Consider the following 72,089-nt stretch of genomic DNA (forward strand, 5'->3'; position numbering starts at 1 on the left):
AATTTGAATTTGATTTTATTCAATTTGCAAATGAATTGCAGTTCTGCTGTTTCTCTTTGTAGTCTGGTTTTGAGTTTGTGTGTGTGGTAGGATGTCTACTTTTAACTCCATTACTGAGAGTCTAGGGAGGTTAAAAGAGAGTTCTCCTACTGATTATGTATGTTTCCTTTCTTGATGGGTGATACGTGTCCATTTATCCTTTGGCACAGAGACTATCCAATATGCATGGCAGAGGAACATTGCTGGTAACCTGTCATACAAAACCTGTGACAAAATACTGAAGCTTGGTTGGCCCACACTGACCAAACCTGGGGGAAAAAATTTCCCTGCATATAAAATCACTGGGAAAAAATTGTTTTCAACAGTTTATGAAGATGGACTTCTTTGGTCTGCTTTAAGATGTCTGTGTTTTCTGGTATACACAGTACTTTGATGACAAAACATGGATCAGAAGCTTGCAAGGCGCTTTCTAAACAACAGTTCATGCTAGCCACCATGATAGGTAGGTGAGTGTCACTAAATTTCTCCAAGAGGCCAGCTGAACCACAGAACTGTCCTTGGGTGATAGAGTTTGGAACAGAATCCAGTACTCCTGGACTTGGCCTGAGCAGGGGAAAGCATTATGTTGCAAGTAGAGTGGACGAGAATGTCAGTTTTCAAAGCTGAGGTTTGGAAATTTGTTGTCATTCCACATTGGAACAAAGTGCCAGTTTTCAAACTGAAACTGAGTTTTTTGAATCAGGGTGAGAGAAAATGTCTGGCTGATGAGGATGCTAGTTTGGGACCCGAGAGACACACATTCAAGTCCCAGGGACTCACCTCATTCCAAAGTGAACCAGGATAAAGATGTCTGCTCTGAATCGGGCAGAGAAGGCACTGGAACTTGGCTTGCCCACATTCCAGGCCAGGGTCCAAACCACCAGCCTACAGTGAATGAGTGTGTCCCCTCCAGAATAAAAGCTTTGTCAAATCTGATGCCTTTCCAAACAGTTAACAACATTTAACTGAAAACGTTCCAGCCAGCTCCGGTTATCAAGCATGTTAACATGTTCAGACTAGGATGGTAAATGAAATTTGATACTTATAATGGAGAAGAACATTTTTGTTTAAGAAGATGTTAGCTGTACCCAATTAACCTGTGGGTTTCCAATACAATGCATTTTCCCCATGTACACAAAGCCACAGTTGTGAATGACCCATAGTTGGGTTGAACTTAAGTCATCCCCATTGTATCCTCTGGTCACACTGCATGTCACAACAGCCATGAGAGAACAATCCAGAATTTGTGTTTCAGAGCCTATTTCAGGTCCCTCTGCTCCAAACTACAGGCTCCTTCTCTTTGCTGACATAGTACTAAGACTTTGCTGATGGAATCTGAACTGCTCAATTTTACATTTACTAGAAGGGGCAATCATGTACATATGCCAGCCAACACAGGACACATCTCTCTGCTCTAACTATAAAATCACAGACCCAAATTAGGCATGCAGGACAAAGCTGTGTTTCATCTCAGTGAATATTCTGCTTCATTTTCTTGCCAGATAGCGATTCTGGTTGGACAGAAGGAGAAGGGATCATAGAACACTAGAGAACTAGAAGGGACCTCGAGAAATCATCGAGTCCAGTCCCCTGCCCTAAAGGCAGGATCCAGTACCATCTACCATCCCTAATAGATGTCTATTTAACCTGCTCTTAAATATCTCCAGAGATGGAGATTCCACCACCTCCCTAGGCAACTTATTCTGGTGTTTAACCACCCTGACAGTTAGGAAGTTAGGGATTGGCTGTCATGATTCCAGTGAAGAGATAAGACTGACAACATTTATACATGAATGTGTCGGACTCAGACCTTAAGGTTGGGAAGGACCATTGTGATCATCTAGTCTGAGCTCCTTCACATTGCAAGCCACAAAACCTCAACCACCCACTCCTGTAATAGACTCCTAACCTCTGGCTGAGTTAGTAAAATTCTCAAATCATGGTTGAAAGCCTTAAAGTTAGAGGGAATTCACCATTTACACTATTTGAAACCTAGATGTGACCCGTGCTCCATGCTGCAAAGGAAGTTCAAAATCCTGCAGGGGCTTTGCCAATCCTGACCCCAAATATGGGCACATAGGTAAGCTCCACCAACCAAACACCTGGGAAAAAATTCTCTGTAGTAACTCAGAGCCTTCCCCATCGAATGTCCCATCTCTGGCTTTGATGCTGGCAGTCACAAATTGGCTACATGCCATTGTTTTGCAAGCAAGAAAGAGGACAAAACATATTACTGCAAATTCTACATGGGAGACAGAGTGAAGTAATAGTGGACCAACTTCAGTTGGAGAGTCTCTCTTTCACCCACAGAAGTTGATCCCATAAAGATATTACTTTACCCGACTAGTCTCTCTATCAGCCTGGACAGCACAGCTACAACAATGATATGATTACTCTGTCAATCCTAAGGATGTATGTGAAGTGTATACATGACTTAGTAAAACTTTTTAAAACACTTTTAATTGATAATATTTTGCAAATAAGTTCTTTGTCAGTTTCTATAATATGTAATTGGTTTGTCTCCCATTCCCCACCTCATTTAATTAACCAGGACACAAAAACCTCAACAGGTTAAAATTTCCGGTCACAGGTTCAGAAAAGCTTGCTCCCAAGACTTTGATACTATCTAATTAAATTAATGAAGCATTTAGAATGTGACCATCCAGGTATTTCTGAGAATACATCACTTTGAAAGATTTAATCTACTACAAAATATTATCAGCAAGAATTCAGTCACTTAGGGTATGTCTACACTACCCCGCTAGTTCGAACTAGCGGGGGTAATGTAGTCATCCGCAGTTGCAAATGAAGCCCGGGATTTGAATTTCCCGGGCTTCATTTGCATGAAGCCGGCCGGCGCCATTTTTAAATGCCGGCTAGTTTGAACCCCGTGCCGCGCAGCTACATGTGGCATGGAGTAGCTAGTTCGGATTAGGCTTCTAATCCGAACTAGCTGTACTCCTCGTGGAACGAGTACAGTTAGTTCGGATTAGAAGCCTAATCCGAACTAGCTACTCCATGCCGCATGTAGCTGCACGGCACGGGGTTCGAACTAGCCGGCATTTAAAAATGGCGCCGGCCGGCTTCATGCAAATGAAGCCCGGGAAATTCAAATCCCGGGCTTCATTTGCAACTGCGGATGACTACATTACCCCCGCTAGTTCGAACTAGCGGGGTATTGTATACATACCCAAAGTGAGTAGGCTCCGGAGAAACTTAAAGTACACAATTGAATTACAATGCTCTGTTTTTAATTCCAAATTGTGGTCATGTTCTAGTTCACTCTTTGGGTGGAAAGCATATAATTGAATTATTGCCTATTTTAATGGATGCAGACTCACTCCACACAACAGCTTAGGAAAGAAAAGTTCTGAATAATGCTAGATCCAAGTGAAGCTGTGGGGAAATCAAGATGGATGAATGTAATTACATGTCATCCCTTCTATCTGTACCTCAGGGTTCTGTATTGCTGCTCATTGCTGTGGTATCTAAGTGCCTCCCATGTAAAGTCAGTAGCAACAATGAAGCCTCTTGAGGTAAAAATTTTGCTTGGGCTGGGGATTCTCTTTTGGTGGGTATTAGTGAAATTTTAAGGGTAGATTGTTTTGTCCTTAGCTTTCATGTGCTTATTCCTGGACCTACCTGAAACTTATCATACTATTATGGGGTTACTGGTGACCAGAAATGTTCAAGGTCTTGACTGTATGTTTCATTTGAAAGACAAGCAGCACGGAGCTCTCAAACAGAACTTTGAGGAAGTCATTTCAGTCATGACTCAGAGAAATACAACCTATTGTATCACAACCACAATGTCATTCCTCACCCAAGTAATTCTTTGCAATGTCCCCCCTCTAAGTTCTGTACTGGCGTGATCCCACTTAGCTTGTGAGCACCAAAGGGAACCACAAAACAAAGTCATCTGACTGTAGATGATTAACAAGCAGTCCCGGGAGGAGAATTTGGCCCATGAAAGAGAATACATTTATGTTCAGCAGGCCAAAGCCTTCCAAAGCCAGTGGGAGTTTTGCCAATGGCTTCTACGGAGCAGGAGTTGATCCAGACCAGTGTTTCCCAATTTTATTTGGCCACGGAACCCTTTTAAACTCAAAAGAATTTTGTGGAACCCTTAATAGAAGTCTTATATATGGAGCTGAAAAAGTAGACACAAGTAAGTAAGGATAATAATAAACAAATGCTAAACAAGGTCATGAGATCAACACAAATGAAAACGGGTTTCAATAAAATTCATAAATGCTTAATATTTATTATTATTATTATTTTAATAACAGCATGTTATTGTAATGGAATTTTCTCGCGGAACCCTTATTTTCACTTTGCGGAACCCCAGGATTCCTTGGAACACCATTTGGGAAACACTGATCCAGACAAAGCAGTTGCACTCAGTCGAGGCAGCGGTATAAAGTGTTAATGTATTTTATAAACCAGTGAGCAAGTAAGAGAATGTGACTCCCGGATATTTTCTTAAGTAGAGTATCATTTCTCAGTTGTCAGTATAAGGACAAAGACTTCCTCTATGCCATATCCCCAATTTTGGATCTGAGCTAGTTGATATATGCTAATCACAGGAATTACAGAATTATTCTATTGCCACAGGTCAGTGTTAGCTAAAGTAGTGGAGATAGCAAATCTGATGTGTTTTATCCAGTTCATTGTGTTCATAGTCAAAATAAAACACTGATGTTTATTTAAGATTTTAGTTTGGTTTGATCTTCCCTCAGCTTTAAATTCCCTTACAGAATGAAATCAAACTAAATGTCAAGATACCAAGGTAGCAGGATCATCCTTGAATCACTGAACTTTGGCAACAGTCTGAAGAGCAAATGGGTAGTTGATTAACACTGAGCTGTGCTAGTGGGGAAAAAAATGTCTGCCCAAAAATCTATGATCTTTTCCCTTTTTTTTTCATGGGTGGTAGAGTTGCTGAAAGTTTGCCTCGAGATAAGCCAAGAAGATTTACCTCAAAGAAAGAATGCTTTTGTGCTGAAAAGCCTGGACTAAGATTCAGGATATCTACTTTCAGTTCCCACCAATTCCACTGGAGATAAGTCATTTAGTCTCCTTGTGACTTTCTCCTTCACTGGAGGGTTGTGAGGATAATCATATTAATGTTTGTGACGGCTTGGATTTGATCATAATAGGGGTATCATCCAAGAGGTTCACAACTCATCTCTCTGGGGCTTGCTTTAGCCAAACTCATTGGGGGTCATAACACCGAACACTAATGGTTCAGAAGAGCTAATGCAGCTATTCCAGGCAACATGCTGAGGAGTGGAACTGCTATCCTGTACCCTTTCCCCTACTTAGGGGAAAGTAGATATCACCTGCATAGAGCCTGATTACTTTGTATTGGTGCATTCCATAAGTCATGTGGTTTTGTATCTGTTCCCTGATTGGATGGACTGATGGAAATCAACAAATTCAGTGCAAATTTCAAAAAGAATTATCAAATATTTTCTTTAAAATGTCTGGTAAGAGCATGTAATCATTTGAACTTACAAGTATTTGTTGTGTCAAAGTTTAGGGGTCACAATGTGGACATGAAAGGTTTGGGCATGCATTTGAACTAAAATTTGCTTTCAATGTGAGGGAAAATATTTGCAGACCTTATGATCAAAGGTCTAGAGAACATGAGCTATGAGGAAAGACTGAAAGAATTGGGCTTGTTTAGTTTGGAAAAGAGAAGACTGAGAGGGGACATGATAATAACTGCCAAGTACCTAAAAGGTTGTTACAAGAAGGGAGAAAAAATTTCTCCTTAACCTTTGAGGACAGGACAAGGAGCAAAGGGCTTAAATTGCAGGAGGGGAGGTTTAGGTTGGATATTAGAAAAAACTTCCTGTTGGGGTGGTTTAACACTGGAATAAATTACTTAAGGAGGTGGTGAAATCTCCATCATTGGAGATATTTAAGAGCAGTTAGACAAATATCTATCAGGAATGATCTAGATGGTGCTTAGTCCTATCCTGAATGCAGGGGACTGGACTTGATGACCTCTTGAAGTTCCTTCCAGTTCTAGAATTCTATAATTTGATGAATCTCATTACAGCACCGAGGGACATGGATCAGCATTCATGTTGCACTTCCTGCCGGAATCTAACCTGGGTCCGGGAAACTAATGATCCAGCTAGCAGGCCACATTCAGTGATGAATCCTCGTGACATGCCAGATGAGGCACATTGTGTTGACACTATGCATATTACAACAGGCCAATAAGTAGCGCAGTCTGGATAAGAGCATAGTCAAGGCTTCAGATAGCAACCTTCATTTTCCCTCAGTTTGATGCTCTCTGTGTTTAGACAGAAGATCAGAGTTGTAGAACTCATGGTCACAAGAGGATTTTGAGGCCTAGAAGTTTGCTAGATACCAAGAGGGGATACAAATGCATATGGATACTGAGAATATATTGAGTTATACTAGTGAATGCTAACACAATATGGAAAGGAATCTGAAACCTTATGTTTCAGGGTTTAAGCCAATCTTTAACTATTCAGGATAATGATAAGACATTCAAAGGTGGCAGTTTACCCCTCATCTGCCTATTTTGGGGTTTACTGCACTTTTCCCTGAAGCATCTGGCATGGACCTCTACGGTGGAGAGGAAACTGGATGAGATGGACCATTGGTCTGGCAATTTCTACAGTGGTCTATGATTTTCAAATTTGACAGTGCAAAATGAGAAGAAAAATAATAAAGTATTCTAGTATGCTTGTATGTAATGTGGGATTTTTCTGAATCTGAATCTTGTCCTGAATCTAAATCTTGTGCGTAATGCACAAACAAAGCTTTTTAGACTTTAAATAATAAAGTTATGTTCCAGTCCTTAAGGATATCTTCTGAACTCAAACACCCAAGAAAACACTTATACAAATTCTGTGAATATAATCACAAATTCATTTAGCACAGCTGGATCTCTCTGTCTGGTTGGACCTCCCTGGTCTGGAACTCTTGGGACCAGCCCGATCCTGAAGGAGGAGAGAGTTTGCCAAACCAGGGGAGGTAAATTCCACCCCTCCGTTGATGGGCTCTGGGTTCTCCAGTCCAGCAACGTCCATGGTCCTGGGGCTCTCTTGCTTGGTACTTCCAGACTACAGATGTTGCCAGACCAGAGAGTTCCAGACCAGAGGGATTCAACCTGTAGTAGAGTTTTACAAAAAGGTCAATAACAACAGAATAAAATTATACTGATCTACAGTTTTTTAAACAATTATCTTCAAAGCCACTTTATCATTGTTATTGCTTCTTTTGAATCATCCCCCCCTTCCCTGGGTAATAATGTATTCTAAAATTGTGCACCAGCCTCCTATAGGCACCCAAATGGGATCTTTTCCTGTTTGTTCTCTTTTTTCTCTATTTGCTATGCTAGCTGCAGCTGAAAATTGAGCTGGTGTTTTAACCCTATTTGCCCCATAGCCTCTCAGTGTCAAAAAATGACCAAAACAGACAGATGAAGTTATGTGACCTAATGATCCTTACTTTACATTTGACTTTAGTAAACTGAACAAACCTCTTGGATCACTCATGTCTCCACGGCAAGTTTGCATTATTCTGCTGCAAGCTTTATAGAAATTTTGTGGATTTTAAAATCTCTACCACTGGGCCAGTTTCTGCATGGACTTACATTATGAATGAATTTGGCACATTACATTTTTCAGAATAGGATCTGTCTTTTTAAACAATAGTTTATAAAATGTACAGCTGAAACAGATTAATACAACATCACATTGCTTCATAGAGTCTTAAAATTTCTGCAGCCAAATGGACTTCTCTTAAGCAATGTTCCCTCTAATGTTTTCCATCTATGTGTAAAATAAATTTTATGTGCACCAAGGCATGTGCAGATGTGCACCACCAGTAGGAACACATGCTGCTAACTGTGGACGTGGTGAGCGCTCTGCTAATCAGCTGGGTGGAACATGAATCTTCGGGGTGGCTATCCTCATGCTCAGCTTACAGGAAACACTGTTACTAAGAGCTCTTTTCTTCTCTTGTTCACCATCCCCTTTAAGTCATGGGGCATGTTGTAGGGAGGAGGGCATCAAGCATTTAGGAGCTACCATTAAAATAAAAGGAAAGATGTAAACTCTTCTCCTCATGCACACAGGATCAAGCTACCTGAATGGAAAAAGCTCTGAATGGATTATCCTGAGCACTTACATTCCCGAATGTATGTAAATGGCACGTACATTCCAGAATGTATGTAGGTTGGGGAAATGGCCCTATTCTCTGTCCCCTTCAACATACTCACTTTGAGAGCACAGTTGGTGCAAGGGGAAGCAGAAACGGAATGTCTCAAAAGAAGATACCAGTGTTATTGTCCAACATGCTCCGCCAGCATCATGAAATACGTTGTGCTTTCATCTGTGCCCTGGAGCCAATGTACCAGCCCAATGCACATCCCACTACCGCTGTATGTCAAAGAGTCATGGCTGGGCCCTAAGCAAAGGGCATTCGCTCTTGCTAATTTGCCTGCTACCACAGAAGCAGGAGGAAGAGGAGACAAACCTGAAAGGACCAGTCATTCAGAAGGACATGAAGGGAGCCCTTGTCAGATGTTTAGAAGGAAGTGTGAGGATTCAGGGGTTGGTTCTGACAGCAAGAGAAGAGGCATCCTCTGAGTCTCACTCATCTGCCAACAATCATTTTAACAAGCATCAGAGGGTTTGCCGTGTGAGTCTGTAACTGCAAAAACTTCAACAACAAATAGTCTTGCAGCACTTTAGAGACTAACAAAACATCATCTGAAGAAGTGGGTTGTGCCCACGAAAGATGTGCACCACCGGTAGGAACACGTGCTGCTAACTTTGGACGTGGTGAGCGCTCTGCTAATCAGCTGGGTGGAATATGAATCTCTTCTGGGTGGCTACCCTCATGCTCAGCTTACAGAGAACACTGTTACTAAGAGCTCTTTTCTACATGCTTTTTCGTCTCTAAGGTGCTGCTAGATTATTTGTTGTTTTTTAAATTTTAACAAGCAATGAGACATGGAGTGCTATGGCTGTTGGCACCTGATGTTGAAGACCAATTACATCACTAAAAATGTATTCTGCAGACACTCCCCCCTCCCCTATTCTATGCCCTAATATTGAGACGTCTCCCGAACAATGGGGCTGGGCACATGTATCGCTTGACTATTTCATATTTTGCTTCGTTATCTAAAGGGAAACATTATGAAACTCACCTCTCAGCCACACATTAAGAATAACTGTAGAACACTGATAAGGCACCAAATTAAAGGCAGATGGATTTAAAGGTAATTTTGTCTGTCTCCTAGTGAGTATTTTATGCCAAGCTCATTAACATGGTATCTAATCTCTTAATATGCTATTCCATATTTGGTAGTGATCTATAATCTGAATTATATATTCCTGTGGGACATACATACTATCACATGCACATGCAGGGGATAGCATGAATTGGTGGATCAGGCACTAGATTAAGGGCCAGGAGACCTGGGTTTAATTTTCAGGTCTGCCACTGACCTACTCTGTGACCTTGAGCAAATAAGTTCTGCTGTCTGCTTTTCCCAATCTTTGTCTTGTCTATTTACACTAATCTCATTGGATCAGAAATTGTCTAGATTCCATGTAGGAAGAGAGCATCTAGCTGGTATTGCATCTCAGCTGGGCTTTCAATGCTTCTATGGGTATGTCTAGACTATATCCTTTTGTCGCCAGAGGGATGTAAATGAGACATACTAAAATTGCTAATGAAGCAGGGATTTAAATATCCCATGCTTCATTAGAATAAAAATGGCCACCGCTTTTTGCCGACGTGGCACTTTGCCGGCAAAAAGTGGCAGTCTAGATGGGGATTGGTCGACAAGGAAAGCCTTTTCTGACTGATCCTGTAAACCTCATTGCATGAGGCATAAGGGATCATACTCCCCAGCACACAGAGATGTTCCCATCCTAGGTGTCTGGTTTCATTTGGGAGAGAGTCACCCTGCACAATGAATTACATTTTACATGAAAATCAAGGCTCCCCTGCGGAAATATTCCAAAGCAACCTACAAACTTTAGGTCCGACTGTGCAACAGGAGCACCAATGAGTACTACTTCCTGTAGCAGACTTCCAGGAGGTTACTTGCAAAGTAAACATAAATGAGGACTACAAAAATAAGGCTGTTTATGAGTCATAATGATCTACCCTTTAAGAGGGCATAGGATAGCTGAGTTTAGTGCATGTACTATGGTCTAGGTAAGTGGGGGTTAAAAGTGGACAGCTATGGAGATAGGAGTCCTCATCTCACCTCCTGCTTTCAGTCTAGAAGGCAGAAAATTGAGCTACTGGTGTCTAGGAGGCCTATTGGATCCATAAAGCTGCAAAGTGGACAAATAAAAGAAATGTCGCAGATCTGTCGGGTAACAATGCAGATAATAATATTTACAATTACCATGGTACTACCCCCATGGCCTCCTGTATTCCTGAGCAAGCTGGATATAAATCCAAGGCCTGCTGGAAAGAGTGGTTGGAACATTTCCCCATGTCACCCCCGCATCAGATAATGGTGGTTTGTTGAAAGCACAATGTTTTGTGAGAATCTGTCATTTTCAATGTCATTTCTGATGGAAACCAAGCAGGTTCTTGCCAGTTCAACATTTGGAGGCAATTAGGAACAGTCTTACAGTCAAACTCTCAGGTGTGCGCCAAATACCATTCCTACCACGGCATATAGCTTTGGACAGGATTGTTGGACAGTAAGTGGAAAGTACAGCCCAAGGACGAGGGCTAAGAACTTCAATGGAACTTACTTCCCAAAGTTAATCAATGTTAGGCACCTAAATACCATTGAGAATCAGGGCCTAGGACCTCACCAAGAGCTCAGTTCTTCTTCCACCAATTCCTATAGGACAGGATCAGGGATGGCATCAAGTACAAACTCACAGCCCTTCTGGGTTTAGTCCTCCTACATTGCTTTTCACTCTGCTTCTGCTCAGCACACCTTTCAGATGACCTGATCCTTAAACCAAAGCCTCCTAGAAACTCATGTTTTGTGGTTTGCTAGCTATCCTGTCTATATGCGTTTGGGGATTTCAGGCAATGTCCCTGAGGGCTGGATTGGGGCCACTTTTTCTTTCAAACCTAATAGGAAACCATTCAAATTTTGTCAATGACCAAGCTACGAAAGACAGTGATTTGTTGAGCAGATTGCTGGCATGTGGACTCAGTGTGCTTATGAACCAGTGCCTGCATTGGTTATCACCATTCGCTGGTGAGAATTATTAGTGGTATGTTATTGTGATATATTTGCTGCTTTTGCTTCAATCTTTTTTACAGTCAGCACTTTACAGTTCCAGGAGGCAGGTTTCCATAAGGAAGAGAGCCCAGCACAATGGCTCCTATCTTTTGAAAAGTGGAACAAAACCCAGAATAGTTCATTAAAAAGAAACCCTAGACTTTATATATTCAGCACATTGTGTGTGGAACTGTTTCAGAGCTTTGGGTCACGAATGACTTATTTCCATTAAAATATAACGGTGTTATTCCTGGCGCCGTGAGCTCGTGTGATTTCTCTTGCAAGCACAGATCTGCCTATACATATAAAACAGCCCTCCCAATTTCCAGGGAACAGATGATGGGGAAGAGACACGGCTGATCTCTAACTTCTAAGCAATGCCGGCAATTTACTTTTGCACGTTACACTGCTGAGATTTCTACTGTTGTTTTAGGTCTATTGAGTTCAGGATTAAATTGAAGGAAGCAATTTTGAAACTTGGCCTTGGGGGCCTCTGAGGTAAGGTTGTGGGGAGAACAGCTCGTGAACAGACCGCGAGCTGGGATCTGCCGGGAAATACATACCTGCCACAGCAAAGCATGATGATCCTTCCTCCAGCAAGTCTCATCTACAGCAGGTCTAGAAGCCCTTCCTCACGGATTTCTTATTAGGACTTAACTGGCTAAAGGATGAAAGCTGCCACTGCTTGGTGCACTGTGTATGGATATTGAATATCTTTTAAAATATACATGCCTCCTGGAGTCTAAGGTGGACAAAGTCGGTGGAGTTACACCTGTGCTGACTCTAACCCACTGTCTTTACCAAGGTTCAAAACAGCCCACAGCTGAGATGAAAGTGTAACATTTGGCTGTTTGCCCAGTAAATAAGACTCACTAAAAGGTCACCTCCATCCCTCCAAAAAATCCTTGCTCAGGGGAAAGGGAGGGAAAAAAAACATTCTGCAAGGTTAATTGATTACAAGGTGATAACCAAGAGGGCTGGTAGAAAACGGGTTTATATTTCCTAGCTCCAGCATATGACAAGGATCACAGTCCATATTCAGGAGTCTCTATAAGTAGGGATGTTAAGCATGAGCCTTACTGGTACACAGACTGGTTAATGGCTCTACTATGACCAATAGCTCCCTTTCTGGCTCTTGCCAGTGATCTCAGGCAGAAGCCAGTGGTGCTGGGCCAGAGAATCCCCAGCTATGGGGGGTGCTGGGCCCGGTGGTAGACCCCATGGCCAGGGGTGCTGAAAGACTCTGCAGGACCGTGGGTAAGGTATGTGTGTGTGTGTGTGGGGGGGGGGGGCGGGGTAGCTCTGTGCTCCTGGAAGGGTGGCACCTCGAAGGGCAGGGGTGGGGCCAGGGCAGCCAGCCCTCAGCGCTGCCAGGAGCACATCCCCAGACTTCAGAGCTGCACAGAGCAGCAGCAGCGGTGGCAGAAGGACGCTCTGGGCCTCTTTGAATCACCGGGATCTCATAGGCTACGTCTACACTGGCCACAATTTCCGGAAAAGCCATGCAAATCAGGTAAGTCAGGATAGGGAAATCCGCGGGAGATTTAAATATCCCCCGCGGATTTAAATAAACATGTCCGCCGCTTTTTTTCCGGCTTGGGCAAAAGCCGGAAAAAAAGCGTCTAGACTGGCGCGATCCTCCGGAATAAAGCCCTTTTCCGGAGGATCTCTTATTCCTACTTTGAATTAGGAATAAGAGATCTGGTCAACTAGCTCAAACCACTAAATTAGACCTTGATCACACAGTGACAGTTGAGAAAGTTTTATAAGGGAAGTACACTTAGATCTTTAAATCTTAAGTAAGCATAAGTTAAATCATCTGAGACTCACAAAGACCACCTTTCCTATTTAGCTTTAGAATTTAATCGCCAGCTTTTATAAGAAATACGGCAGCATCACGAGACTTTAGTCAGGATCGGGGCCCCACTCTGCTAGGTCCTGAACACATTCAGGGACCATCAAAACCTTAATAAGCACTATTATCTGAAGGGCCCTACAATGGCTCATCCTGCAGGAAACCGCTCTCACTGCCACTTTTATGAGCCATACATAAATTTTCACAGACCACAAATATAATCCTGTCTACAGAATGATGAACAAGTGTCACAGCCTAGTTCTGTAGCTTAGCAAAACGTCCTGTCCTGTGAAAAGAGAGGGGGGAAAGAGAAATGGAAAGCATACCATATCCTTCTTAGGATCATGTTAAAATTTATAAATAAAAAGTCGGGTATTAAATGAGGCCAAATCAGCAGTTTTGGACTCTCCTCTCTAAGTAGAAAGGCTTAGTTGTCTGACTTCTACTTGGCTGGCAGTCCAGGCCTGCAATTCACAGCTGCAGTGAAGCAAAGCAGGTCTAATAACACCATTTGTTTTCAACTAAAAAAAAGATATATAAATGGATGATAGAAGAAGGGCCCATTAGCAGACATTTAGTCTGACCATAGCTAGAAATGCAGATGGTTCAGGGGAACAGAGCCAACTTGGCATTTATATAAGCTATCTTGCATCCCCTCCCCCTACTCCTCCCTGCGCTGGCGCTCAGATTGATTAAGAGGTCAAACAAAGGCTGCCTCAGTGCAAGCGTGCGCATGATATATAACAAAAACGTCCATCTCACAGTAAAGGCTTTCTAAACAGTATAAAAGACAAATCGATTTCTCAATTAATTCTGGGCTCGTTTAAGTCTTTTCTTCCTGGAAACTCTACATGACAAATATTTAGAGAAGTGATTGAAGAAATCCAGACTCAGTAGTGGAAGGAGTGTGGGAGAAAGGGAATGGTGTTAGTTAAAGCAGGTGAAAAGGATATGCATATTTTAGTTATTTTTATTTAATATACAAAGGCTATGTCTACACTAGGAGATTAGGTCGAATTTATTAAGGTTGATTTTTAGCACCCACTCTTCTAAAGTAGAAGGTACATGTTTCAACTGTGCACAAGAGTTAAATGTAGCACGTCCCCAGTAGGGTGGCTACCATCGACTTTGAAAACGATGCACTGGGTAGCTATCCCATAGTTCTTGCCACCCCTTTGCATTCAAACCCCATTGGGTCACCTGAATAGTCTCTTGGGAGGTACCCAGGAACTCCGGTGGGAGATTAGTTGGGTCCCCACTAGAATCCTATGCAGCTTCTGAAGTGGCATATTTGGAGCTCTGACCCAGACCATCCATTGTCCTCCTTTGTCTTCTGCTTCACCTGCCTGAGCTCCTTTATTTTCACATGACACTGGCATATCCTTTTTCTACCATATCCTGTGCTATTTTAGGATAGATATCTGCATTTCTTCTGCTGCTTCAAAATTCTGCCTGCACAGATTCCTCTCCCCACATGGCAATCAGATCTAGGATTCCCTGCACGCTCCATGCTAGAGCTCATTTGCAGGCCTGGGTATTCATGGTTAGGTGTGCGGATGTGATGTGCCACTGGGCTCACCACATGAGCCCAACAGGAAATGAAATCCAAATTTTCCTGGGGCTTTTCCTGTGCACTTGGGCTGTGTCCAGACTCAGGGTTTTTTTCGGGAAAAGTAGCCTTTTTCCGAAAAAACTTCACCTGCGTCTAGACTGCAGCCGCGTTCTTTTGAAATTAAAAGAACGCGGCTTTTCTTTCGACGGTGGTAAACCTCATTTCACGAGGAAGAACGCCTTCTTTCGAAAGTGCTTCTTTCGAAAGAAGGCGTTCTTGAATGTAAATAGGGCTTCTTCGAAAGAGAGCAGCCAGACTCACTGGGTGCTTTCTTTCGAAAAAGTGGCTTGCTCTTTCGAAAGTTCCGCGTGCAGTCTAGACGCTCTCTTTCGAAAGAGGCTCTTTCGAAAGTATCTTTTGAAAGAGGCTCTTTCGAAAGAGGCTTGCAGTCTAGACATAGCCTTGGAGAATAGCAGAGCTGAAAGTCCTGACCAGAGCGGTCACATTGGGCACCTCCCAGAGTCCAAGAACATCGACTTTCACAGCACTGTGTCTGCACTACCCTAAAATCTACCATGCAAGGTTGAATTTACCATTACTCCTTTCAACAAGCAGGAATAAAGAAATCTGCTTTAACAGCTCTTCAAGTTAGAGGAACAGGCTTGGTGGTGTAAACTAATTGTTTAGAAAATCAACCTAATACGGATTAGTTTGACCTAAACTCATAATACAGACCAGACCAAAGCAAGCATTCTTCCAGATAGTTATGCTGGAACATTTCAAAGTTATGCTGTCATCAAGGGACTAAGTTTCATGGATGTCATATCAAAACCATGACAAACCACTTTTTTTTTTACAATATGAGAAAAAGCAAAGGCCATTTTTAGATCGTCTAATTAATTATCTATCCACATGGCTGTCTATTTCCTCTCTATCCCTTTATCTCATGTGACTACTACTGTGGGGTGAAATCCTGACTTTATTGAAGTCAGTCAAAAAAACTTTCTCGATCTTTGGTATATAAGCCTCATTATGACAGCAGTAATGCAGGCTGATTGAAGTCCTCACTATAATGCATGGGTGAGCTAGTTATAATGCTCAGTTATTCCGGGTATGGTAGGGATGAATGTACTGAAGACAGATATTGCTGGAGCATGTAAAGATGAATGGCTCATATAAGGCCCAATCCTGTACATCTTATCAGATGAGCAATCTTATTTTGACACTGGCAAACCAGGAGCTAGCTCATGCCAAGGGCCCTACGTCTCAGCTGAATAATGACAAATACATCACTGGAGTACACCTGGCTTGCCTGTGTGCTGGTATTGTTCAAATATGCATTGGGAGCATAAGAATGACTTGTGTTCCCACTTTTTTGAATACTTGTAAATTGCTGCCTTTATTAATCACACTTGTAATATCTGTACCCTGGATTATAAGGTAACTGAGCAGTTGTATTGCAAGCCACTGTGTCTGGGTAAGTAGAGAGACAAGAGAGAGGTCAACTAGTGGGAAATGCTGGTCTTCAACAGAAGGGACTTTGTCCTGCCCAACAAGGAAGGTCTATGAACATCAGATGGACTGTTGTGGAACATGACAAAGGACAAAAGGTGTTTCTTGTTTTGCCCTCCCCTCCATGAAGATGAATCATGTAAGTGGATTCCTCCTGTCAGCTGAGTTATTTGCCCACAGCACATAGGAGAGGAGGAAATAAAAACTTCTAACAAGAAGGAACTGACTCTCTATGCTGTTTGGATTCCATTCGTCAAGGCTTTCTAGGCATAAAGGACCATAAAGGACAGTTAGAGTCTTCCTTGAAATCCTGACTTTACTGAAGTCCATCAAAAAAACTTAGAAAAAGCAAAGGCCATGTTTAGAACATCTAATTAATTACCTATCCACATGTCTATGTCTTCTCTATCCCTTTATCTCATGTGACTAGTACGATAGGGTGAAATCTTTCTTCTCTAATTAATAAAACTGTAATATGGGATTGACTATAAGTGCTGTTTATGGAGTACAAACTAAGGGCAACTCACAGAAATATAGAAGATTAGGGTAGGAAGAGACCTCAGGAGGCTATGTAGTGAACCCCCTTCCCAAAGAAGGACCAATCCCAACTAAATAATTCCAGCCAGGGCTTTGTCAAGCTGGGGCTTAAAAACCTCTAAGGAGGGAAATTCCACCAGCTTCCTAGGCAATCCATTTTAGTGCTTCATCACCCTGCTAGTGAAGTAGATTTTTCTGAATATCCAACCTAGATCTCCATCACCTCAACGTGAGACCATTGCTTCTTGATCTGTCATTTACAACCACTGAGGAAAGCCTAGATCCCTTCATTCTTTTTGGAGTCCCCTTCAGGAATTTGAAGGCTGCTAGCAAATCCCTCTTCATTTTTCTCTTCTGCAGACGAAATAATCTGAATTACCTCGGCTTCTCTTCATAAGTCATGTGCCCCAACTCCCTAATCATTTTCATTGCCCTCTGCTGGACTTTCTCCTATTTGTCCATATCCTTTCTGCAGAAAGAGTAGCGAGGCAAAACCGAACTCAATATTGCAGATGTAGCCTCACCAATGCCAAATAGAAATAATCACTTTTCTCAATCTGCTGGCAATGCTCGTACTCATGCAACTCAATATGCCGTTGGCCTTCTTAGCAACAAGGGTACCCTATTGACTGACTGGGAATAAGTGACTGGTCCATTGGCACTGGGTGTGACCTAAATACGTTAACAATTGTTTAAAAATTGTTAAAAAATATTGTTCTGATTCTTGGTTTGAGAGACCATCACAAAGGTATGCTTGCTTGTGGGGTGAGATAGTCCCTTGGATATTCCAATGTGTTTGTGGCTCCAGGTTAAGATTGTTATAGTCCATGAGGAGTTCCCACGTGAGAATGGGCACGTTAAAACAAAGTATAGAACTCACAACCAATTTGTGGTTTGTATCCTACTTCCTACCAGTATGTCCCAAATTTGGTACTCGCGGTATTGAGTCACTGCAGGCAGCTCAACACCTACTATTTGCAACCAATAGCATGTGATGTACTTCAAGACATAGTATGACAATGATCATAGAATCATAGGATTGGAAGAGACCTCAGGAAGTCATCAAGGCCAACCCCCTGCTAAAAGCTAGACCAATCTCAACTAAATCATCCCAGCCAGGACTTTGTCAAGCCAGGACTTAAAAACCGCTAGGGGTGGAGATTCTACCACCTCCCAAGGTAACCCATTCTAGTGCTTCACCACCCTCCTAGTGAAATAGTTTTTTCTTAGTATCCAACCTAGACCTCCCCCATTGCAACATGAGACCATTGCTCCTCGTATAAGATTTGCAAGATGATGTTACTTTATGGGTGTTTGGTGCTCAGGGGGTGAGTCAAGCTTCATTTTCTACGTTACCATCAGATAGTCACTAATCATCTTTGTTTACAGTATACGTGTGATTAAATTGCACTCAATTCTGTTACCATTTGACACTGTCTCCATCTGTTTTAGAGTGGGTTTTGTAAGGCAATTGATACACCTTTGCAAGATGGTTGCTTTTAAATATATATGCCACCATTCCCCCCCCCCCCCTTGCCTGGGGGGGAGTCCTTTTAAAATGACACTTTTGAGTCCATACAAAAGGACTGGCTCAATGTTTAAACTCAAAATCAAACACGTATTTAAGCTCATGTGGCAAAACCACACTGCTGTGTCCATAAAATGAGTAATAGGAGAGTCCCATGTATAATTGGAAAGAAGAGCAGTCTTCAAATGCAGATGATCAATCAGGTGTCTACTGAATTGCAGGAAGCAAAAACTATTATTAAGGGTACATTCATAAATATCTAATTAAGGGTTAATAAATGATTAATAGATATTATTAGCATGTTGAAGGCATGTGAAACATATGATAAAGATGTTTACGAACACATCAGTAATATATGTTGTAGAAGTCATGGCAGACCCAGACTAGCTGGCTGCTGCACACTGATGGAGGGAAGACAAGCTAGGGCTTGGGTGAACTGCTTTCTTTTCTCTGAGTAAAAGAAAGCCCAACAACCTAATTTCAGCATAATCAGGCAGGGATCTGGGGTCAATTAGCGCTTGCTAAATTGCTAGAAGAGACAGGCTGATTAGACACCTGCAGCCAATTAAGGCCTGTGGTGCCGCTTTAAAACGGCTCCCCTCAGGCAAGGAAGGGGGAAGGAAAAGGGTGAAGGACAGGAAGTGCTGGGTGCAGGAGCAGTGTGGGTGTGAGTGGAGGACTGACGAGCAGATACCGAAGGAAAGGTGCAGGGAGGGATTGTTTGGGGAAGTGGCCCAGGGAAAAGCTGCCAGATTGAGAGTGGCAGTAACCTTGCCTGTTGCTGCTGCCTTCGAGTCCTTGGGCCAGAACCCAGAGTAGTGGGTGGGTTCCCCCCAACCTCCCCATGACATCTCAACCTCTGCCTCGGGAAGGGAGATCAGGACTCCAAAGGGGATTTTACCCCTAACCTATGAACTAACCTGTGATGAGGATGGCTCAGTAGGCCATGGCTCCTGCCTCTAGCAAAGAGACGGAGGCCGTGTGGAAGCCCACAGTGAGCCTCTGAGGCAAACACTCTCCGCCAGTAGCGTGAGATCCACAGGGAATAGCTGGAGCTTTGCCACAATGTTTCTAAGCAACCCATAGACCCGTTGGAATGAGTAGCAACCAATTGACTAATAATCCACTGGTTATTAAAATTAGCATTCATTATCTCTTTGTAAGCTATTTATGAAGATCTCCCTCATAAAGTAGTAGTGTGACCACTCTCTTTAGAATCCATGGTGAGCTACCTGGCAGATTCAAGTGGGACACAAAAAGTCCACAGAGTTGGCTGAGACAGATCCTTGCACTCTTCCTGTTGCCCTGTCCCAGGTGGCACACAGTAGTATTTAAATCATGCTTAGGTAGCAAAACAGAAACAATCCCCAAAACAAGACAATCCTGTATTGGGCTTACTTTTCTTCCAGAGGGCTCTGGCAATCAGCAATCTCTATCGAGGTTCCAGGCTCATCCTTTCCACAAGGAGCAAAGGTAAGTGGCCTGTTCTCTTCTCTTCTTAGCTGCCCCTTCATTACCTGCAGTGCAGGCATGTGCAGGGAGGAACTGAGTGTGTCCACAGAAGCTCATTGGATTGTTTGGCTGGTAAACCCCATTAGAACGAACATTAAAGATTTTGGTCATGTGTTTAATTAAAAGGGATGCATTAAGGATGCAGTACCACATTGATATAGATACCAATGTGCTGCCAAAAGAGAGAGACACTTAACAAGCCCCATTGGTACTGAGAGAAAGTAAAAGCTGAACTTGGCCAGATGGTAAAAGGAGCTGCAACAGAGTGAATGCTAACACCTACCGACTGGTTTAGCATTAAGGGCACCATATAAGAAACAACAACAACAACAAGTTAAGGATTGGATAGACCCAGACAATTTGAAAAATGTTTCCTTGGAGACATCTTACTTGTAAGCACAAATAAGGAGATCATGTCTAGATTTCAAAATGCAAGCCTATTTTCAATTTTGGATCTAAAGCTAAGGGTTTTAGCAGGTTCATTTTGACACAGAAAGTCCAACATTCTGCAACATTAGCTCCCAGGCAATTGTTTTTGGTAATGAGTAGTCTCATAAAATGTTCGTGGTGGAAAATTGGTCAAAGTCAATGAAGAAAGAAACCGCTGGTCTTCAGGAAAGGACTGTGAAATTGTAAAAGAATCAATTACACGTGAAAGGAGTTTCTTTTAGAAGAAACATTTATAAGAGCAGTTATAAAACCATAAGAGGAACAGAGCTAAAAAGAGAAACCTGAAGTAATAAACTTATCTTATATACTACTGATTTCCCAAACTAAAATTTGATCAATGAATTAAAACATGAAATTCAAAATGATCCAACCTTACTGAATCTGGAGAGAGTAACCTGAGATGGGTGGCCAAAAGAACAAGACAGCTACAAATAAATATGCAGATGAAATTGCTACACAATAGTGCGGCATTGTGTCAAAATATCACAATTCATGAAGCCAGAAATGTTTCAGGGATATCTCACCTATTCATTGACAAATGTAGGAATACTGTCAGACATATTCTATTTTTCCCAGGCTTAAATGCACACTATGGTTATGTATTTTGCAAAACAGAATACAAAAGAACCATTGCAACTTCTGATAGATCACTGTAAGCCTTAGATCAGCAGCTGTTTGAATTAAATGGGACAGATTACTTCTTAGTAGGACTGTTACATTTTAAAAAATATTAAAATGGTACATGGCACATCAAGCGACTATGTAATCATACGCTGAAAATTGCAGATGGCTTGTCTTGTGATTCCAGATCAGTTCATAACCAATGATGATGGTTCATGGTACACAATCTATCAGATCCTATATCACCAGCTCACTTTGGTACAGCAGTAGAATCATGCCACAAAAAGCACTTATGATGCACAAATGGAGTCGCAGAATACTCAGTGCCAATAGCAAAGAAGTTATAGAATCATAGAATAATAGAACTGGAAGGGACCTCGAGAGAGCATCAAGTCCAGTCCCCTGTTCTCACAGCAGGACCAAGAACTATCTAGATCATCCCTCATAGATGTCTATCCAAACTGCTCTTAAATATCGTGAGTGATGAAGATTCCATAACCTCTCTAGGCAATTTATTCCAGTGTTTAACCACCCTGACAGTTAGAAAGTTTTTCCTAATGTCCAACCTAAACCTCCCTTGCTGCAATTTAAGCCCATTGCTTGTCCTATCATCGGACTCTAAGGAGAACATTTTTTCTCCCTCCTCCTTATAACACCCTTTGAGATACTTGAAAACTGCTATCATGTTCCTCTCCGTCTTCTCCTCTCCAAACAAGCCCAGTTCTTACTGTTTTCCCTCATAGGTCATGTTTTCTAGGCCTTTAATTATTTTTGTTGATCTTCTCTGGACCTTCTCCAATTTTTCCACATCTTTCTTGAAATGTGGGGCACAGAACTGGACACAGTACTCCAACTGTGGCCTAATCAACACAGAGTAGAGCAGAAGAATGACTCCTCATGTCATGCTCACAACACACCTGTTAATATATCCCAGAATCATGGTTACTTTTTTTGCAACAGTGTCACACTATTGACTCATTTTTATCTGGTGGTCCACTGTAACCCCTAGATCCCTTTCTGTAGTACTCTTTCCTAGATAATCACTTCCTATTCTGTATGTGTGAAACTGATTGTTCCTTCCCAAGTGGAGTACTTTGTATTTGTCCTTATTAAACTTCATCCTGTTAACTTCAGACTATTTCTCCAGTTTGTCCAGATCCTTGTGGAATGAGGTGTTACAGTTAATCTGAACTAAGGACTTAGTTCGGATTAACTTTAAACTGCCACGTGTATCTGCGGGCAGTTCGTTTGAACTAAGGGGGATTTAAAAATGGCGGCCGGATGGGAACATGCAAATAAAGCCCAAGATATTTAAATCCCAGGCTTCATTTGCAACTCCGGTTGCCTGATTTGCCTACCTAGCTCAAATTAACGAGCTAGTGTAGACATACCCTCTGAGAACAGTTATCCAGACAGTTATGCACCCACCTTATGGTAGCACTATCTAGGTTATATTTCCCTAGTTTTTTTATAAGAAGGTCATGCAAGACCGTATCAAATGCTTTACTAAAGTCTAAGTATACCAGGTCTACCGCTTCTTCCTTATCCACAAGATTTGTTATCCTATCAAAAAAGCTATCAGATTGGTGTGACATTATTTGTTCTTTACAAAACTATGTTGGCTGTTACCTATCAGCTTACTTTCTTCCAGATGTTTGCAGATTGATTCCTTAATTACCTGCTCCATTATTTTTCCTGGCACAGAAGTTAAACTGACTGGTCTGTAGTTTCTTGGGTTGTTCTTATTTCCCTTTTTATAAATGGGCACTATATTTGCCCTTTTCCAGTCTTCTGGAATCTCTCCCGATTTCCATGACTTTTCAAAGATGATGTCTAAAGGCTCAGATACGTCCTCTATCAGCTCCTTGAGTTTTCTAAGATGCATTTCATCAGGCCCTGATGACTTGAAGACATCTAACTTTTCTAAATAATTTTTAACCTTTTTTATTTTAATTTTTAAATCTATCCCATTTCCCCTAGCATTCTCTATATTAGGCATCCTGTCACCATAAATCTTGACAAAAAAATCAAATAAAGAAATCGTTAAGCACCTCTGCCATTTCCAAATTTCCTGTTATTGTTTCTCCCTCTTCACTGAGCAATGGGCCTACTCTGTCCCTGGTCTTCCTCTTCCTTCTAATATATTTGTAGAATATCTTGTTGCTACCCTTCATGTCTCTAGCTAGATTGAGCTAGTTTTGTGTCTTTTCCTTTCTAGCCTTGCCCTTATCATTAAAAAGACTTGGTAAATTGGGGTATGTCTACACTACCACCCTAGTTCGGACGAGGGTGGTTAATGTAGTCAATCAAAGTTGCAAATTAAGCCCAGGATTTAAATATCCCGGGCTTCATTTGCATCTTGCCGGGTGCCGCCATTTTTAAATCCCCGGTAGTTCGGACTCCGTGCCCGCGGCTACACGCAGCACGGAGTAGGTAGTTCGAATTAGGGTAATTCGAACTACCGTTACTCCTCGTAGACTTGGGCAGTTACTCCGGGCTAGTGAATTTCTAAAATGGCGACTGTCCGGGAACATGCAAATCAAGTGCGGGATATTTAAATCCTTGGCTTGATTTGCAACTTCGGTATGCTTCATTTGCCTCTCTATTTCAAAGTAGCGGGCAAGTGTAGACATACCCAAAGGGACTAGCATTTAAAATGGAAATTCCATCAACACAACAGTCATTTTCTAGAATCACCAGTGTATAGACTTCTAGACTGCAGGACAAAAACTTTATGGCCAACATCTAATAGATTCCTGAGATGACAGTTAAAGAAACCTTAACCAATTAAAGAAAATTAGTGCTGAAGCAGTTACATGGGTACAGGAGAACTACCCATGAGAAAATTAGAACAGAAGTAATACTATGACAAGGATAACAAAGAGCAAGTTTTTGGCAACCACCCAAGGTAACACCCTATATCATCCTGACTGAGCTCATATGCTATAACCATTCCTGAGGGATAATTATACAAGAGAAACAGAAGACATTTAAACAAAATAAAGGAGGATGCGGCTGTCATATTCTGAGGTGCAGTACAGACCAATGAGGCCCTAAAAGCTTTGGATACCTTAAATGCTGTGTTGCCTGTGTGTCTTAGCCTGCATACTCACAGCCAACAGACGAGTGTGCATAAGTGTGTGTTTTAGCAGCTCTAGCTGGGCATTTTGATTCCTGCAGTTTGCTTGTTTTACCCCGATACACTATGGTATCCACCAGCTTTGCTTACACCTGGCATGATGACCCCACACAGTCCTCAATTGTCCCCCAACTATAGGCTCTCCAATGTTCAGACTTTTCCTGGATCAAGTGGAGGAATAATATAGTCTGTTTTCTCCTCTGAAGAGATAAAGCTGTGCATTCTAACTGGCATTAAAGACACTGTCCATTCAAACAGCACAGGTTTGGTTTAGATTAAAAGTAAAACCAGATTCTTAAGTAAAGGTTGAATTTTAAGAAATGCCCAGGAAAAGAAATACAGGAGAGATGGTTACAAGTACATAAGAGTGAAAAACATGCATCTTACCATCTAAAACTTAAGCTAGCAAGGTACAGCTTTGGTTTAAGAGGTTTTTTCACCTCATTTATCTCTTTGTCCAGCATGGATGACTGTCTCTCAGTGAGGACTTTCCATGGAAGTCCAGAGTGCTGGTTCTGCTCCTTTTCATAGGTAAAATATAACACAGAATTCTTTGCTTATCTCTTTTATGGTGTTAAGAGTATAAGAACGGTCATACTGGGTCAGACTGAAGATCTGTCTAGCCCAATATCCTGTCTTCTGACAGTGGCCAAGGGCCAGTGATATGATTCTACTGACATCGCCAAGTGAACAGGTGATATGAGACTCTTGAAGACTGTAGACAATGCACCTTCGTTGTTGGTTATTTACTCATTTGAAATCCCAAGCCAAGCCATCTGCAATTTGCCCTGTATGATTCCATACCCACTTCATGAGCTGTCTCTCATTTAAATATTTTTTTTTGAAATATTTACGTAATAGCCCTACAGAGATGTCATCTTTCCCATTTAATTCATATACATTTTCTCAAGCCCGAGACCAGTCTGATGAATCTTTTGAAAGTCACTCCCTTCCCCCCAAAATAAACTTCATTCAAGCTGTGAGGAAGAAGACATGGAGGTGACAGTGGTGAAGGATATTCCATGCTGATTTCTTCTCTAGCTGGAGTTTGCTACACAGGAGACTCTCATGATTCACAGAATTGCTATTTGTGGTTCCATGTATTTACACGGGGGAGGGGTCTCCTGTCCCAGCCTGAAAGGGAGGGCGGTGGGAGCCAGACACCATGGGGAACTCACCACCACTCCTAACACCCATGGTGAGTTCCTCATGGCTGCCTGGAGCGACAGTGAGTTCCCACATGCTGTCTAGAGCTGCAATGAGTTCCCCACAGCTGCTAGGAGACACCGGGAACTCACCACAGCTGCCAGGAAGCTGCTGTGAGTTCCCCATGGCTCCTGTCCTATGATGAGCTCCCCATAGCTCCTGACCCCAGGGTGAGTTTGGGAGCTCACTGCAGGGGCCAGAGCTGCGACTTCCAGTATTGGCAAATTTCTCTTTTCGTGGTGGTGCCAGAAATGCATCCACTGTGAAAGGCGAGAGTTTCCTGGAATGCAATCTCTGGGGCAGCCTGTCCTCTGTCATTTGTCCTCTCCCATGCAAATGAATGGCCAGTTGACATGTGGTTGCTAATAGACTCTGATGATGTCTGTCTGGAGGCAGTAGCTTGAGAAAACTTTATCCACTTCTCTGACTTGTCTGGAAACCCCATTTTAGTTCCTCATTTCCACCATATTTGCATGGTCCCTTGGGCGTTTACTGGACACGCACCATGCAAGAATATTAATGATAAGTACAATGTTAGTTTTCCATTGGTGCTTTACATGAGCCACATCAGATACAGTTTAGGACATTAATGTATTGGGGTACACTGAACTGGTCAGGTCACGCTATCAGATACCAGTGAGTCCTGAGAGGAGGTTAGGGTCACAGGTGCCTATCTCAGCCCCTTGCTGATCTCCCCTTTCCTCATCCTCCACCATGGAATAAAGGGGCCTAATTCACCTTTCCTATGCAGCTCAAAAGCTTTACTCTTTTACCAACAGAATTTGGTCCAATAAAAGTTATTACATTGTGTCTCTAATATCCTGGGAGCAACATCATTACAATGCCACTGCGAACCCTTCTACATAATAAACTCTGTTCCTTAACCCAATGGAATTTTTAGGGATGGCCCTATTTTCCCCCCTATTTCAACTGTTTTTTTCTTTTAACAAAAATCTGAGTTTGACTAATGAAGAAGATTGGTTTTTCCAATAAAAGTTTTACTATTTTATTGCAGAACTGAAATAGTTTGATGGAAAAAAAATGAAACATTTTCCATGGAAAATTTTGACCAAAAAGAAAAATCTTTTGTGGAATTGTTCTGGTCATGACTGATTCAAGGCTGCCACACACACTGGAGAGAAATTACATGTGTACAGTAGGCTTTTTGTGAATGGGTCTTGAGAAGAAAAATTCTACTTAACATAGGTCAGTGAGGGCAGGGAGACTGGACTAGATGACCTCTTGAGGTCCCTTCCAGTCCTAGTATTCTGTATGCAAGGATAACAGTTCTATGCTTACCATTAGTAAGTGGTCGAATCAGGGAAAGAATCCAAACATCCTGACTCCCAGTTGCTTGGTCTAGCTATGAGCTTACTATCTTTAAACAGGTTAAACATCGATTGCATGGTGTACTGTTGCAGTAACATAAAGAGGCAAGTAGCGTTGCTGATCTGTGGTTGTCAGTGAGTTCCTCCACCTCTCCTTTCTGTAAAATCAATCACATCCTTTTGACAGGACACTTTCAAGCTACAGCTTGAGAAACATTGGTTGGCTGGCTGATAGCTACTATTGTCGCTGCTGCTGGCAGTCAATTCCATTCTCGTTGGAAACACCCTAAGGTTTGATTTACATGCAGTCAGCACTCTGGGCATATGGGCAGGCTGAAGCTGTCAATGGAGGACAGAATCATGTGAAACCTTAATTCATGTTCCATCAGGAGAAGCAAATTATCACAGATAAATAGAAGCTCAAATCACCGGTGTGATGAGGCCTCTGGTTATTGTACTCTCAATTCCTCCTCCCCCACTCAGCTTCCAAGATGGGAGGGAAAAAAATGGAGAGCTAAAATCACTGACACATGCAAGCAATTATATCTATCATCCTGCAGATAATTAATCTGTTGTAACAATAAAGGAGCGCTACTGTCACTGCTTGTAAACATGGACCAAGGTTATTTTATAAAACAGTAAAGTCACCCTGTTGCTGTTGTCCATCACACTTGCCTAATAAATACTTTAATTACGTTTAATAAATAATGTATCCAGGCTCACTGAAGTGGTAATTTTAAAAAAATTAATAATTAACTTCATGCTAAAGGTTTTATTGCAAGTACTACTAAAAGAAATTTCTGCCTTTAATCTGAAATGATTATTTATTATATGCAGTAAAGGCTCCATTTGCATATTATTAGTGAAGTAACCTTTAGCCTTCCTGGCAACAATAAAAATAGGTCTTAATGTTGCCATGCATTAACACTCTTGGTTAGCCTTCCAAAACTAAAGTGATGATAAACAATATATAATAAAGTCTTTGTTTATGGCCTTCGACCAGCTGTTTTTTTGATATCCCAAATATATTACAATGACAAAATGGCCAGCAAATGTATTCCAGCAAGTTGTTAAAAAGGTGTTGCCTGCAGATGGTTAGTTGATGGGAAATAGTAAATCTGGAACCAGTTAATTCCCTTGAGATCTAAGCAGTAAAATAATCTCAATAAGATTTAAAAATCTCCTCCATTTAATGGTCTGTGATGTAGTGTACTGCTATGAATACGGTTGTCATCCTTGTCAGTTGCACAAAAACACCATTGAGAGTTATCTACATCCCCAACATGGAGTTCTTACTTCACAATGAAGCACTTATCTTCTAATTGTGCTACCTGTCTGGACCCCATTACCATAGTATCTAGGGACTTCATCCTTTACCCTGGAAGGTAAATGAGCAGCCTCCTGTTTCTTGCACTCAGAAGGATCCTTTCATACACTTAGAATCCTGGGAGGTTGGGACATGCTATTTTCCCAATTTCACTCATGGGGAACTGAGGCATAGAAAAACTACAGGGCACATTTTTATATCACCAAAATGTCTTTCAAGCTTAATGCCAGCCTGCTCCTCACCTAGGTTTTATACTGATTTAACTGTTTCGGTTAGAGGCGTGTTTTCTTTTACTTGAAATACATAAATCAGTGTAATACCTAATGGAGGTTGACCACTAAGCAAGGGAATAAGTTATGTTGGTGTAACACACTGTGATACCACTATAACTGCATCTTGGCTAAGGGAGTTGCACTGGTTTAGCTATACAGCCGGTACCCGAGTTGCGAATGGGCGACTTACGACCGTTCGCAGTTACGACCAAAGCTGTCGTAAATGGCGGACACCGAGTCACGAACGCGATCCACGGTTACGAACAGCGTGGTTGCGTGTAACTCTATGGGGTCCAACTGATGAACAAACCGCGTTATGACCAATTGCTTGGTCCGTAACCGGTTCGTAAAGTCAGGAAGAGGCTGCACTAAGCTATTTAAAGTGGTTTAGTTTGGCATGTGTAGATAATCCCACAGACTCCCAAGTGCCTAAATCACTTTTGAAAATGTTACGCTAAGTGATTGGCTTGCCCTTGGGTGTATCTTGATCTGCTGATGTGTCTGAAAACTTATATTAGCTAGCTTACATATGGTAAGAAAGTATAGTACCTTGTTTCTTAGTGGGAACAAGGTCAGTTCTCTTGTGCACTGTGTTTTGTCCCAAATTTTGAGATTCACAGAGGAAGAATCAAATACTGTTACTTTCTATTATTGTATACCTTGTGATACATGCATCCTTGCCCATCTTACTTTACACTTATTCTCATTCATAGCGGTAACTCAACTTGTGCTGTAGTGATCCCACAAATATCAGCCACGTCAAATTCTCTCTCCGCCATGCTTTGTTACTAGAGTGAGCCTGACCTCGTACAGAGCCAACCTCCCTTCCCTGCATGTGGCTGTTCTACATGCATTCACATATCAAACAGAGCCCTTTGGTTCACCTTTGAATCGTTCATGTTCTCGTCACTGTAGCAATCAGTTCAATCCTACATAACGTGGAAAGTGCTGACATTTTCAAGCAGCCTACGGCTTCTTGCACTCAGAAGGATCCTTTCAAACTCTTAGAATCCTAGATGCCCTTATTTTCCTTAATCAGCTAGTAGCAGACGTAAAAAATAATCTCACCACAAAATTGGCTGTTTCACACTAATCCCCTCCCCCATTTTGCCAATGCGGCAAGATCTCCAAATGCAAATAATGTAAACCTGAACACAGCTCCACTGACTCGCTGTAAGGCAAATAAATTTAATTCACTCAGCTTCTCATCATCATACGGGCCCGTTAGGGCTAATCATCTGTGTTAACTTTCTCTGGGGTCTTTCTAATGTCTAAGCACTGCCGACTATTTTGTAGCCAATATACATGTGGCAAGAGAACAAATTGCCCCACAGTGGGTTCCCTTTCTACAACAGTGGTTCCTCTAGTAAAATGAAAAGAATCAGGTTTATAGTGGCATTGGTTTAAGACTTGGATGGGAGGTTACGCAGCTGACTCTAATGGCTTCTTTCAGCAGTTTATTGATAGGGGTTTTTTTCCCTTGGAAAAACTGTAGAGTATTTATGCACCCAAATAAACTTTTATGCCCATGTAAAAGCCACAGTGAGGCTAATGGGTTGAAATAGGGGGTGATTTTTTTCGGGTTACTAACTTTTTAATAGATAACCAGCTTGCTCTTGCAAATGTCTTATAAATATAATTTTAAAAGCAGGGCCCAGATACTAGTAACCTAACAGGCACATGCCACTTGGCTCTTTATTGTTTTATTGAAAGAGGATGGCTGTTCTTGCCGCTCAGGCTCTGGATGAACCCTCAGGAGATCTGCATTCAAATCCTGGCTCTGCTTCAGATTTCCTGTGCAATAAGGTGATAATACTTTTTTCTGTGCTGCCTACCTAGATTGTAAGCTCAATGGGGGCAAAGACGGTCTGATTTCTATATGTATAGGCCCTGATCTGTGGTTTCTAGAAACTCTTGGGGCTCCAAATATGCTTTCCTTTTGTGTCATAATAATATAAGAACGGCTGTACGGGGTCAGATCAAGGTCCATCTAGCCCAGCGGTGGGCAAAACGGCCTCCATGGTCGTATCCGGCTCGCCAAGCGGGTGGATCTGGCCTGCAGAGGCCCTACTGCTCCCCTGCCCCCAGGCCAATTAGGGCCTGTGGGGTGGGGGAGCACGCGAAGCCTCTTCCTGCCCTGCCAGGAGCACGTGGCGCTTTGAAGTGCCGTGCCCTGCTTGCACGGGGGGTCGTAGGGGAGAGAGAGGGAGAGCGGAGGAGGTTTTGTACATTTCCCTGCCCCCAGGGCCTAATTGGCCTAGGGGCAGGGGAATGAGGGAAGTCTCCTCCCACACCAAGGGCATGGGCACCTTGGGGGAAACTTGGGGTGGGGACAAAGGCTCTCCCTCACCCCCAGATCAATCATTGTCTGGAGGTGGGGACCCGGAAATATCTTGGCCCCGCCCCTTCCTGTGCAACCCCTGGCAAAAAATTATTGCCCATCCCAGATCTAGCCCAAAGTCCTGTCTTCTGACAGTGACCAATGCCAGGTGCCCCAGAGGGAATGAACAGAACAGGGAATCATCAAGTGATGCATTCTCTGTCTCCCATTCCTAGTTTCAGACAGAGGCTAGGGACACCATTCCTGCCCATCCTGGCTAATAGTCATTGAAAAATATATTCTCCATTGATTTATCTAGCTCTTTTTCGAACACTGTTAAAGATCTGGCCTTCACAACATCCTCTGGCAAGGAGTTCCACAGGTTGACTGCATTGAGAGAGAACATATTTCTTTTGGTTTGTTTCAAACTTGCTAAATATTAAGCTACCTATTTATTTCTGTTTTAAACTTGCTACCTAGCTCATCCCTACTGGACTCCATCTTTAGTTTTCTACCTAAATTATTCCTTCAGTGATTTTATCCTCTCTTATGCCTCACCCACCTTGCCAAGACAAAGACTCCCAAAACCTACTCCTCTTGCTCTTCACTCCCATATTGACAACTGCCACTTGGACACTCTTCCCGGAAAAATCCAGTCATCCTTTCAACTCAGTAGGGCAAAACCAGAACTTCCCATGTTCCCAACCAACTCTCTTCTCTCTTCTCCATCATGACGAATAACCCAACTACTCTCCCGGGCCCCAAGCCTGTAGTTGGGTCAGGCCCTTTGTCATCCCATACCATGGATGCTGTATTCTTCTGTCGCCACAATTGCCAATAACTTCTGTGAAGCCAGTGCATTCTAAGTACCATTAAGGGTCTCAATGTACGTGCTTCCTCTGACAAATAAGTTGCAAAAACATACCATGTGTTTCTGTTATTGGGATTGAATAACTTGTGGCTCCTGGCACTATACTTGCCCCTCTCCTTACTGTCAAAACTGCTTCCTACCTAGAGTTACTGGTTATTTAAAAGGATAAAAAAGATGATACATGCAGGGAGGTGGATAAGCAAGATGAGCTTGGCTTAAATACACAGCAAGCAGTGACCCTATTGGTAAGCACAATTCTTAGAACAGGCAATTGTCCCCCCAACCCCTGTCTAATCCATAATCCATCTGCATGATTTTTATCTCTTTCCCCCATCTAGAAGATGCAACTGCTGCTACAGATGCTACTTTAGCTTTTTATAGCTTCAGGCCCAGAGAGTGCCAGCTTTGGCATGAATTTATTGCTGAGCTTGTAAAATGGGAAAAAGTTCAATAGTCGTATTTTCCACCCACTAGGCACAGCTTATTTTAGTAAAGGGGAATGGAAAAGATGATGGAAATAGTGGATTGCCAGGAGGGCTAGATGACACCACCCATAAGCTTTAGGGTAGAGGCATATATTTTTCTAATCCAGGAAATTTAAACTGGGATATTTTGGAAATAAAGGTATTAGGCTTGTTTGAGAGCCAGTCTCTGCTATTTTGGCTCACTTTGGTCCAGGTGCATTCCCCATCCATGGATGGTTGTATCACTTTCGTATTCTCTTGATCCTTTCTGGCTTCTTCCTGATTGATTTTATCTAAATTATTCACGTATTCATTACTATTTCTTGTTTCCCTTGACTTTTTGTTTCTTCATTTCAGATTCTCCCTTGCCTTAGATATGGGTTCTCCAAGGCTGTTGAAAAAGACAAGAGGTGAAAATTAAAGCATTCAGATGATAGTACACTAAGAACAAAGAATGGGACCTAGAGAGGTTAGAAGCACTATTTTGCATAAACAAATAGGCTAATTACATGCACAAATGGACATTATATTTTTTGTATTATCTGCATTCAAACAACCACTATATACTTTCAGCCAGAATGAGCTTTAGTTTAGTCAGAGAAGAAACCACAAGTGTGAACAAAAGGAAATCCTTTGTAAAAGAGTATTACATGCATCTTCTCTCTTTCACTCTGCACTCTCAAACAGATACTAAATGGCTCTTCTCTCTCTACTGTATAACATTTACATAGCCATAGTTAAGTGTCAACATGCAGGTTTGAGGTTCTGATGCACACCCACTATTTGTGAGTACAAATTAATCAGAGGTATATCAAAATGGAGCCCTTTTGTATCTGAAAATACAAAAGTCCTGTTTAGCAACTTTACCACATCAACTCTGTGCGGGTAAAATGTGGCGTATCACTCCTCTGTACAGTTTTCTGTCTGCAATTTAACTGGAAATAGACCCAAAGTATATCAATATATTTGCTGATAGACCAGAAGGAAATTTCCCTCACACCCATTACCATGTCCCTCCATTTTCTCTTAAAGTAATTAACTTGCCTGACCACTGGGAGAGATGACTTCTGCACCCATGGCCCGTATAGTGAAGTCACTTGTTCAACCTCTTTGATACAAGGAGCTGAGTATGTCAGCGATTACAACATTAAACCATCACCTCTAGGACCTCAGGTCCTCATTGGGATGAATTATGTTCACTCCCTAAGAGAAAACACATGCAAATCTTTCAATACCATGCAGCTATTTTGCCAGCCTGAAGGTGGAAGAACACAAAAAAGGAGAGTGAACCAGTCTGTCTCTCCTGGGATCAAGGCTGAAAGAAGGGAAAGATGGGCTTGAGAGACTAGAAAATGAATATAGAATGCAATAAATATTGATCAGAATCTTACCTTGGACCCTTCTGCTGTTTCATTTTACCCACTCAGGTCAATTACCTGGACTATGTTCTGTTACCTCCTAGCCTTTACATCACCTGCGCTGATTTTTATGTTTTTCATCAATTAAGCTTTGCAGCCATTTGCCTTGTTGTTGCAGTGCAGTAGAAAGGGACTTCCTTCCCAGCCTGTACCCTTAAGCAAGCAATTCCCTTCAGGTAAAACATCCTTCATTATGGCTTCTTAATGTGCTTTGCCTTTGTATTGTTGCTTACACACGTCAACACATATATAGTGTGGTCTCACATGACTCCAGTGTCAGAGGGATAGCTGTGTTCAGCGTGAATTTGCATATCTTCTTTCGATCCTGTTTTCAGAAGAGGGTTTAAAAAAAAAAAAAAAAGCAGTCTAGATGTGGTTCTTTCAGAAAAAAAATTCCCCCTTTTCGAAAGAACCCTGTACACCTCATTTTTTTAGGAAGAAGGGTTCTTTGAAAAGGTTGATTTTTTTCGACAGTACCGCATCTAGACTTTAATTTTTCTTCAAAAAATTAGTCCAAAAACGGGATCGGATGAAGATATGCAAATTCATGCCAAATTTGCATATCTTCTTTCAAAAGCCATGGGCAGTCTAGATATGTCCTTAGTCTGTATCTGCAGAAACAACTGGATTCATGCAAAAACAACCAGGAGTCCTGCGGCACCTTAAAGATTAACACATTTATTTGGGCATAAGCAGTTGATGGTGAAAACCACTTTGACAGATGCATCTTTAGATAAGGGGCTAGGAATGATTGTGGAAGTAACGAACCAGGGGAGCCTCACTACAGAACTGGGAAAACTGACTGAAATAATCATTAAAAACAAAACTGCAAAATACAGAGAAAAGCCACTGGTAGTTTCTGCAAAGGATAATCATTCCCTCCTAATCTGTTATAATTTTCTGAATGTGTCAATAAAATAATGCATAAAGGAAACCACAAGGGTTACATATAAAATATTGATAGCAGTTGAAAAGATTCTGCTGATTTGAAAGAAACATTCTCTGTACTTAAAAAGAAGAATAGCACTAGGAACTGTAATATTTCTAGAAAAGGAAATCTCTTGTTCACTGTGACTAGTGAAAGTAGTAATAAGGTGAGAAGTAAAGAAATATTCTGGATTGGAAATTGCCTGAAACAAAAAGTAGAAAAAATGGACAGTTTTCAAGTATTGCAAAAGATGAATAGTGGCAAGACTTTCTATGCAAGAACCAGTATTATCTCCATTATCTGGAAAAGGGAAGTGGCAATATTTGCAAATGAGAAAATTATTTAGTCTCAGAGGAGTAGCTGTGTTAGTCTGTACCTGTAAAAACATCAAGTAGGAGTCCTATGGTGTCTTAGGCCATGTCTACACTAGGAAACTATTTCAAAATTACTGATTTTGACTTAAATCCCGATTTAACAAATTCAAACTATGGAGAAATCCACACTATGGGGAAATTTTGAAATTAGCCCAAGGCAGGCTCCATTAATGTGGACATGCTACCTCAGACTTAGGGACCTAGGAAGCACTGAGGAGTAATTAGTTCGAATCACTCTGGGAAGTAATTATTTTGAAATAGTGGCACAGGAGCATCCCCACTACTGTTATATCAAAATAATTATTTTGGAATTAGCACTATTCCTTATGAAAAGCAGAAGCACAGATTTCAAATTCTGTGGCTCGTTATTAGGAAATAACAGGGTTGGTAGTATGGATGCGCCATTTATAAATTCGATCTTGAGGCTAGGTCTCACACTATAGGCTTTTTTCGGAAAAAGCTATGTAAATTGGGTATGAGCTTTTGTGATTCTGACAAAGTGGTTATTACCCCGTGAAAGCTGATGCCCAAACAAATCTCTTAGTTTTTAAGTTGCCACGGGACTTCTGATTTGTAAAATTATTTAGATTATTCAGGACTAGAGTAGACTATTGGGCGCTTCAGAAGAATATGCCTTAGCTGGGCAAATGAATCACATGATGGCAACATGAAATTCTGTGTGGGAAAATGTAAGGTAATGCACAAGGAAAATAATTCATTTGAACTCCCTCTCTACTTTGCCGAGTTCTAAATTAACTATAACCTGTCAAGAAAGAGACTTGCGTATCAATTGATTAAAACTCAGTGGAAACATCTGCTCAACATGCAGCAGCATGGGAGAGGGGAAGCAACCAATATGTTAGGAGGTACGAAGAAAGGAATAGACAAAAACAAAAGCATAGTACCATTATGCACATTGATAGTACACTCATGTAGAACCATATTCAGTTTGCTCAGTCTGTCTCAGAAAGCAGATACCTGAACTCTTTTTGCCCCAAGTAGTTCTACATCTCTCATTTTGTATTTGTTGTGGTTTTGACTTCCTATAGTGTGCTGAACTTTTGTGTTGATAGAGAAGGTTGACACCACAAAACTAGCAGAAAAAAAATCATTGGCAGCTTGTGTGTCCAGGATGACTCTATATCCAAAATTCTGTTTATCATTACAGTTTAGACACAGTCAACCTTCCCCTCCCATCTAATACCATGCAAATAGATTCCCTCTGAACACTTGTAGAAAGTTGTGGTGCAAGACTGCTTCCTATTTTGCAGCCTCCCGAAAATGAGCTAAGTAATAGAGTAATTAGAATTAAGTCTCTCATACCCATAAAACTACAGGTAAATGTCATCTGTCTTCAGTTCTGCTAAATTCTGGAGTTATATTCCAGTCCTGATACAAGGTGTTGCCCATACAAGGTTAATTGGAGAGGTGAACATAAATCTAACTTCTGTTCAGATGAGAAAATACCTTTTCATCTGGGAACAAAATATAACACTTCCCTAATGCTTTATGATGTTAGTGCTTTCTGTCCACCTCAACTCCAATATTTTACCTTGTTCTGGTACAGTTCTTCACAGAGGAGCTTTCATTTAGAGTTTCACTCTGTGGTTCCAGTTTTATAGCTTCTTAAACATGGATAATTTATACTCAACAGTCCAAAAATGTGACATACGCCACTATAAAGAATTTGTTTTATTTTAGTTGGGTATTATCCTGATAAAATATGGTATCTCCCTAGGGAGGGCAACTACTGCAGTAGTGAACTTTGTCTAGAAAACAGTAGCTTTTCAAAGTCTGTTTTGCAGATGGTACTGTTGCTGCTAATATTGTTCAAGGCTGCTTAATCATGTGGTACTTTATGAATTAATGGTTTGGGACAAGGGATCATTCATCCTGAAGGGAACTGAATTAAGCAGTGATATTAGTGTGCAAAGCCAGGGCTAAGTTTCTCAAAAATTGCCAGCAGCAACCCAGCTGACCCCTTACCTGTAGCCCCAAATCCTTCCCCGCTTGTCTTTTTTCCATCCCATTTCCTATGCTCCTCTCAGCAGATATCTTTACTGCTAAATTAACCCTAATTATAGTCACTTTGGTCTGAACACCAAGGTTGAGTGTCAGGTTTTGAATGAGTCTGTGAGGGCCAGATTCAACTTTTTTTTTTAATATATATTTTACATTTTATTCTACTTAACTTTGAAGCAAGAACTCATTTCAACCTGAAAAACTTGACTGTCTCACTTAGAAAATGTAAAAAGAGGAAGTATTGGTCCTTTTGAAAAAAAAATGTAAAAAAGTTTCACAGAAAGTGACCCTTTCCCACAAATATGTTTGCTCTTGACAATTCAGGAATTCTGCATTTTTCTCGTCTGTCAGAAAATGCTGACCAGCTCCACTTAATTTTTTTCCTAATAAAATCAGAGGGGAGCATCCAGCACAAAATTTATTTTAAGTTAAATTATTTCCTCCTTTTGAGGCACCTGAGACGTCACATCATCTTCATGTGACACCTCATTGTGCTGCCTTTGTTTTGCCTTGAACAAAGTCAGGTGCAAGGGAGGGCATCAAAATCCTATACTTTATTTATTTGGGGAGGCTGGGAAAGCTCTCTCATGGGCCTGTGAGAAAGTTCTGATAGTTGAAGAGCTTGGAGATTTTGGGTATGTCTACACTTCATTCCTCTTCCAAGAGAGGAATTCAAATGCAGACACCTGAAATTGCAAATGAAGCTCGGATTTGAATTTCCCACACTTCATTTGCATAATTGCACTATGGCGCTATTGTGGAATAGCGCTATTTCGAGAAAAAAGAGGTTATTTTGAGATAAAACGCTTCCCTCGAAATAACCCTTACTCCTCATTTTTGAGGAGTGTAGACATACCTTTTTTGACCAGCCCCATGACCTTTCTGTGCTCTGTAGAGAGAATCCTGCAGCATGAAGTTCCCCAAGTGTACTATGCACATTATAACAATGGGAACCTGTCATCTGTGAAACTTCGCACAAGGCATTAGTAGCTGAACCCAGAACATTTGGCTCCAAAAACATAGTCCCATACCTCTGGAATAAAAGGAAGATCTCATTTAGCTACCGTAGAATAATGACTGATAATGCACACTGAGCAGGCCTAATTTTATCCACCAGAGAGCAGAGGTGATAGAATCATAGAATCATAGAATCATAGAATAATAGGACTGGAAGGGACCTCGAGAGGTCATCGAGTCCAGCCCCCCGCCCTCAAGGCAGGATCAAGCTCCGTCTACACCATCCCTGACAGATGTCTATCTAACCTGTTCTTAAATATCTCCAGAGAGGGAGATTCCACCACCTCCCTTGGCAATTTATTCCAATATTTGACCACCCTGACAGTTAGGAATTTTTTCCTAATGTCCAATCTAAACCTCCCCTGCTGCACTTTAAGCCCATTACTCCTTGTCCTGTCCTCAGAAACCAAGAGGAACAAATTTTCGCCTTCCTCCTTGTGACACCCTTTTAGATATTTGAAAACCGCTATCATGTCCCCCCTTAATCTTCTTTTTTCCAAACTAAACAAGCCCAGTTCATGAAGCCTGGCTTCATAGGTCATGTTCTCTAGACCTTTAATCATTCTTGTCGCTCTTCTCTGTACCCTTTCCAATTTCTCCACATCTTTCTTGAAATGTGGCGCCCAGAACTGGACACAGTACTCCAGATAGGTTAGGTTATATATAATAAGGCACTTAGGTTCAGCCCTGATAGATTAATAGGTACCACAGAACTCTGATGGACAATGGAGTCACATCACAGCAGATTGTGTAGCATGATTTTCCAAAGTGGATTTTTAATACGGTTAGTTTATAACATTTGGGACAGAAAATAGTGTGGGAATAGAAACACTGCAATACTGCAATATATAACCAAACTGCTGCTTCCTTAAGCCCCATGAGACAGCTCCAGCAGATCTCATCCAGCATCTGTGAAATCACCACCTGCCAAAGCTGGAACCCAGCCATAGAGTGGGAACGGGCTTTGTGATTTAAGAGGAACTGAAATCAAGACCGGAAATGTTCATTTCAATGAGTTATAGGCCGGATGGCCTGCTGCTGTTTAGTGCTTTTGGCATAGAAACATATCAAGTTAAGTTAAAAAAATTCATAGATGAGTAGAATGGATTTGATTCCATTCTACAGTATATGCCTTCACCAATCCTCCAAACCAACCAGCCCACGGAGAGAGAGGACTTTGCCCAAAGGTTGGGTAGTGGATATTTTCTAAGATGGTACTAAAATAAAAGCAAAACCATTAACAATTTAAAAGTTTATTTGCACTCATTACTGTGGGGCATATTATGCCACCCTTGCTAAAATTATTTGTATTACAAGAGTGTTTAGAGACCTCCAGTGAAATCAGAGCCTCATTGTGATAGATGCTGTACATAGGAAAAGACACTCCCTGCTCTAAGACCTTACAGTTTAATACATAAGGCAAACACTGGGGTGCTATAAATGGTAAGCGAGCTTTTCAAAGGCACAAAGAGCAGTTAGGCACTAAAATCCCAGGGTATGTCTAGACTACAGGGTTTTGTCGACAGAAGTTTTGTCAACAGATACTGTCGACAAAGCTTCTGTCGACAAAGAGCGTCTAGACTACATCCAGTTCTGTCGACAAAGCAAGCCGCTTTGTCGACATAACAGTGTGGACGCAAAGGACAGTGTAGATGCAATAATGCCTTCTATCGACAGAACTCTGTTGACAAAAGGCGTTATTCCTCATAGAATGAGGTTTACATACGTCGACAAAACTGCTGAGTTTTCTCGACATTATGTCTACATAACTCAAAGGCAGTGTGGATGCAGGTATAGTTTTGTCCACAAAAGTCCACTTTTGTCGACAAAACCCTGTAGTCTAGACACACCCTAGTAGAAACCAAAAACATATATATATACCCATACCCCCATACAAACTACCAGAGGCATAATTCCTCCAGCCACAACAAATTAGGCATTTTAGAACTCACTACTCAAAGAACTTAATTTAAGCATAAGAGAGCAATAAATATGACATGCAAAAACCTAAAACAACCCACTTTGACAGAAGTAACACCACCATCACCAGTGTGTGTTGGGTCAGGAGGTGAGTGTGTTTGTGTGAGTGACAGAGAGACACAGTGTGTGAGGGTGTGTCTACACAGCAGGGCTACGCAAACGGAGCTACGTCAATTGCGTAGTTTATTTTGAAATAGCATATTTCAAGTTTTGGCACTGTCGACACAGCTCTTGTTTCGAAACAGAGCACTCTTCCTCTGACTTTCTTTATTCATAAAATGAAGTCCTCCATCTTGACAGTATTTTGACATTATGTTGAAATAACTGCCTGCTGTGTAGATGCGGACTATGATATGTTGAAATAACACTAGTTATTTCAAAATAATGTTGCTGTGTAGACATAGCCTGAGAGTGACAGAGATTAACATTGTTGGATATAATCAAATATAGGAGCAGCTGCCAGAAAACTCCCTCCATCCTAAGCCCTGTCTTTTCCTCCCCTCTCTGTGGAGATGGGATATATGGTTGGGGGAAGGAGGACACCTTGATATCAGTGCCCTCTCCCCCACACTGCAGAGCAAGCAGGAGGCTCCCAGTGGACAGCTCCAAGGCATTGGGCATGAAAAGTACAGTAGTGGGAAGAGGGGCCAAACCAGTTAGGATCACCTCTCAGAGGCTCCAGGATCTACCAACAGATCCCGATCTACTGGTTGGTGATCACGGCTCTCTCTGAAGTTTTTTCCATATAAACCAAGCACTAGTGCTTGGGCTCACGTTCCTGAATGAAGGATTGCATGTGTGTTCTCTGGCCACCTCTGTCCTTGTAGATAGAGTTAAAAATAATCCCACCAAGCTGCACTAAGAGCCACCTAAACTCTGGATTATTCCTGATTTCTCCTATCCCTCACCTGAGGGGGGGAGGGACGGCAATCTATTAGCAACCATAGCAGTCCCCTCAGCACTGATTTGACTTTGCTGGTAGATTGCCACAGGGATATCCTATCTTTTCACTTTCTGGAAGTTAGCTTTGCCATTGACTCCCTCCTCCCATGCCCTTGTTAGCAAATGCCATGCACTTTAACACAAGGGAAAACGGAATGTTTTACACAGATTTTTGGCAGTGTTGGCATAGGAACTCTTGGCTTCTTATTATACTTGGAGTATGTACACTGTGACCACTAAAATCAGATTACCATCAAGCAAGTGAAATATGAAGATGAAGCTACCAGGTTGAGCTATTTAGCATCCCTCTCCACTCTCAGTTCATTTCTCTCTATCCCCATATGTTTTTCATCAGCCATTCCTGCATACTCTTTTCAGGTCGGTCTGTCCTGCAATACCTCTCACCTTTCCCCAGACACAAAGGGGCCAAATTCTGCTCTATGTTCCTTTGGTGCAACTCCACTGAAATTAATGGAATTACTCCAGATTTACACCCACATTACTGAATTCACAAACTGGCACCAATGCTCTTTCCCAAATCCTTAATGTGCTTCTTTTACACACATGCTTTCTTCTTGAAATTCTCCTAGTGTCTGGTTTCCTAACTAAAGCTCTCTTTAAAAATCATAGCAGCCTATCAATAAACTAGAAAGCAGCTGTGTTTGCCAGGGATTTGGGAGTCTTTGGGGAAAACATTTGCAATTTTGGGAAATTGGGCAGGTCCAGCCACTGTCTCATATTGCTAAGTAAAAATAAAAACTTCTTTCCATCCTCTCTATAAATCTAACTGGAGATGATTAACACTAAAAAGGAAAGTCTAAAATGAAGCACTGGAGTACAAAGTCAGGGGATTAGATAAATGCTTATCACTCTGACTTATTTTCTCAATATAAACCATTTACTTAGAATTAGGTCAGTGTCTGTACATTTTAGTTCATTTTACTGCATTCTGATGCATTTTTCATCTTAACCTTTCATGTTTTTACTGACTCCTGTACAATTTTAAACATATGAAGTTTTTTTCATTTTTCCTTCTAAACATGCTATCTATATGTGCCCACTATTTTAAAGGGCAGCTCCCCCTAAGAAACAACAGAGCTATCTTTCAAATATCCAGACTTTATTTTACCAGTGCAAACAACCAGCTTTCAGGAAGGACCTGATGAAACAACACGAGGACTGTAAAACTGCTCATAAAACATTAGGGCACAGAAAATAATCACTTTTAAATATGGCACAGAATTCTAACACAAGTCTGCTTGGAAAAACAACAGCAGAAGTCTTAATGATTCAGACTATCTAGGGTGACATGAGAAAACAGGTATCAATATATTGTCATTTATTTCCTTCAGAGTAAAATTGCAAAATCCCTTCCAGCAATGGTTGAAGGAGGTTTTAATCGCTCTGGGAATTGGAACCGTGATAGGGAACTTTTCTTCTCTAGACTACTGTATGAATCTTAGACAGCTGTCATCTGTTTGCCCAATATACCAGAGACTGACACAGGGACCTATAGAGCTAAAAGTCTGAGCAGCTTCAGCTTGCACTAAAGAGTCAAAACTCTCTAGAAGGGACAGTAACAGATTCATGTCCTTTGCAGAACACACACAGAATGGGACTTGTAACACACACTCACTAGGCAGGGATAAACCCAATCTAGACTGGTGAGTGTTACGATCTTGTACATGAGATTTACTATCTGATAAATTCCTTGGTAATCTGTGTGAATTGATTTTGGTCGTTATAATTTAGGTCTCAGAAAATCTGCACCATTTGAACTCGGATGAGAGTGATTGGGGTTGAGACCAATGTTTGGACTTGACAACCAAAATTGCTCATTTTTATAAGTTTTCAAAGATGGAGAAAAACTATGAGATCACCTAATCACATGAAATTTCTGCCACCTTGGATTGGATAAAACTTTCATGCTGGAAATAGAAAATAGGCCTCTCTCAATTCCAGAACCAGTCTGTCTCCTTCAAAAAGGACCACCATACATGGTACTAATTGACGCCTTTGCTGATAGTCCCAATGGAAAAGCTAGACTTGAATGAAGGTAACTGCTGTTGGTCTAGGTTGCAGTTAATTTTCAGGAAGAAAACTACACTATTGTTATCATGCTTTCCTTACTTTAGGGAGAAACAGACAACTTTAGTTTCCAGTCTCCGTTAGAACCATCATATTAGATAATTACTGCAGCTCTTTTTTATTTGATTATCAGAAAAATAATCATAACCAGCCATTTCATGTATTATTTTTTCAATGACTGCTCAAGGAAACAGAGGAGCTTTGAGAGGGACTTTTCTGGGTGATGGAGGAATGATCACATGATCCTTGGGGTGAATTTGTCATCTGTTAATTTGTTGTGTGTTTGCTTGTATTGATGTTTATGGCGTGGTCTGTTTTGCAGTCTGTGTGCTGAGCCAAGCAGTCTTCTAGGTTGGACTCAGAGTTTACTGGTGAACCTCTAACCTACCATCATTTTATCCCTAATCCTTTAAAGATCCCATTGGGGGGAACTAAAGGAGAACAGGGTTTAAAAAGTCAGCCTCTAAATGACCAGAGGAGTTAGGGAACACTTGAAGTTTTGCTGGGAGTCCAGAGAGGATGTGTGAGAGCCAAATACACGCAACAAACATTCTCAACTAGCACACCCTGCAAGAATATAATACAGAAGTCCAGCAGCAGAGTGGAAGCTAACCAGTTTATAGCATTAAATACAACATGTATAATTACCTGCCTTGTGCGTAGGTGGTGTATGTGTATATTCAGTGCAAGCCATTCATAGCCCTCAGACACCAACATTCTTGAGATCAAACAGGCTGAATTGGGGAAGCTAAGGAAGACAGAGTGGTACATAGATGAGACTCTCAGGGACACAGTAGAGCAGTCTGGCAAACTCTGTGTTGTTGAGGAGGTGGAAGAGGAAAGCCTCAAGTTGGAGCAAAGGGAAACAATCCTGTGTTGGGACCCTCATTCTAGATTTGGGTTGGGTTTAAATTTCAGCAAGGGAGGTTTAGGTTGGACATTAGGAAAAAATTCCTACCTGTCAGGGTAGTCAAACACTGGAATAAATTGCCTAGGGAGGTTGTGGAATCTCCATCACTGGAGATATTTAAGAGCAGGTTTGACAGACACCTGTCAGGGATGAGCTAGATCAGAGCTTGGTCCTGCCATGAGGGACTGGATTCGATGGCATCTCAAGCTCCCTTCCCGTTCTGTGATTCTATGTTACCATGGTATCCTCTCACGCTGAGAATACTTCTCAGTGTGAGAGAATATCATGGTATCATAGAATCATAGAACTGGAAAGAGAGGTTATAGCAATGGGAAATTCAACTACACCTGAACCTCTTTCATCTGGCAACCCTGGGAAACAGGGTATGCCAGATTAAAGAATTTGCCAGTGAGTGCATTGCAGGGTCAGGGTATGAAGAGATGGGGTGAAGCACTTACCCGGTGCCCAGCTCCTGGAGGCACACAACTCCACACTCCCTGCCCTGCCCCCAGGCACTATGGGAGTGGAAAGTGTCAGGGATGGGGAAAAGCCTCAGGGGAAGGGGAGCAGCAGCACACAGACCAACTTCTTTCTCCACCTGCCAGGATCAGTACCACGGCTATTCCTGGATTAGGGACACCCAAAGTGCAGAGGTTCATGTGTATTAGAAATACAGATAGTTGGATTTGTGATGACCAGGATAACCAAATGGTGAATTGTCTGCTGATTGTGAAGGTCACGGACCTCTTGAGACATCTGGATAGACTCATAGGCAGTGCTGGAGAGAAGCTAACAGTCGTGGTACATGTACATATCTAGTGACAGAGAAAGGTAGAAGAGAAGTCTTGGATGTCAAATTTAGACTACTAGCTAAGAGATTAAAGTCCAGAAACTCCATGGTAGTATTCTTTGACATGCATCCAGTAACGCATGTAAAGCTTATTAGACAGGGAGAACTGCAGAGGTCAATACATGGATGAGACAAAGGGGGAGAGAGGACATGTTTAGATTTATTAGGAACTGGGGAGCCTTTTGGGAATGAAGGAGCATGGAGAAAGGGAAGACTTCACTTAAACCAAAACGGAACCAGATTGCAAGCATGTAATATTAAAAATGTCATAGAGACATTTTCAAACTAAAAACTGGGAGAGAGGGGGCTGACAGGTGCTAAAAAGCATGCAGTTCAGACAGAGTCATTCCTTAGGGGAGGATTTAGTAAGAGCATACTCTATATCCTAAGAAAGAGGAAAGGATAAAATATAAGCAGGATGAGAAGGGAAACTGTCAAATCAAAGAGTCCCATTCAATTACATAACATGAAGATCAACCTCTAAATATTGAGAAATTTATACACAAATTTTAGAAGTCTCAATAGTAAGATATGCAAACTTGAATGCCTGGAGTAAATGAGGATGTTGACATCACCTTCCGTATGAAGAGAAATTAAAAAGATTGGTACAGTTCATGTTAGAAAGTTATACTAAGGGGCAGGTGTGTGATACAGGCCAATGAAATCAGAACGGTGTGGGAAAAGTGAATATAAGAAGTGTTTATATCCCTTCATATAACACCAGAATCAATGGCACCCAATGAAATTAATTGGCAACGGGATTTATAACCAACAAAAGTGACTATTTCTTCACACAACACAGTCAACCTGTGGAACTTGTTGTGAGAGGTTGTTATGAAAGCAAAAGCATAAGTGCATTCAAAAAATAATTAGATGAGTTTCATGGAGCATAGGTCCCTCCAGTGGCTATTGGCCAAGATGGTCTGGGTGTCCCTAAACAACCAACTCTTGGAAGCTGGGAGAAAGATTAAGCTAGATGGGTTTATGAAGAGGATGGTTTGATGAGATAACATGATCTTGGCAATTAATTGACCTTTCACTATCAGGGTAAATAGGCCAATGGTGGGAATATAGGAGTTACTATAGAGAACTTTTTTCTGGGTGTCTGGCTGGTGAGACTTGCCCACATGCTCAGGGTTCAGCTGATCACCATATTTGGGGTCGGGAAGGAATTTTCCTCCAGGGTAGACTGGCAGAGGCCCTGGAGGTTTTTCACCTTCCTTTGTAGCATGGGGCATGGGTCACTTGTGGGAGGATTCTCTGCATCTTGGGGTCTTTAAACAATCGTTTGAGGACTTTAGTATCTGAGATATAGGTGAGAGGATTATTCTAGCAGTGGGTGGGTAAGATTCTGTGTCCTGCATTGTGCAGGGGCTCAGACTAGATGATCATAATGGTCCCTTCTGACCTTAAAGTCTATGGCTGCGTCTAGACTGGCGCTCTCTTGCGCAAATACTTTTAACGCAAGAGTTCTTATGTTAAAGTATTTGCGCAAGAGAGCACCTACACTGGCATGTGCCTTTGCACAAAAGTTGTGCTTTTGCGCATGAGCATCCCATGCCAGTGTAGATGCCCTCTTGCGCAAGAAAGCTCCAGAGGCCATTTTCGCCATCGGGGCTTTCTTGTGTAAGAAATTCCTGTCCCTGTCTACACTTGCGCAAGAGGGCTTTTTCCCAAGCGGAAGCGTCAGAGTTCTTGCGCAAGAACACTGACGATCTTACATTAGATTGTCAGTGTTCTTGCGCAAGAACTCGTGGCCAGTTTAGACATCTGGCAAGATTTTGCACAAAAGCGGCCACTTTTGCACAAAATCCGGCCAATGCAGACACAGCCTATGAGTCTATGAGCAGATGACAGGGGATGGATCACTTGATCATTGGCCTGTTCTGTTCATTCCCTCTGAGGCATTTGACACAGGCTCCTGTTGGAAGACAGGATGCTGGACTAGACAAGCTTTTGGTCTCATCCAGTGTGGCCATTCTTATGTCCTTATTAATGAATGAATGGGGAGTCTTAGGTGACTTTCACAACAGAGGTTGTTACTATCCCTTTGTATGTATGTGTGGTAACAGAAGCACAGCTGGATTAGTCTTTAACTACTGGGTGACTGCATTCTGTAACTTTTTTGAAAGTTGAATCTTCCAGATATTTGATTACACACATAATTGTCTTAACTAGAAAATACCGAATCTGGAGGCCTGTATTATAGGGGACATAACGTATCCATGGAATCATAGAGCTTTTGGCCAAAGAGGACCATTAGATTATCTAACCCAATCTCCTGCAGGACAGGACAGAGAATTTTATCCAGTTACTCCAGTATTAAGCCCAATACTTGTGATTGTTGAAACTTAAAGAATGTCTTCCAAAGACACAGACACTCTTGGTTTGAAAACGTCAACAGATAAAAAAATCTACCATTTTCTCTGGTAGTTTATTTCAGCAGTTAATCGCCCTCACTCTCAAAAATTCCGAAAATGTCAAGTTATAAAATAGGCGCTGTTTTAACTTCCAGCCATTATTTCTTTAGTCTAGCAGAGAGAGACATAAGAGCCCATTAATATGGTATCAATACCTTCACACGGAGAAAATACACCCCAATCAATCTTTTTTATGAGACAAAGTTTCTCATAGTAAGACATTTTTTCCAGCCTTCAAATAATTTTTTTGGCTCTTCTCTGCATCCTCTCCTAATATTCAACATCCAGTGTAAGTGGGAACTAATACAAAGCCCTATCAGCATCTCACTATGCCCCAATGCAGCCTAGCCATCAAAGGTACAATATCATACAGGACTCTTCAAAAGCCTACTCAAATCAATATGAGTTATTCTACTGACTTCAGTGAATTTTTAAGTAGGCCTTGTGTCTCTGGGACTATTGCAGTTGTTGAACTACCATTTAAGACATTCAATTAATAACAATAGAGGGGGAGAAATAAGTCCAAGGACTTACAGTATTTTTTTTTTGTTAATGCAGCATTAAAGCTTTGCCAACATTTTGTTTATTTTGCTGCTGCTGCCTGTAAACTTACCTGCAAAGCTACTTTCTCTCTGATGGATTTAAGCATTTAAATCAATGCAGCAAAAATACTCTATCATTTGTATGTAAAGATATAAAGGGATACATTACAAATAGGTTTCTGCAAGCTCTCTACAGCCCCAGTGTCTTATGGTTTGGGTTTTTTTTTTCTTGTTTGGATTTTAAGCAAAAATACCCAACTTGTCTAACGAGTGGTCCTGTGGCACCTTAGGCCATGTTTTGCCCATGAAAGCTCATGATTTTGATTAGTCTCTAAGGTGCCACAGGACCACTCGTTGATTTTAAAGTTACGGACTAACACAGCTATCCCTCTGAGATTTTCCAACTTATCTTTGTGAGCCTGGAGTTGGCTCACAATTTAATTGTTGTATGAAAAGTACTGGCAGGACATACACAGATCCCTCACACATCACTAATCTTCCCCACTAAACTAAATTAGAAACATATTTTAAGTCCACAATTGGTTTTAAAGTGTGGGTGTACAGGAAAGAGTTTTAACTAATAAAAAGCTATTCTCTTGATTCAGTTGAGGGCCAGGTGCATGGTCTGCAAAGCTCTCCTTAAAAAAAAAAAGTGGTGAGTAGAATTAGTACGTTGGATCTGGGTGTAGGGGCACTTTTTAAATATTCTTTATTTCTCACAAAAGATTTGACAGGTAAAAGATGCACATTTCATTCTCAGTGCAACAACATGTTACATGCATGCAGACATGGTCTGTCACATTATACCCAGGCTGACCAAATTAAGGTTGGCAAGTTAAAAAAAAAAAAAGCCACACTGTTTTGTTTTATAAAGAGCCACGGTTACTGAAAAGTTTCCTCTAACAAAGCTTCAAAATTCTCAATAGCTGTGCTCAGATTAACCACAGATCTAACACAATTTCGGATCTAGAGTCTGATTAACTTTGACTCATAGTATAAAAGATCCATGACCAATTATTATTCAGAAAAATCCTGCTGTTTAGCCAAAGAGCACACAGTGCAATCCGGTACTTGATGTGCTTGTGATAAACGTTCACATGACAAGGTTATTTGGTGTACAGCAGCAAGAGAGGTTGTCATAGCAACTGGTTCACAATGCCCATAAATCTGATGTGTAGTTATCCTTGCTGTGTATGCAAAAAACACAAAGCCAACTCAAGCAGTTTAATTTCCAGCATTGACTGTCAGAAAAAAATATTCTAAGGTAATAGATTTCCCCACATTATATTCTTTCACATTAAAGGTACTCAAAAAGCTGAAACACCCTCTTGAAAGCCAAAGAGATTTTAAAGACAATCATTATGGGACAAAGTGCAGGTCACCATTAATATCAAGTATGACAAAAAAGAGAAATCTGTTGAAAATCTGAGCCTCCGTTTATTGATTGTTTTCTGCTACCCTGGCAAACAGCTGAGTTTAAGTTAAAAATAGTCTTCTTTCTTCCTGTGTTCCAGAAATGATTAGCTGAAACACTCTGGAGTCACATGTCAAGTAGGCTATGACAAAAGGCCCTTCTCAATAGAAAATTACAAGCCTAGACTATCTTATTGTCAAACACTCTGATAAACTTCAAGAGAAAGGTAAAGAGACTGCTTACTTCTGAAGGGAAAGTGGGTGGTTTGGAGATAAAGGCATTGAACTTTAAAGACGACGACCTGTGATTCTGTTCCAGCTACCATCAGCATCTCCTATGTGACTTGAGTTACTTAAATGACATGTCTTAGTTTCCCCATTTGTAAATCTGGGATGTTTTTCTCCTTCTCAGGAGTAAGATGACAGTGATAGTCCCTTGCTTCTGTCTGGGATAAATAGGAACTCTGAGTAAAAGCACCTACCTCCATCTGATTCTTAATAAGGGTCATACACCAGATCACTCCCATAAGCACAATGCTTTCCTCATCTCTCATTGGGCCATTACCTCTCCACCCATCTCCATTGGGTGGAGATGGAGGGTTCTATCTACATGATATAGTTTGGCCCTGGGGGAGCAATAGAGAAGATGACTCTACAAGGATGACTTTCTAGTTTAGGTACCAAATACAAGATTTAGAGAGATGCACTAGAAATATATATATACTGGTGACAAATCTCCCACTCAAACTTGGTGGCTACGTCTACACTGGCATGATTTTCCAAAAATGCTTTTAACGGAAAAGTTTTCAGTTAAAAGCATTTTTGGAAAAATCGCATCTAGATTGGCAGGATGCTTTTCTGCAAAAGCACTTTTTGTGGAAAAGTGTCTGTGGCCAATCTAGATGAGGTTTTCCGCAAAAAAGCCCCGATCGCCTTTTTCGCAATTGGGGCTTTTTTTGTGGAAAATAGTATTATGCTGTCTACACTGGCCCTTTTGCGCAAAAGTCTTTCGAAAAAAGACTTTTGCCCGAACGGAAGCAGCATAGTATTTCTGGAAAAGCACTGATGATTTTACATGAGATCGTCAGTGCTTTTCCGGAAATTCAAGCGGCCAGTGTAGACAGCTGGCAAGTTTTTCCGCAAAATCATCTAGACACAGCCGGTGGGTCTTGTTCATTCAGGTGGATTGCATGCCTCAGAGGCTCACAGTAGTCCTCAATTTAGGCACCACACCTAGGGTGTCAGCTTGCTGTTTTTTGAGCTTCTCTCGTCATTGGTCAGCATAAGGCATAGGGGGAAACCAAACCCCGCAGTCTTGGTAGGTCCCCAAAGGACAGTATTTTCTTCAACTGGAAAAGGGAAAGAGAGTATTGGAGCAAACCTGGACCCACTCTCTACTCCAAGTTCCAGCCCAGGGCCCTGTAATAGCAGCTGCCTATAAAAGTCTCCAACTCCACTGCAAACCAGCTATATAAATCCCTGAGTGACTTCCCCACACTTTCCCCAACATTTTTCTTCTCTCAGGCTCTTCCTACTAGAATCTGCTGGTGCTTGTTCCTCCTAGACTCTATAGCACTCCTTCTGATCTCTCAGTTTAATTAGTTCCTGGTGCTTAATTGCCCTGATTGATTCTGGCAAGTTCTCACTAGTTCTGGTGAACAAAGATTTACTCAGTCTGAGGCTAATATACCTCCCTTTCATCACTCTCTTGTACGTTTCTGGCTGACCCTACCACAATACATATACATGCTGTGAAACCATTTGAGAGCTTCATATGGAAGTCACAACATATTATCACTATGTGAAATTGCTTACATATAGATTAACACTTTAGGATCCTTCATACAAGCAATTTGGTAAACCTCCAGACTCAAAATTCAAAGCTATTTGTTCCACGAGAGGGCATCTTGAGGTGTTTTAGCAGGTTTTAAGTCCCTGTCCACTTTTGGAGTTCTGTATTTTACATATATATATATATATTATATTTTACAAATTTTGTAAGCCGCCTCGAATATTTTAAATAGAGAGGTGGGGTAAAAATATTTTAAATAAATAAAAATAAATTAATCTTCCATCCTCTGTGCTGAGCATAATTTAGGTTCTCCCTACTGCTCCAAAGACCAGTTACTTTCCCACAAATATACTAAAGACTGTTTTAAATATTGAGAGAATGCCCAAAAAGTTATCTGCTCTTCTGTGAGGAGGATAGAAGATGTCTCATGATGAGTAAGGATACCATTTTGTCATGGCGGTCATAGTGCATGAATGTTAGAGAGATCCCTGTGACTTCTTTGGCTTCAGCTACCTCACAGGGGTCTCAGGCTTCAATCTCCTTCCCTCAGTGCTCATCTCCACCTCCTCATTATTTAGTAAAAAAGGCACAGGCAGTTCATGGGCATCCATGAATGTTTGTTTATTGCTGCAACCTGGCCGTGACTTTAATTCAAAATCATCATGACAAAATCTTAACCTTACTGATCACTGGTTGTGGAGACTAGAAAATTCCAAGTATTTCTCTAAACTCAAAAATACCAACCATATAGCAACAAAGAATGAGAAACAGATGAAGAATACTAGCATTTAGTGCAGGAGTGGGGAACCTCTAGTTCACTGGCCATATGTGGTTCACCAGGGTTAGCTGCTAGATTGTACCTGAGTGTACGCAGGCACAGAGCCCTGCAGCTCCTAGTAGCTGGATTTCACCATTCCCAGTCAATGGGAGCTGTGAGAAGTGGCATGGGTTGGGCCACTGCTTCACGGTGAACCGTGGCCACTGGGAGCTGCAAGCAGCAATGCCTGTGGACACCATGTGGCAGGAGGCTAGAGCCACTACCCCACCTTGCCCAGGGTTCTGGCAAACTGTCAACTCCCCTGTATAGCCTCTATTACCACCACCATGTGACACTGGTGAAAGGGGAGAGAAGAGTAAAAAGCTACCGATCAAATAGCCGAAAGTGTCCATTGGAACAGCAACAACCTAACCCAAGAATTGCCACCGTCCTACAAATGAAACCAATGAACCTTGTGCTGCAGAATGATACAAATTTCCTCTGAGGAACAGTGAGAGGAAGAGAGTTCCACATACTCTGGACTGGGCCTGCAGTCCTGCAAATCTCTGTTCTTCACTGAGAAGTGCCCTTTCCCACTGGGCAAACCAATTCCCTTTGTTGTTTGAGGAGCAGAAATCAGTATGGCAGTTTCAATTAAGCAAAGAAAAACAAAACAAAAAAAGCAGTCGTGTAGCACTTTAAAGACTAAAAAGATGTTTTTTTAGGTGATAAGCTTTCAAGGGGCAGACCCACTTCTTCAGAAGAAAAGACATTGTAAGCATTTGGCGTATATTCCCATGTAAACCCAGAAGAGGGAGCGCAAGATGGTTTTTTTTGCAGGCTCCACCACAATAGTAAATACCAGCACTTTGCACTTCAATGACACTTTCATCCAAGGCATTCCAAGCACTTAAATAGTATTAAATGAAAAACAGATATGTCTGAAGACTGTCCTTCATACTAGATTTGAACAGAACTTAGTACAAAGAGGCTCCAGTCCTTATGGAAATCTTTATTCTGAATAACCACCATCACCACATTTTTGCCATAGATAAGTATGGTCACACCCCATTGACCTTGGTGGGAATTCAATAGAAGGACACAGAGAAATAATTAATGTCACCCAGTAAGGATGTGGTAACAGTGGGAATAGAATCCACTTGACTCCTTTAACCACAAGAACCATTTTTGTTTACGACGATTAGAGGCAGAATTTGATACCTCCACTGTTTTAAAAGTAAGCTGATATTTAGCATCCAAAAGAATATCAGCAGCATACATGATGTTTTTTAAGGCAAGTGAAATTAGGAGTTTAAAATTCTTTAAAAAAATAAAATCTTTTAAACACACTTATTGAACTGGAGGGTTTTGCAAAGATTGTACAACATCCTGTATACATGTCTTTATGTTAAAGAAATGATCTATATGCCAAGTGCTACATACATGTCTGCACACAATTCTTGCTTAGTTCTATTACAAGATAGAATAAAAGATGCTTTTATTCAGCAGAAATATGAGCAGTCTAAAGTCTAAATTCTTTCCAGTGAAGTATTCTAGGGTCTGGGATTATCAAGAGGCCTCTCACTTGAATTTTCCCCAGAAAACAGGAAGTTACAAAAGCAGATGTCTTCAAAACACAATTGCTCATTTCCCCCAACTGCAAGGTTGCCTTATGTTGCTGAGTGAAGAATCCATGCCACTCAATAGATCTTGGAGGCACTAGTTTCAGAACACAGCACTTTTTTATTTTCCAATCACAGCCTTGAGAATTTCTTCAGACACACTTTATTAAACCACAGCTAATTATCAAACATTCAAAGACTTTACAGTACACTGACTCGAGCTACACTGTAGACTGCAGTCTACAGACCAAGCTTTCAGAATGTGGCGCATAGTATTCTCACAAGAGCATGGATGTTTTGAAGTTGCAAAACACATGTCCAAGTTGAGGCAGCAAAGTTCACTCATTAGATCCATGAAACTTGGGATTTGATGGCCTCCATACTTACATTTCAGCTTTAAAGACCCATGGCTGAATCCTACTCAGGGTATGTCTACAGTAATAATGCCTAACTGCAGCTTCTGTAGACATATCTGAACTAGCTCAAAGCTAGCTAGCGGGCTAGAACAGTGATGAAGTGGTAGCCCCCTTAAATTGCGAGAAGTTACTCGGGCAAACTAACTAGTATTTGAAAGTCAGACTACAACAGCTTCACAGCTATGGTATGGAAGCTGGCTAGATTTAAACCAGCTGTGGTGTGTCTACTCGCTCATCCTGCAGTCACAGAGTAGACATACTCTTAGTTAGCAGGGATGTAAGATTAAATTTAGGGGCTTCAACTTAATCCTTTACCAGATATTTGTGCACATTGATTAGTAACTTTTAAGGCCCTCCATTGTGATCATCTCTCTGACCTCCTGCATGGCACCAGCCATGCAATTTCCCCTAGTTTTCACCTCCATTGAGCCTAATAATTTGTGGCTGAACTGAAGCTATCCCAAGGTTTAGAGTGACTTTCAGAATTTGCTGAGGACTGAAGGATACAGGCTGGAAAAACTGAGCTCCATTGGCTGAGGGGGGGCGGGGGCAGTCTATTCATTGACAATGAATAAGGGCTTATTCAAAATTAGCTTATACAGAACATTCATATTTCAGTGGCATCCAAAGAGATGCCTAAGAAGGAAATTCCTACATCCTCACCACATGTTTTTGTGGTGCCCACTATTTTTCTGGTCTATATAATGAGCTATGTGTAATTGTTAGATGCCAAATGCTGCTCTGGTTGCCAACACTTGTAGTACTATTGAGCTGTTCTGTAAAACCAGAAGTGTTCAAGCATTGCCAGAGCTGGCAGCAATACCAGCATTAAAATAAATAGGACAGATCCTGAATTGCTGTGAAAGGTCAATTCCCGTGGCAAGTAGATTACACCCCGGAAGAGCTGGCGCGGAGCGATCTGTGCATGCGCAGGTATGGCTAGCGCACCCCTATTTCTGGCTGCTGCTCAGTGTTCAGCTGCTTCTATTTGAGAGCATGCAGGGGGAAAGAATCACAGACTAAGGCTATGTCTAGACTGCAGGCTTCTTTCAGAAGAAGCTTTTCCAGAAGAGATCTTCTGAAAATACTTCTTCTGAAAGAGAGCGTCCACATTGCCAAAGCACAGTGTCCACACTGAATGGACGTTATCTCACATTTAAACTGTGATTACTATGGATGGAGTGGCTACCAGGGCACCTGTGCTTTTTATTCTTTCCTCTGATTCCAAAAGAACTCCCTCTTCCCCATCCACACATGCCTTTTTCCAAAAGAGCTCTTTTGTAAAAAGGCTTCTTCCTCATAAAAAGAGGAATACCAATGCCAGAAAACCCCCTCTGCTGTTTCGATTTTCTTTTGAAAGAACGCGATTGCAGTGTGGACGTAATTAAAGTTTTTTCGGAATAACTCTGCAGTGTAGACATATATTAGAAGCGTAGGGCAGGAAGAGAATTCAGTGCCCGCATTCATCTGTTTGAAAAGCCTAGTGAACCATTTTTCTCCTCACCCCACCACATGTTGCAGGACAGAAAGATCTATTAGGGGATTTTGGCACATGGAGAATGGGGAAGAAGGGGAGAGGAAAAGATATAGTCATTCACTCAGAAGGGTCTGCTCATTTGTCCATCATGCTACTTTCTTCCAGATTGGGATATAATTACTAGGCGATATTTTTAAATCCTTGTCTAGACATAAAAATATTTAAATATATGGTAACAATGGACACTTTACATTTTCAAAATTGGTTTACTGACACTAACTAATTAACCCTAACAACTCCACTGTTGTGAAGTACTGCAAGCAAAAGTATCACAACCCAGAGTCTACTAAAGTGGAAGCTGACATACCGTACTGGTTATTTGAAAGATTTGTCCAGCATCATTTTATAAGTGAAGGGCAGAGCTGGCATTGCAGCGCTCTGGATTTCGGAGCGTCTAGATTGGCACTCTCACCTAACGTTCCAAAGACTGGGCCTATGGATGTTATCAAAGCTAAACTCTGCCCAAAGAAACTCTAGGACAGTGGGAGTTCTGCACATGTGTTGTGGGTCAGATTCAAAGCCCCCTGAAGTCAGTGAAACTCTCCCTTTGATTTTCGTGGGCCGTGGATCAGACTTTGAATGAGGATAGCATTGAAATCCGTTACCCAAGTGAAGTTAGTGGGAACTTCATTAGTGTATTCAATACAGTCAAGAAATCATTCTATAAGATGACAGAGTCATTATGTCAAATTACCCAAAGAAAAGAAGGAAATGATTTAATTGATTATTACAGGAAACACCCCCCCCCCCTCCCCATTTTGCCTAGGATAGACATTGAGGGAGACAAAACTTCAGTTGCTCCCTAAAAATGGGAGGAGGGAGAAAAAACGCAAGAGTAACATTTTCCAGAATTCATTTTCTGATATACTGCTTAGCCAGTATGAACAGGAAAAGCAGAGTCTGAACCCAATAAAGACATTCATAATTAGCATGCTTTCCACCAACCCTGTGATGTTGCAGGGAAAATTCCTCTTTCCCCCTTTGCTCATTTGTTCTGAAAGTAATTGGGAAGACAAACTAATAAGCTGGAAGAATTTTTATTTTAAAAAGGTACAGTAACCCTGAAGGAGGATTGCCTGAAATAAAATTGCTGGGGCCGTATAAGTCATCATGCATGCTTCATTTCCTCCAATGAGCTAGAGCCAAGAGGGAGTAGGGATGCCTGATTCAAGTCTTGTTTAAAATGATACTTTCGAAATCCATTTTTTAACATGACGAATTCCCATCTTATCTTTGCTGAGTGGACTGCTTCAAGGAGTTGGAGTAACTTCTGCAAACACTCACTGCCTAGTTTGGTTCGGTCTAGTCACACCTATATAACAAGTGTTTGGGGGCTTGTATGTAACCTGCTGGCTCTTGTTAAACTCTGTGGCAGCCTTTGATGTACATGAAACAATATTGCAAATCCCGTTACCACACACATCACAAGACTGACTAATAAAAGTACAACACTGAGTACATAATAATGAGCTCCCAAAGGGTAGAGAGAAGGTCCTTACACATGGAGTTGCACACAGACATGTATTAATGCAGTTTGATTGGATAACTGGAAAATTATTCCCTGTAATTACTAAGCAAATATGAAATGGAATGAGGGGGAAATGCAATGAAATGAGGTTTTAGGGTGGAAGATGAATTTTCAGAAAGTGCAATTTGAAAAGAACACATATGAATCTTTCACTTACAGCTTTGAAATACAAGCGATCCATTGATTTAACATGGAATTTTGTGTTCATTTAGTACTCCAAGACCTGCATGGGGCAGTACAAACCAATATCTAGAGTGGACAAATTAGGGTCTGACTCACTCTGACCATGGAGAAACACTTAGGCATAAATTTGTAAAAAGCAACCCCTACTTTTGGTACTCCATATTGGGTTCACAAAAATATATAGCCCAAATTACTGACCATTTTTCTGAATGTGAGCCTTAGTCTATCTATGTTTCACTTTGATTTACTTACAAACTGGGTAATGATAATATATACAGGAAAGTACCCCACAAGATGTTGTGATAGTTTATTAGCTAATGTTGCAAAGTGCTTTGAGATATTGGAAGAAAAGGTGCTATTTATTACAGAGAACAAATATTATTGCTGGAGAGCCACAGATGGCTGTTGCCTAGCATTGGGATGAAACATTCAGTGTAAACCTTCCTTTTCCAGTTAATCGTAACTGTAGCAAAGAAATTATTTTGGGTTAAAATTTGTCATGGTTGGTCTCAGCCCAGAGCCAAATTTTATTAGGAAAGCATCATAAATTCTGTTCAGACGTTTTTGAGTTCTGGGTTTGTTAAAAATAAAGCTTTCCCACATGGTTTTGTCCAAACTGGACGTGTTTATAGAGCTCACTGCTACCTTTAAATAATTGAGCCAATCTTGAAGACTGTATATAAGGTAAACTACTGAATGGAAAGTTGCATAAGAAGGGCCAAACGGTATTGTAGTATTTCTCTTACTCATTGAGAAAAAGCAAGACCAAAGTGTAAGACATAAATGTGGCAGGGCAGAATGGAAGTGAAGTGTTCAACTTTGTTTCATTTTCTGATTGTTTATTCTATTCATAAGCACTGCAAAGAACATAAGTACTCTTATAAAGTATATTTCACCCATAGAGCTCAAAACACTTTATAAAAGAGGCCAGTCCATTTAACAGAGGGGAAAACTGAGGCAGAAAATGATTTGCCCAGGGGAATACAGCAGGCCAGTGGCAGGAGCCGAGGCTAGAAACCAGGTATCCTGAAGTACACTCCAGTTTCTCAGTATGGCAATAATGCCAGTTATTTGTATGGAATTATTAGAAATACAGGTGGAACTTCTCCAGTCTGGAACTCACTGGTCCAGCAATATCCATGGTCCAGCATGATTTTAGTTAGCCAGATGTGCACTTATCATGGGTGTGGCCAAGTTTCCAACAGTCCCATAAAGTTTACGGCTTTCAGGGTATGTCTAGACTGCATCCCTCTGTCGGCAGAGAGATGCAGATTAGGCAGGCTGACATTGCAAATGAGGCAGGGATTTAAATATCCCGTGCCTAATTTGCATAAAAATGGCTGCTGCGTTTTGCCAAGTCAGCACTTTGTCAACAAAAAGTGGCAGTCTAGAGGAGAATCTGTTGAGAAAGAAAGCCTTTTTCGACAGATCTCCTATGCCTCCTGCAAGGAGGTTTACAGGATCTGTCAAAAAAGTCTTTCTTTCTTGACAGATTCCCCCTCTAGACTGCCACTTTTTGTGGGCAAAGTGCTGAGTCAGCAAAATGTGGTGGCCATTTTTATGCAAATTAGGCACGGGACATTTAAATCCCTGCCTCATTTGCAATGTCGACCTGCCTAATCTGCATCTCTCTGCCGACAGAGGGATGCAGTCTAGACATACCCTCCATGTTCTGTGCTGTTATTTAGCTCTAGTTTACCCCTCAGGGCCCAGTAAGCAGTGAAAGTGTCTGCAATGCTGCTAGACAATATTGACTTCCCATGGCTTGGCAAGTTCTCTAGTTTGGCACCGGTCAGGTCCAGAGGGTGCTGGACTAGAGAGGATCAAACTGTACTAATACAGTGGATAAGCAAGTTTCATATTGAAGATCAGCAAGTTTAAAGGTTGTTCACCTTATCCATCTGTGGCCCACATTAACGTCCAAAATCCACACACCAGAAACATATTCTCATATAGTTACAGTTAATGCAGGGGGGAGGAGGGAAGGGGAGGGGAAGAGGGCTGAACTGGGCAAAGTGATGCTGGAGGGGAGGGGAAGAGGGCTGAACTGGGCAAAGTGATGCTATTAGACTATTGTATTGAGTATTGCATTGTATTGTATTGAGTGAGCTTGTCCACACACACCATCTTTTTTTAATTGACAACAATTGCTTGTGTTCAGAGCAATAGTCTAGTGAATACCATGACAGTCTGCTGAAGTGGCAGAGTTGCAATGACACTTCTGGAGGGAAAAAGCAGCAGACAATTAATTTTCAGCAAACAATAAAAATATGAGAAAAATTAGAGATGTAAGGACCTACTAATGATGCGGAGGAGGAGGGTTGGCTGTGCCTTTTATTATCTCCTTTGTGTTATTGTCTCAAACATCTATCATCACAGACCTAGCAGATTATTCTTTATTACTTCATATGGAAAAATTAAATAAAATGAAGACAATAAGCTTTTATAGTTGGTTGAGAAGAGGAACGTTTTTTCTGGGGGATTGGATGCAGACTCCTGGCACTTTAACTCCCAGGCCTGCAGGAATGTAATGCATTCCCGACTACATATGTGGAAAAGCTTTTAAGTAGCCTGAATTATTTATTTTTTTAATAATTGCCCATCATTGAAAGGCTTCATCTTGGTGCCCTATGTTGGAAAATCAAGTCTTGTTCGGTGTGGCATTTCATTCCGATGATACTTTTCCTGTCAATTTCATGGGTGTCACAGCATAGCTAAATTTCCACAAGTGACACTTATTTGTAAAGGGACAGACTGACTGAGTAGGAGCCTTCCATGACAGAGATTCCCCTTTCTGTGCCAGGTAAGCTCCCCCTCCTTCTTTGTCCCTGCAACGCCTGTTCCATATGGTCAGGGATGTGTGTAGGGACGGCTATAGGGAACAGTGGTGCAGCTGCACATTCCTAGCTGAGAGTTAACGAAGGAGAGGACTCTTCTATGTTGAATACATCTCCAATTTAACAGTAGTCAGAATGAGAAGTGGGAAACCCTGTGCCGGTGGGCAAATGACACTAGTAATCCTAGTAATTAGCTTCCCTCGCATTGAAAAATCAAAATCTGAGAGATAAATGTTCTGGGAAATAATCTTAAAAATAGACTGATCCTGAGGGGTGTGGGACTCAAACCCCTCTCTACAGGAATTCAACATAGAGGCAGAATAAGGTTCCCACACAGTGCTCACCAAATCTCTGATGGGATCACTGCTAGGCAAGGAGTTTTCAAACTTTTTTTCCTCCTGACCCAGTTGAAGAAAATTGTTGATGCCCCAGACCCAACATAATTTGACTGGAGTGTGGGCTCCGGGGCTGGGCTGAGGATGAGAGCTTTGGGGCGTAGGAGGGGGTTCTCGCTTTGGGGATGGGGCAGGGCTGGGGCAGGACGGGCTTACCTCAAACGGCTCCTGGTCAGCGGTGCAGCGGGGGTGCTAGGGTACCTTCCTGCCTGTCCTGCCACCGCAGACTATGCTGTGCCCCAGAAGCAGCCAGCAGCAGGAGTGCAGAGCTAGTGCTCAGGGCAGAGGCAATGGGTGGAGCCGTCTGTGCTCTACCCCACCCCCATCTAGAAGTCAGGGCTGCTGCTGGTCACTTTGGGGGCACAACACAGGTAGTTTATTCACCCCACTGGTCACCTAATCACCCTGCAGCAATGAGACCTAGGGCCTGACATTCCACAGCCCAGTCCTGGGTCATGTCCCGTAGTCTGAAAGCTCCTGCTCTATGCAAAACCAAAGTCCAAACTTTATGCTCCTAACTTGCCAGGAAGGCTTCAATTTAATATCATCATTGGAACTGATTCTGATATGTCTACCAAACTTTTCCCCATGGAGCTGAATGGAGGCCATTAAGACTATTTCACATGCTACATGTCATCGCACAACCACCAAATGGTGACAACTTCACTAACAGCTCTAACAACATTCAAACAAGGATGCTGTAGCCTAACTGTAATTCCCTGAACCATTTAGTTTTCTCAGTGGCTGTATAATAGCCCTTTATCCACAGAGAACTGGATTGAAACTACCTGCACATTTCATACAGATCTCTGATCAGAGAGATTTATTTCTTGGAGGTTGTACAAACTCTTTTCTGGCAAGTTGGTGTATAAATCTACCATGCGGACCCAGGTACTAAAAATGTTCTGATGCACTTTGGTCTATCCCACTTTGAAATGGGGGTAAATTGAAGGACATTAGGACAACTGAGTTGTCCAATTTGAATTCCTGGTGAACCATTTGTTATTAACATTCCTCTTTCATTTTGCACTGTTTGGCTAGAGACCATTGCTATGAATCATTCTCTGAATATTGTCCATGTGCTCAGCAGCAATCAAATCCCAAGAGGGGAAACCATGGCAAAAATGGACATGGAAGAAAAAGGGAAAAAGTAAAAACATACAATGTTTAATATGGTTTGTGCTCAACTTCAAAAATCAGTTATAAAACTGAGTTTTTGGAGATGAAAGAGTTTTTGTTTAAACCACTGGACTTGGACACATTCCAATGAGGGTGATAACTATTAGAGTTGGTCAATAAATAAGGCATTTGTTAGCATTTTCTCCATCAATCATTTAGTTACTTGAAAATATACTTTCCTCCATTGTTAGACTAGTACATGTAAATATACCCATTTTACAGATAAATGAACTGCCTAATGATTTAGCTCAAAGTGAAAAACCACACACACAGCTCCAAATGGCCGTTGATTTGTGGTCCATAATTTGAGGTGCTTCACAATGGATATCTAAAACCCAAAGCAATTCAAAAAAAATCAGTTGCCATCTGGGAAAATATTAGCCCAAGATCACATAGAAAATAGACCCAACTGTCCTTTCTCCAATTCCCCAGCCTTAACTCAGAGAAAACACTGTTTCCCTGTGGTCTAAGCCTTGACTGATTCTTGATCTAGTTGAACAGAAACCCAGCTAAGAAATGCTGCTTCTCAAAGGCTTCCAACTTCATAACCTATTACAGGAAAACATCATTTTGACTGTGCTTTATAGATGTCAAATCCTTCACAGGACTCAGTTTAAACTTTAGGCTCAGTGTCAAAAATAATACAAAAAGCTGGCTGTAATTACCTTTGCTATGTTAACTTGCAATAAATTTTTAAAAAAACCCACATTTGAAAGGAATCTTGACTTGCTGCCCAGATATATATTTTTTCACCCTTTGCGTGGAAACTTAAAGCAGGGAACAATTAATGAAAACCAATCGCTAGACAAGACGTGGTTTTCAGATCATGTTTGTTTTCATATCTTAAAGTAGCCCACCATTTCTTAACATGTATTTTATTCATAACAAAACTGCAAGACATATTAGAAACACAGATCAGATGCTGGAAAGATACAAGGTCGGTCTTATTTTGGTCTGGAATTGATGACTGACCTCCTCTGTTCCCCATTTTTTTTCTTGTTGACTGCCCTAAGAGTTCAGCATTTTGACAGTATATGGCTTGTTCTAATTAGGGACAGGGGATGTTGAATTGCTAAAGCACTCTCCTTTGCCACCACTACCAGAGAAGAAAAATTAAACCCAAATTTCTTGAGAAGAGAAAACATTTCATTCGTTTCCCTACTCTGCCGCATGTAATAAAAACAAAAGCACCCTCCTATATAAACAAACACTAAAAACTTTGCATGGTGTCGAGTATCAGAGGAGTAGCCGTGTTAGTCTGAATCTGCAAAAGCGGCAAGGAGTCCTATGGCACCTTATAGACTAACCGAAGTGTCGGAGCATAAGCTTTCGTGGGCAAAGACCCACTTCGTCTTGATGCATCTGGTGAAGTGGGTCTTTGCCCACAAAAGCTTATGCTCCAACACTTCGGTTAGTCTATAAGATGCCACAGGACTCCTCGCCACTAAAAACTTTGCCCTGTTTCAGTGGAGACTGGAAGAAGAATTGTTGAAATGCCACGGAAAACCTTGCTCTTGTCAGATTTGGTGGCTGAACAGAGGCAAGAAGTACCAGCCATCTAATGAGAATGATTTTACATGACTTCTAGCACAGATCTGCAGATCCAAGGGTCTAGTTACATAGGGAAAGTATCCAAACTTTTAGATGCTTAAGCTTATCCAACACAAACCTGAGCTGCTGACTCTAAGCAGGTATCACCTTCGCCCTGGTCCAAAACATTCCCATATTGGATATGGTCCAGTTACCCCTTCCTGGGTTTTGGCTTTTTAGTTCACTTACCCAACACAATACAAGTTAAACTTTAGCCTAAGAGTAAATAGAAACGTGAGGATACCATCTATCTTTATTCCTAGAAGCAGCAATTATTAAGCTCCTTAAGTTACTTGGATTCCGTGTTACTGCTACTTATGTTTGTAGAGATAGATAGGGAACACGGAACACGATCCATAGAATAAATTCAGTTGTGCCAAATGTTCTCACTTGTCAGTGTGAGAAAGCAAGTCTCTGTGTTAGACCTAATTGCTGCCAGAAACCAGTGTTATGGAAGTGATCAAAATGAGTAATTCGTTGAATCTCGGGGATTTGTTTCAAGAGGGGGAATAAAATGTGCCAACAAAGAAGCACATGGAGCCCTTTCCAAGGATTTAAAGACAAAAGGTACCGTCTTCCAAAACTAATCAATTACACAATGGAAAGAACCTCTGGAGAGTGCAACAAATTCACACCTGTGCAGTTCAACGGCAGTGATTTAGAACACACTGGGGTGATGGCTGACTCTTTTTCCCTTTACTTTTCAAAAAGCTCATTCTGTATAAGTAGAGACTAATACTCTGAAGAAAGAGACCGGAATTCCAAATTAGCACATTGTAAGAAACGATGTCATTTAAAAACAGTAATTGGTGACATACTTTCTTACCAAATTGATCACAGGATCATAGAATCCTAGGGCTGGAAGACACCGTAGGAGGTCATCGAGTCCAACTCTTTACTCAAAGCAGGACCAACCCCCACTAAATCATCCCAGACAGGATTTTGTCAAGCTGGGACATAGAATCTCCATCCTGGAGGTTTTTATCACCTCCCTAAGTAGCCCATTCCAGTGCTTCACCACCCTCCTAGTGAAATAGTTTTTCCTAATATCCAACCTAGGCCTCCCCCACTGCAATGTGAGACCATTGCTCCTTGTTCTGTCATGTGTCACTACTGAAAACAGCTTCTCGCCATCCTCTTTGGAATCTCCCTTTAGTTGAAGGCTGCTATCAAATCCCCCCCTCGCTCCTCTCTTCTGCAGACTAATTAAGCCTAAATCTCTCAGCCTCTTCTTGGAAGTTATGTGCTCCAGCCCCTAATCATCCTTGTTGCCCTCCGCTGGACTCTCTCCAATGCATTCACATCTCTTCTATAATGGGAGGCTCAGAACTGGATGCAATACTCGAGATGTGGCCTCACCAGTGCCAAATAAAGGGGAATAATCACTTCCCTAGATCTGCTGGCAATGCTCCTACTAATGCACCCTAAGATGCTGTTAGACTTCTTGTCAGCAAGGGCACACTGTTGACTCATTTCCATCTTCCCATCCACTGTAATCCTGGGTCTTTTTCTGCTGATCTAAGTTCTTTATCAACTAGGGAGCCAAATGATGATTTAAGACCACCATCTGGATTACCAATAGATTACTGGTACACAAAAATCCTCATATCCTTCGGCGTTTGGGATTTAATTCTGTGTTCTGCTACTGATTTGCAGAGTAACCTTGGGCAAATCACCTCACCTCTGCACTTAAGTGTCCCCTCAACCCTTTGATCTGTCTGGTCTATTTAGATTATAAACTTTTCAGGGCAGGACCTGTCTCTTAAGTATGTGCATTTACTCAACCTTGCACAGTGTAATCCAAATTTTGGGTAGGGCCTTTAGGAAGCAGTGTAGTAAATAATTCTTTTCTATAGTTATAATCATGATAAACTCACAATTATGGCATGACATGAAACAAAACACAGAGGTTCCACATTTCTAGCACTTGTCACATTTTGAAGTTTTCATGAGACTTGCTGGTAAGTTTCCAGCTCAGCAATATGGCCAACAGAATGAAAAAGAATGGCCCTTTCTATACAAATTTCATACTTTCCCATAGAGAAGGAAAGTAGCAGGGCAGCCAAATGGATGGAATAAAAATGTTGTAAAGTGTCTAGGATCACAAGCATGATTTCTCTGACAAGAGTAGGGAGGAAAACAGTCACAGAAAATGCAATGCGGTAATACATAAGACAGAAGAAGCAAAGCAAATGGGAGCAAAGCAGGCAGAGATTTAGGAGAGCATATGCTTTAAATAATGCCCAGGATTTACATTTTTAAGGTACATGATACATTTTACTTGCCATCTCCTCATACAAAACACACAGGGCCTAATTTGCTTCTGAGTTATTCTTGTTTTATACTTGTTTAATCTCCTAGAGGACTAATGCTTTAGTCTAACCCAAGTTATCGGGCTCAACACAGGAATAACTGGGTGAAATCTAATTGCCTGTGAGGTATAGGAGGTCAGACCAGATGATCTACTAGTCCCTTTGGGCCTTTATTTCTTTCATAGAATTTAAGATAAATTTTCATGTTCACAAGTGCAAAAATCCTGCTCTTTCACTCTTCCCCCCCAAATGTTCTTTCCCGTCTGTAAAATAATGACTGTTTTTGTGACTGTTTGGTAAGACTAATCAAACTTTTGCGGTGAACTGAGTTGAATTAGAATGTAGCTTAAAGATAAATGTCTTCTTTGAGAATGCATCCCCATGATCAGAACAGTAAATTATACCAACTCTCCCTGCATGCCACAAGTTTATCATGCTTGTTTAACATGTCTGAATAGATTTCACAGTGCACATAGTTTACAGCTTCTTTCCTCACCTCAGAGAAAAACAATTACTATGTCCTGATGTTCCCTCCATCCAATTACTCCTACTATACCTTACCATTGTGGTTCACAGATAATATATACCAACCCCGCTCCCCTCCCCCCAAAAAAACCCCCAACAACTTGGATGGCAAAACACAGGGCTGATTTTTCCATTGTGCAGTTACCAAGCAGTTTAAAATTTGGTATTAATGACCAGAAGTTACTGCGAGCTAACAGTGAGCTCAAGCATGAAGCTCACTAGGGTGAGGAATGCAGAACAGGAAACCCCTGATTAGACCATTGATCCATCTAGACTTGTACCCCATGCCAAGGGAGGGCTGATATAACCAATGCAACAAAGGAAATCACACGCCACATGCACCTAGCCGTTAGTGGGGGTGTGACAGGGCATCTGTCCCACACTAGCCTACCAAGGGCTGAGATGAGTGGGCATTTCAGGTTTCATTGTTTCAGTGCCTCTTTTCTTCACAAGAACCTAGTTGTGGCTGGCTCCTAACACTGCTGAAAGCTGGTTGGCACGACACAGTGATTAAAATGCCAGTGGTCACCCAGCACTGGGTGTATCCTAGTGCTCCATCCACTGTTAACACTGGTGAATCTGAAGCAACCTAGTGGAGGCCAGGCCATGCAGTCCAGAACCTAGTTCAATGCAAATTCACTTCTCATTAGAGTCTCAGATTTCAACCTTCGTTCAAAAACATTTAGGCTATGTCTGGACTGGCATGATTTTCTGCAAATGCTTTTAACGGAAAAGCTTTTCCGTTAAAAGCATTTGCGGAAAAGAGCGTCTAGATTGGCACAGCTGCTTTTCTGCAAAAGCACTTTTTGCGGAAAAGCATCCGTGCCAATCTAGATGCAGTTTTGCGCAAAAAAGCCCCGATCACCATTTTCGCCATCGGGGCTTTTTTGCACAAAACAGTTTTCAGCTGTCTACACTGGCCCTCTTGTACAAAAACATTTCCGGAAAAGGGCTTTTGCCCGAACGGGAACATCAAAGCATTTGCGCAAGAAGCACTGATTTTAGACAGTAGAACATCAGTGCTTTTGCGCAAAATCAAGTGGCCAGTGTAGACAGCTGGCAAGTTTTTGCACAAAAGCAACTGCTTTTGCAGAAAAACTTGCCAGTCTAGACGCAGCCTCAGATTCTGTGTTTTGAATCAGTCCTATTGGGGTTGTCATAGCTCATTTGCAATGAGCTCACCTGCTGGGGCAATGGTAGTATAACACAGGAGCGAGTCCAGAGCCTAAGGAGAATCTGCAGGAGAGAAACTATTACCTTCAAAGCCTTTCCCAGGTTAGCTCCCTCCTCTCGGTCTGCTCACTCACAAGCTAGGGTCGCTATTAAGATCTGATGAAAAATCTGAGAACTTCTACAATGATCTCATTTAGTATCCAGGTAAAGCTTCTCTTCAACGTCAGAGGATTCCTTTCTAGGTAATTGGTTGACAAAAGAAGAATTCAGACACTTTGGGTACGTCTAGACTACAGGCTTTTGTCGACAGAGGCTTTGTCGACAGATACTGTCCACAAAGCCTCTGTCAACAAAGAGCGTCTAGACGGCATCCAGTTCTATCAACAAAGCAAGCCGCTTTGTCGACATGACAGTGTAGACGCAAAAGACAGTGTGGATGCAATAACGCCTTCTGTCGACAGAACTCTGTCGACAAATGGCATTATTCCTCGTCGAATGAGGTTTACCGCCGTCGACAAAACTGCCGAGTTCTGTCCATGTTATGTCAACAGAACTCAGCGGTAGTGTAGACGCAGGTATGGTTTTGTTGACAAAAGTCCACTTTTGTCGACAAAACCCTGTAGTCTAGACACACCCTTACTCTACCCTCCTCCCCTCCACAGGTAAATTGCACCATAATGGCCAGTTTATCAATGCACTGGTTGGCTATCCCAACTGCATAAGATTCCATATGCTTTCCCTAGTCCCCCTTCCTGCTCCCAGAAACATCTCGGCAGTCGAGGGTGTAAATGTACTACTGCCCTTTAGTGGATGGAATCAAACCTATCCACTAGTGTGTGAGAAGTTTTCTATCCACTGTTAACAGCACCGCTTTTCCTCAGCTCAAATGGCTTACGCTTTTGCTTTTAGAGCAGGAGGATCTAAGCACCATCCCCACAGAGTGTGTGAGTTCTGAGTCACTGTATCTTGCAGCATTGCAACAGCCAGAAAGTCCTGGCTGCCCACATATTTGTTACATGGGAAATAAATGGGCCAAGATGACAGCCACTCTGGTCAGCTATGCCAAAGTGGTTTCTTTGTGCTCTTATGAACTCTAACCAGAGTGCCTGTGAATTGATTTTAGCACAGTACTGGCAAAATGTGGCCCTGCTGGGGCAATGCTAGTTGATGTAAGAGCCCGCAGAAAGCGCAGAGATTAGCATTTGAATTTCTAGAGAGCAGCAGGCTGCCAGTCTATTCCTTGCCAGAACAAAGCTCACACTTCACAGAACAAGATACTTTCCCTGGGTTAATCACTTAAGGTCTAATTGACAGCTTATATAAATAGTTCACACCTTAACAGAGTGTATTTTCAGGGTTTACCCTCTTCCTCTTTTTAAAGTCATTTTCAATTCACTGTTACTCAATGTCACTTCTGTTATTCATGGAGAACAGCCAAGTGTAACCAGGACCCAGTGCACAACCAATTTACACAATCGTACCATTATGTGCTATGCACTCTATTAGCAGTCCAGCATTCCAGCATGTGGTCAGCCTCCTCTAGATTTATTTTAAATGAGAGCTCTGGTGAAAGTGGCCAGAGTGATAGCCATGAAGAAGTCTCAGTTAAACTAGGAAATGGGTACAGAAAAACCAGCTCGTTGCCCCGTCACCGTACCTCAAGCCCAACCTGTCACATTTCAGTGAAGGGGAGAAAGAAGTTAGATGGTTCTTTGTATATATTAAGAACATAAGAGCGGCCGTACTGGGTCAGACCAAAGGTCCATCTAGCCCAGTATCCTGTCTGCTGACAGTGGCCAATGCCAGATGCTCCAGAGGGAGGAAACACAACGGCTGTGTCTACACTGGCCATTTATTCCGGAAAATCAGCCGCTTTTCCAGAATAACTTGCCAGCTGTCTACACTGGCCCTTGAATTTCCGGAAAAGCACTGACGATCTAATGTAAAATCATCAGTGCTTTTCTGGAAAAACTATGCTGCTCCCATTCGGGCAAAAGTCCTTTTCCGGAAAACTATTCCGGAAAAGGGCCAGTGTAGACAGCAGAGATTTCTTTTCCTCAAAAAAGCCCCGATCGCAAAAATGATGATCGGGGCTTTTTTTTGCGGAAAAGCGCAACTAGATTGGCACGGACGCTTTTACGCAAAAAGTGCTTTTCCAGAAAAGCATCCTGCCAATCTAGACACGCTTTTTCCGAAAATGCTTTTAACGGAAAACTTTTCCGTTATAAGCATTTCTGGAAAATCATGCCAGTGTAGACATAGCCAACGGGTAATCCTCACGTGATCCAACCCCTGTCACCCATTTCCAGACAGACGGAGGCTAGGGACATCATTCCTATCCATTCTGGCTAATAGCCATTGATGGACTTAACCTCCATGAATCTGTCTAGCTCCTTTTTGAAGAGTTCTGTTAAAGTCCTAGCCTTCACCACATCCTGTAGCAAGGAGTTCCACAGGTTGACAGTGTGCTGAGTGAAGAAACAGTTCCTTTTGTTTGTTTTAAACCTGCTGCCTATTCATTTCATTTGGTGGCCCCTAGTTCTTATATTGTGGGAATAAGTAAATACTTTCCCTTATTCACTTTTTCCACACCAGTCATGATTTTATAGACCTCTATAATATCTCCCCTTAGGCTCCTCTTTTCTAAGCTGAAAAGTCCAAGTCTTTTTAATCTCTCTTCATACAGGAGCTGTTCCAAACCCCTAATCATTTTTGTTGCCTTTTTCTGAACCTTTTCCAGTGCTAATATATTCCCATCCTTGGCCTCTCATATGAAACTGCCAACAGTGGTACCACATAAGTGCTGATTGGGATGAGTCCTTTTAGCTGAAGAAGAGTTAAGAACCACTGACATAGGCTCATTGTATCAAGCTTTCAAAGATGCCCATGGGTAGAATTACTCTGCAGTGGGAACCTGATTGCAGCTCAGGAAAACATACGTATGCTATCTAAAAATAGCAGTGAACACACAGTAGCGGTGTGGGTTGTACCAGTCTTCCAGAGCCCAAGGTATGTTCTTGAATTCCATTCTGGGATCCAGGATGTCTTCACTGCTAATTGTAGCCAGGTTCGCTAGACTAACGCCTACCTCCAACTTCTGTGTAGCCATAGTCTACGAGACATCAGAGCACAAAGTCCACTCTCCGGAGTGAGTTATGCTCTTCACTTACTGAGGTGCTTTGGATAATTTGGCCAATGTCAGTGTTGTACTACAGTGAGAGCCAGTTCATATTGCCAGGAACCAATCCCACCCCATGGACTTTAACGTTAGTAGGATTTGGATATTTGCCACAGGCACGCCGCTTACTGACAATTGACAAAAGCCTCACAAACCTGCCCACAGCTGAGGTGGGAGGCCACAGGAAAGGCAGCAGTGGGGATATGGCTTTCTGCAGGAAGCAAGGATGCTGGAGGTCTCTGAGGTGTCAGGAAACCTTTCTGTTCTCCTCAGGTCTTAGTGCTTCCTCCCCTGGCTGCAGCTCTGGAAATCTGTCTTCCACGTACTGGTAACATCCAGAGAACAGCAATATTTGCAGGAAATTGATATTGCTAAGATGTGACATCTTCTCTATTTGCTTTCAGTGAGACTCACTGACAGGGGGACAAAGGAGGCAATTGCTCCAGGGCCTGGTGACTCAAAGGGCAGCAGCTGGAGCTCTAGGCCCTTTAAATGGCCACTAAAGCATCACATGGAGTGCTCTGGACAGCTATTATTGCTGCCTGGGGAGGCAAGGGCACTGCCCCATGAACTCCAGGTAGCTCTGAGGGCTGGGGGGGAGGGCACACTGTGTTCTAGGTGGCACTGAGGGCTTGAGGGGAGGGCCCACCCTGGTGCAGATAGTGTTGAGGGCTGGCTGCCCTGGCCCCACCCCTTCCAGGGGCATGGAGCCAGCCTTCCCCACACCTGTTTTTTGTTATGTGTAACATGGAAGCATCCACAATTTAATGTTGCTATTACTTAGTATTTGCATGGCGGTACTGCCTAAGGACCCCAACAAAAGACTATGTCAACGAAAAGACAGCCACTGGCCTAAAGAGCTTACCACCTACGTATCAGACACAACAGGCGGAGACAGGCATAAGGAGAACAAGGCAACAAGACAAAACTGCTCAGTATTAAAACCAGCAGCACACGACACAGCATCTGTTTAACCTTTATAAGTAGATGCTTCCAAATAGCAATCCATGCTCCGGACAGTTCACTGTTCGAGCTAGTTGAAAGTTATTGTTGGAAATGGTGTTGCCACGAAAAATGCTATTGTCATCTAAAATCAATGTGTTTAGAAGAAGGTGTCAACTTTGAATAACTTTTGTTTGGGGGAAAAAGAAAGAGTGTTTTGATAATGTCGTCACTCCCTGTCTGCATAACCTCTGGAATGGAAAATTTCTGGTTTGGGTTTTGAAAGAAAAAAAAACAATTACACATTAAAAGCTTTTGTTTTGTGGAAAGGTCAAAATTGGAATGATGCGCTCTGATTTGATCAAAATGGAATGTTTTGATCAACCAAAACAATTGTGTTAAATGTCAGGTCATGGGAAATTTCAATTTTTTTTTGCTCTGGCTTTTATTTTTGTCATAAAAAAAATGTCAAAGTCACAGGATTGCCCATGAAGCAGGTAATCCAGCTCTTGCCCAGCTGTGCTTACACCCTATGGAGACGGACAAGCAAGCAACAGGACTGTAGTTATGACAGCCATTATTTTAGTCCACTTTGCAATAAGACTGGTTCAGTCCCACAGCCACCACCCTCCTCACTCCAGGGCCCCAGCTGATCTGCTCCACCATGGCTGGCCTGTGTATGCTCCACCCCTGAGTAAAGAAGTTCAGTGTGTCTCTTTACGTTTCTCTTTGCAGGAATGTGTGTTCATGAATGTTTTGGGAAACACCTGTCCACTGGAGGTCTCTTGGCATAGGTGACTCATGGTAGCACTCAGAAGGTGCAATATCCCCTAATGCTCCTGACAAAATTGTAATTGATCAATGGCGTGCCTCCATATACCTCCTCCCTGTCCCTCTGGGTGGCCCTCCCTGTACCCCGTCTCCCCACATGCTCCAGTTGTCTATGTCCTGAGATACGTGAGTCACAGATACCTCTCGGCTCTGCAGTCTAGCATCGCTGCAGCCGCTTTTCTCGACTCATCTAGTGGTGGCAAGCATTGGGAGGTTCTACTAGGAGGACTCTCACAGAGGTCAGCCAGCTGACACCTTGAATCAGAGCTTCACTCCTGAAGCCAGCTGAAAGGCTGCACAGGGATGCAGTGGGCAGGGTGGAGGTGCAGGGAGTATCAGTTTTTGATAGTAGCATGGCTCAGTTTCACTGGGAAAATGGCATGTCTCCTTTTAGGTGGAGCAGGGTCTATAGCACTTGAAGAGGCATGGGCTTTTGGCTCAGTTGGAGGAGAGAATGCAACATGGGTCTTGGTCTCAGTAGGGCATCCTGGGGGGTTTAATGACTCCTGGCACTTTCTCCCTCCAGTGAAAGCAGATATGGTTGGTGGTTCCCTAGGGTCATCAAAGATTTTCAGTGGAAACTCTTGATAGAAAGATC

General features: G+C 41.8%; 1 long non-coding RNA gene across 1 annotated transcript; it reads right to left on the reverse strand.

Annotated features, from left to right (window-relative positions):
• Positions 1–23,230: 23,230 nt before the first annotated feature.
• LOC142829996 (uncharacterized) lies at positions 23,231–33,522 on the reverse strand. The gene is made up of 3 exons (XR_012904999.1): positions 33,182–33,522; positions 32,835–32,993; positions 23,231–32,181 (listed from the first exon to the last, which is right to left on the reverse strand). It is a non-coding gene; the product is annotated as an uncharacterized LOC142829996 (long non-coding RNA).
• Positions 33,523–72,089: the final 38,567 nt, after the last annotated feature.

This window comes from Pelodiscus sinensis, chromosome 6, assembly GCF_049634645.1.
Source record: "Pelodiscus sinensis isolate JC-2024 chromosome 6, ASM4963464v1, whole genome shotgun sequence".
In the NCBI taxonomy this organism is placed as follows: domain Eukaryota; kingdom Metazoa; phylum Chordata; order Testudines; family Trionychidae; genus Pelodiscus; species Pelodiscus sinensis.